The following is a 72,089-nucleotide window of genomic DNA, read 5'->3' on the forward strand; positions in this document are numbered from 1 at the left end:
ATACTCTTCAGGCACAAGAGCATAACTGTAAATGATCAAGGACTATGTCATACATAATTCAAAACAAAACAGGATGATTTAAAATATTTAGAAAATATTTACAAATATTAGAAAGACATATTGCCGTTTTTTTGGCGGAGATGGCTCCGGAGTTCCCCACCTCCGGATAGCCGTCACGACCCTAGGCCCCGCCCACCTCGGCAGCACGGCACGGCAGAGAATCACAGAAGCCACAGCAATGGCGGTAGTGCCATCCCGGCGTTTTTTGATTTACGCGAACCGCTAGAGCTTTGGTTCGTTGTTTTGTAGGATCAGAGCTTCCAGTTTTCCAAGTTTTCCAGGCAAATATCGCTAAAAAACTATTGGGAGGACTGACGCTCCCTTCGCTTCCCTTGCTGCAACAGCGCTTCTTCTCCTCCACCCCTCCTCCCATTGCAACACTGTGGAGTCTTGCTGGGAGACCTTTGCTGAATTTTGGGACTGCAACCTCACAACTATACCCCTGCTACATCACTGGGGAGTCTTGCTGTGGGGGCATTGCTGAATCTGGTATTGGGAGAGGTTCATCTCACTTTGGTGCAGTGAGAGGTCCCCTTGAAGGAGGAAGGCATTCTCGCATCGGAGGGACAATCAGCGAGGCAACCCCTCTTTCATGTTTGTCTACTGCGACTTCCACCTTGACCCCTACACCTTTTGTGCAGACCCTTCAAGGCAAAGGTGAGATGAGGGGTAGTGTTTAAAAAAAATATATACAGGGGGAGAATCTAAGACTGCACTTTAAGCTTATACAAAAAGAACTGTTTGCGTGTTGAAATAATCGCTATTCGCAGTATTCACCTCAATTTAAATCTTTTGGGGCAGCACGGGGAGACAATTAAAAGACAATGAAGATAGCGAGGAAGCAAGTAAAAATGCTAAAATTGAGCTATCTGTGCGTCTTAAAAGTAAAACACGTCTAGCCCTTGCTAGAAAAGCAGCACGGCTTGCCGCCAAAGAAAGGGAGAAGGCTAAGAAAGAGGAGGGAAGCTCCACCTCACCCGTGGTGGGGAAGGATTCTGTGGCTGATAGCTCTGAGGACGAACTCCAGATCACTTTAGCCTCCCCTCCAGATGAAAGGCGAGGGGAATCTGGAGAAACAGGAAGGAAAGATGGAGGAGAAAGTGTCGTGGAGGAAATGATGGAGAACACTCCAGTATCAAATAAAAATGGAGCATCAACAGAAAATGGAACAGGGGCTGAATCTCCCTCTAGTGAGAAATCTATAAACCAAGTGAAGGAGAAGAGAGACTTTCCCTTATTTGAAAAAAGAACTGGTCATACTCTCCAAACCTCAGTCGTCCAACTTGAGAAAAATCCAGAAACAAGAATTGAAACTCTAGCCTCAACCTCAGCAACAATGGCAGGGGATGTGTCTCCCTCACAACTGCCCGAGATCGTCCCACCAACAATATGTGTAGCTCCCTCCTCTCCAAAGTCAAGCGGCCCAACGATCGCAGAAAAACGTCAAACAAACAGTACGGCAAATGGAACGGAAGAAAGTCCGATTTTGATCAGCGAAGATCCAAATCTAGAAACCCTTTCCGAGCAGAATTCACCATTTGTTATAGCTCCTCAATCTCCCTCTTGCTCTTATGTCGGAGTACATCAAATAGAGAACCCAAAAGGTTTAACTTCAGCAATCTTAACCACGGCACCTTAGCTATTTCAAAAGGGGGAAAACAACAGCCCCGAGAAGGAAGTGAGCTTTCAAATGGATATTCGGGAGATGTTAAACCTGATCCTAGACGAAATACGAGAGATAAAATTGAATCAGCAAGTGGAGATAGCTGCTCTACATTCTAGATTGGAAAAATTTGAAGAATCAATGCAAGGTCTCCCCACAAGATTAAACGAGGCGGAGGAAAGAATCTCGGCTCTCGAGGACCACATTAATCAGGCAAGAATAGAGGCTGAAAAGACAGCGACAAAGAAGAGCCACATGGAAAGTAAACTTGAGAACAAGCTCAAGGAGCTTGAAAACCACTCCCGAAGATCCAATCTTAGGTTAGTGGGGGTCCCTGAAGGTTTGGAAGGATCAAATATGCTCCAATGGGTCAACTCTTTTATTCATCAAAAGGTATTGCCCGAATTTGAAGGCGATTTGTCCATTATGAGAGCACATCGGGTCCCGGCTCAGAGGTTTACCAATTCAACCTTTCCTAGAACTATTCTTATGAACTTTGCTGATTTTAGGATAAAGGAAGAGATCTTGTCAAAAGCTTTCCAACAAAGATAATTTTCCATTAACGAGACAATTAAATGTAGAATTTTTTCGGACATGACTGCTGCAGCCGCACGCCGTAGGAAATAATTTGTCAAAATCCTCCACTTGTTTAAAATGCACGGCGCCCAAGCCTCAATCGCTCAGCAGTCCAAATTAAAAGTTCTCGTAAAAGGTAAGTTTTATATGTTTTCCAATCTTGAAGAAGCTCAATCTCTACTAAAAGAGATATCCCCAGAAACAAATGTTTGACCAATCAAATCTAGTCCACTGAGTTAAATGGGTAGAGTCTGAAGGAAAATATCTTTTTCTTTCTTCTTTTTTTTCCTGTTCTATTCTCTGCAACAAAATGGAATAGGACAAAAATGTTTTGACTGTCGAGGGGGGGCATCGGGCTTAAAAGGGTCACCATGGGTGTAACAAGAAGACACCCAGCTCATCTGAAGGGAGGGGGAATGCGGTCTGCGTGGGGGGTACGAAAAGGGCCACTTCCCAGGGGAGGGAGGGAGTCCAGGTGGGGAGGGAGAGGGGGGGCAGGGGTGAAAGCAGCAAAAAAGAGCAGAAATTGTATGCAGTACGTATACCAAAATTTGAATGAGGGAACTATTGATGTGAAAATTCCTTTATGGAAATGAACAAATGTAATATCCTATCAGTCAACGCCAATGGTATTTTAAATAAACAAAAATACGGCGCTCTCATAAAATGGGCAGTCTCCCTGAGTCCCCATGTGATATTTCTTCAGGAAACCCATTTAAAAACCAACACCCCCAGCTTATTTATCCCGAAATATTTTTCCCATGTGTTTTTTGCTTCAGCAGGGGTGGCACAAAGAGGCGTCGCAATTTATTTTTCAAAGAGGTTATCCGGAGAAATTAAAAAAATAAGAAGGGATCCCAAAGGGAGATGGCTATGGGTAGCAATTAAAATCCAAGGGAAAATAATGAACTTTGTAAATTATTATGGGCAAATATTCGATGAGGTGTCTAGTATTTTAGAAATAAACAACTCTCTTAGGGGAGTCCCTGGACAGATCATCATGGGAGGGGACTTCAACTACTTACAAAATTTAAAAAAAGACACCTCTAATAAAAACAAGAAACAACTTAAACCTAACACAAAAAAAGCTGTGGACGCTCTTATATCAGAATACCAGCTTATAGATCCTTGGCGTACATTAAACCCAGAAGGGGCATCTTACACTTGCTTTTCACACCGCTTTCAGACGGCATCAAGAATTGATTTCTTCTTGATATCAAGATCAATTCAGATTTTAACTTCAACCATCGGTGGCAATCCCTTTTCTGACCACGGGAAAATAGAATTGGAAGTCAATTTAGGTGGTGGGGCAGTGAACAGTCCAGGTGGCAGCTGGACCGGACCCTGCTTCAGAACCCCGACTGGGTGGCCCGTTTCGGAGAATGGATCACAGAATACTTTACTATTAATAATAATTCAGCAGAACCATTTTCAGTCTGGGAGGGATTTAAAGCGGCAGTGATAGAGCGCGCGAGGTCACCCGACCAATAATTTTCGCCGTTTCCGGCTTCAGGGCCCATATACTTTCAAATCACCATATACATTGACCAGGTGACTTCACGAGCTCTACCAATTTGTGTGTGTTCCCTACTATTTGTTTCTCCGTGCACCCGACTTACCATCCACCGATGCGGGTACCTAATGACCACAATGAATCAGGGAGCTAGCTGTAAAAGGAAAGGCAGCAAAAATACAAACCCAACCAATAACATTCAATATTGTTGAAATGACCAGGACAAAGGGAAGTTTTAAAATGTTTATCTAAAGTTCATTGTTTTCTTGCATCAAATACACGAGAATGAGACATTCAATGACTAGTAAAATGTAAATGATATAACTATAGAGAAATAATGACAGGGTAATCATTGAAAATTGCTATTGAATATAAATGAAGAATACTACACAATCTCAAAATCTTCAAGCATGGACAAACTATGCATGGGTAACTATAGGAAGGCCTATAAAGAGTAACACGCTAAACTTAAAGTGAACGGGCCTTTGAACAGTCTAGGTAAGGAGGTTCTAGACCATATCAGAAAATGACAAACTGCAATGCAAAATATAATTTCTAGCAAGTGAGAAGACATAAGAACAAATTTATGAGAAAAATGCAAATGACTTTCAATAGTTGCGGAAAGACATGGAAAAATAACATATGCCAAGGTATCGCTTTATTAAAGCAAAGGTAGAAATATAGAAAGGTGCAAGTTTAAAGAACTTAGAACAGTATTTACCTAGACTGGTGTGGAAACCAAACCCTGGCCACGGGTCAGTTTAAGGACAGGAAACCCTCAAGGAAGGATACCCCTCAAAGGACAACAGGTGCAGAATGGACACCCCGGACAGGACAGGATACCCTCGGATTAGGAATCAGGATAGGACCTCAGGACAGGACAGCAAACCCTCAGGACAGGACCGCTCAGGACAGGACCGGAACCCACAGCTCGGAAGCAACGCCTGCGCTCCACCCGCTCTGCAGCTATCGATCAAAACCCCGATTGGGTCAGCGAACTCCCCGCAAAAGTGCTTCGCCAGCACTTTAAGGTTCAGTAAAACCTTAGTCTATGGTCAAATTCGGACAGAGTGCTCCGCAGCTCTCTGTATCTTCAGCCACCTATTGAGTGCGATGGGTCAGTGACAGGTCAGCTAAACCAGACAAGTCGGACGATTTCCTAGGTGAACCCAGGGTAGATATACGTTTTGGGGCAGTGTACCACCCCCCAATGTTGCAAAGTGTCAGAATCCCTCAATTCGGATTGGTCCTAAGGTAGGATTTGGGTAACACACCAATCACAATACAATATTTCAAGCCTGTATTTGCATGCTTGGGTACCGCCTAGTAAGATTGGGGTTCCCATGAGAAGCTACACGGCAAACAGTAGCACAATATTACATTGTAACATATAAGGAGCCACATTCGCTGTTCTCGCAGGGCAGAGGTGACTTTCTCAGGAACATCTTGCACATCACTGCCAACTGGCTGTGTTCCATCAGTCAAGGTCCACTGTGCCTCAGAGTTTGCGCAGGCGCAGAAGGCACCTCCAATATGGCTCTCCTCTCTCTCAGACCCCCATTCCCCGCGGTACATGAAAAGTAAGCGAAAACAAATTAATACATAATAATGTCATCATGAAAACACATCACAGGGTTTGTACTTCTAACTTATCATCAAGAAATATACTTATGCAATCTATATGTTAGCTACATGGAAACAATCACAAGAGCAGTGGCATGAGCAGTACCACATGATGGGCACAGCTATGTATTACGCATGCGCATAAATTTCCCTCCACTTCTGCAGACGCGTCAGGACACGTGAGTGTGGCTGACGCATGCGCAGTAACTAAAATACAAGCGGCGGCCATTTTTAAGTACACGGATTAAATGCATTAGAAATACACGTAAGCAAGCTTCATAAACTTTACTCAAACTTAATATAAATGTTAGTAAGACGTACACTTATTATCTTGTTACACATAAACGAGGTTCTTGAGTACAGCAAGTCCGCAAAATATGCGAAGCTTTGCTTCATCAATCCCCTCTTTGATGATATTTACTATCATCATAAACTAAATGGAACCAGATGCCAACTTTCTTTCACACTTTATACAGCTCTATCTCTTCCAACAATCGTTCCAACTTCTCTCTTTCAGTTCTGGTAGGGTGAGAAGTCTTCACCTTCTTGTATATCTGATCATTCACTTCCTCCAATTCAATCTCATCCACACTTCGTTTCAACCCTCTTGCATTTACCTCGTGCTTTTTGGTGCGCTTGCGGCATTTACAACAGATAAAAATGAGAAATATGATAAGACCTATAATTCCAATTGGCATCAGTATCTTGAACAATAAGCTTTTACCTACGCTAGCAAGCCAATGACCTACATTTGAGAGACCATCTACCAGTCTCTTCCAGGCACTATCAACCTCGAGTGGTTTGAGTTCCTTTGTCAAATTAGTAATGTTTTTCACATATCTTTTGATCTGTACACTTTTGTCCGGAATATAAGTGCAACAATGTTGCGCCTTCAACATCCGGCAGACTCCGCCCTCTTTTGCTAATAAGGTGTCAAGAGCAAGTCGATTCTGCAAAACCATTGATCTGATCGCAACCATTTCGGTATTGACCAGCAGAAATCCATGAGCTGTCTCAGTAGACAAGACATCCACTATAGTAGATAATTTGCAAATTCTGTGAGTGTTCAGAACCACTCCCACTCCAGGTATCAGTGCACTGAAAATACTACCCATAATTTCACCTATACTTTCTCTTTTATTACGCACTAAGCCATTAGTATCTTCATTGCTTCCAGCTTTTCCATTCACATGGTATATTTTCGGAAAGACAATGCCAAAATAGCAGCTTCCATACCAGTGATCCGGCAATTTGAAATAAGCCTTGTCCCCACAAATATAATAAATTCCAGGAAACACAGGCTCTGACCCATTTTTGAAACCCCAACCTCCAATTACCTTGTAATTATGTTCGCATTCACTGGAACCAATGAAAACATTATTATAATAGCTAGTCTTCTCGCGGTGAAGACATAGCTTGCCTTTCTTTTCAAAATCCAGCAACAGAGCAGGTCCCGCCCCACCATTTGAGGTGCCTTCCATGTTCTCAGCCCACTTTGGCTTTTTCTGACTTTCGTCATTAGCCTTCTTTTGTATTTTAATCCTCCTTTTCTCTGCCATGTTCAGGAACATCTTTTCCTGTTCACGCAAAGAACAAGTCAAGTTATCTCTGTGTGCATCAGCTATGTCAATGTTACCTATAGTCAAAAAGTAGTCTCCCATATATCTTATGGTGTCGCTTTTGGTATGTACAGGATTCAAGTTCCCACGTATAGGAAGTTCAGAAAAGATCACGTCATTGTTAGAGTAATAGTACTGTAACGGTCCTCTTTTGTAAAATAAACTAGCTAAAATGCTACAGGAGATTCCATATGTCAATGGCAAGTGATGGTATGTCACGCCTTCAGCTACAGAAGTAGGTAGCTTCATGCAGACATAGCAATCTTCAATTTCCATAGTCTCTACATAGTGTATTAACAAGTTCGCAAAAACATTTAAGTGTGTCCTGTTCTTAATTCCATGATAATGTAGTCCTCCCTCATCTGATGCTTCTAAGTCTTGTTTTGTTTGTCTCAGTGCTCTCTCATGTCTCGCTACACTCTGTGTTGTCAACTCCTCACTGTCAGTATTTACAATTTCAGTAGGGACAATGTTAGTATCTTTACTTACAGTAAACGGTATAAAGATTGTTAGTCCTATCCAGATCACTATCAGTACTACTATACTACATATACACACCTTGCAGCACGTCTTGCAACGACTGCAACTAGGTCTACCATTCACAGTTGAATCAGACATTTCGGCTCAGAAGAAGTTTCTCGACCCCTCTTTGTGTCTTTACACAACTAGCTTACTTTGTGCAAATTCACGGTGGTTCGTCTTCTTCTTCAGCCGAGTACTCAGGGACGGGCTCTCCATCGCTTACGTCAGTTATATCAAGATCTTCAAGTTCTTCCAAAACGAGTGTCCATTCAGGTGACTTGTACTTTTTGTTTTGTCTTTTTATTCGTTCACTCCTTCTTTTGGAAGAGTTTTCTTCTTGCTCTGCTATCCGTGCACTTCTCCTTGCTTCTGCACGTTTTTCTTCCACCGTCTTTATCCTTAGCCTCAATTTCTTTACGAACCTAGGCTCAAGGTTGTTTCTTTTCTTGTGTCTCTTAGTTGGTACTTGGACTTCGCTTTCCTCTCTTAACCTCTTGTTCTCTTTAGCTTGTGGCAATTCTGCTTCACTTTCTTCTTCTTCCCCTATCTGGCTAGTTCCAGGGCTAGCATCTAGTTCTTCTGCCTGGTTACTAATCTGGCCTTGTTCAGGAATATTTTGTTTTTGGCTTTCTATTGTCTCTGTTTCTGTTTCTGTTTCCTGAACCCGTTCTTCTAACTCTATCTGATCCTGTTCAAGCACTTCGATCTCTTGATTTTCTTCTGCTCGAACTATTATTCTATGTCTAAGCTGTCCCTTATCCACATCAGGAGTGAGTGGAGGTGTATCGAACACCTGTTCTGTCCCTGTCTGACCTTCTCCTTCCTCAGTTTTGATGTGAATCTCAAGCGGCTGAGGTTCTTCGCCTGTGCCTTGCTTTTCCTGACTAGTCCACTCTCTACCTTCACAAAGTCGCTCTCTTGTTCGGATGGGATCCTCGGTCAGATCAATCAATGGTATCCATTCTTCTGGCCATATGCTTGGCAGCTCGTCATCAGCTACTCCTGGCTCAATTTCCTGGACCTCTTCAGCAGGCTGGATTCTTGGCAGTTCGTAGTCAACTACTCCTGGGCCAACGTCTGCTGTTCCTGCAGCTTGACTGGTGCTGGGCTGTTCGTTGTCAGCTACTTCTGGTCTGGCTCCTGCAGAGTCCTCTGCTGGACGCCCTTCTTCTTCAGGTTCCTCGTCTGGTAATACCTTCTGGGTGTGGCCAGCGTGGATCCACTGGGGAATGCCTGCACACTTCACTGCAGTGGTTGTTACCAGGATTATTTGGCGTTTCTTTCCCCACCTTGGTGCCAGACAGCTTGACCGAGTGTGCTTCTTTATTTTGACCCAGTCTCCTGGAACCAAGTTGTGGAGAGGAGTCGTTGGATTGAGGATGCCGTCGTCTCCAATCTGGCGAGAGATAGAACGCACTTGGTCACCCAATCTTCTGCAGTATTCAAGCACCAAATCATCAGTAATACTCAACAGTTTGCTTCCTGGCACCCATGCTTGTCTCATCACTCTTCCCATAATGATTTCATGAGGACTTAGGCCTGTCTTGCGGTCAGGAACACTTCTCAGTCCCATCAGGACCAGGGGCAGGGCCTTCACCCAGGTCATGCCAGTTGCATCAGTCAGCTTTGCTAGTCTGTTTTTGATAGTTCCATTTACTTGCTCCACTATTCCAGAAGCCTCTGGGTGGTATGCACAATGAAGTTTCTGCCTTATTCCAAAGGCCTTACAGAGTTCAGCCAGTATTTCATTCTGAAAATGTCCACCCTTATCTGATTCAATAATGAATGGCACCCCGAATCTAGGTATCAGTTCTTTTAGTAAACACTTCGCTACTGTCAGTGCGTCACTTTGGGGAGTAGGGTAAGCTTCTACCCACTTTGAAAATACGCAAACAATGACAAGGACATATCGCTTCCCTTCACAACGGGGCATGGTGATGAAATCAATCTGTATCCTTACAAAGGGACCCCCTGATCTCCCAATTTTGCTCAGTTCAACCATTGTCCTCTTGCCTGGGTTCATTTGTTGACATGACAGGCACCTCTGGCAGAGGGACTCTGCTACTTTCCTGAACTTCTTACTGTACCAAGTCTGTTGAAATACCAGAATCATGGCATCCCTACCAATGTGTGATCCCTCGTGTATTAATCTTGCCATTGTGCCAAGCAAGTGTCGGGGTAATACAGGCATACCAGTTGGGCCTAAGATGACACCATCCACACGTCTCGGTCTACACCCATCCTCCTTCCATTTCTCTCTTTCTTGCCAAGGGGCCGCCTCCTGCCACTCTCTCACTTCATCCCAAGAAGGCACTTCTTCAAACACTTGAAGTTGGCAGCTGGCTCCGATTCCCCCTCGTTTAGGATTAACGATATAGTGATCTCTGGCGCACCATTGGGCCACTCGATCAGCATAATCGTTTCCCAGTGTTACTTTGTCCATGCTCTTCTTATGAGCAACGCATTTTACCACTGCCAGTTCCTTGGGTAACTGGATGGCCTCTAAAAGGTCATGAACAACTTTTCCATTTCGAATGGGAGTACCTGAGGAAGTCAGGAATTCCCTCTGTAGCCACAATTGGCCAAAGTCATGCACAACACCATAACAGTACTGACTGTCAGTATACACTGTTATGCGTAGATTTTTCCCAATTTGGCAAGCTTTTATCATAGCAATCAATTCGGCTACTTGTGCAGACTTTATGTTATATAGGTAACCTGCTTCTTCAATTTTTGTTAAGGAGACTACTGCATAGGCAGCACTCAGGCCTCCTAGTTCATGTCTTAGACAGGAACCATCTACAAACAGTTCTTTATCATGTTCAGGCAATGGCGTTTCTTTTATGTCTGGGCGTGGTTTGGTGCTGAATTCTGTCAGATCAATGCAGTCATGTTCATCATCATCCCCACCTTCCATTTCCAGGGGGTCTGGGAGTAAAGTGGCAGGGTTCAAAATACCGCACCTAACAATGCTTACATTTGCTGCACCCACAAGAATCCTCTCGTATTTAGTCAGCCGACTAGGGGTGAGATACTGCGTTTTGGTTCTGGTCAATAGAATTACCACTCCATGTGAAACATACACAGTCACAGGATGTCCCATGACAATGGACTCACTCTGTTCTAAACTTGCGCAGGTAGCAGCTACTGCTTTCAGACAGCCTGGTAACCCAGCAGCTACTGGGTCCAAGGTGGCAGAAAAATAGGCCACAGGCCTTCTGGTCGTGCCATGTTCTTGAGTTAGGACTGACAATGCGCAATTATCGCGAGTGTCACAGAATAGGGCAAACTCTTTAGAATAATCTGGCATTCCCAACGCAGGGGCTGTACACAGACAGTTTTTCAGTCTTGTGAAGGCCATTAGGCTTTCATCGTCCCATTCTACAATATCTGGCATTCCTCTCTTGGTCATTTTTATCAAAGGCCTGGCTAAGACTGCAAATCCCAGAATCCACTGCCTGCAGTATCCTAGTACACCCAGGAACATTCTGATGTCTTTTTGAGTACGGGGCAACTGCATCTTTTGAATTATTCTCACTCTTTCTGATGTGACTTTTCTGACACCCTTTTCTATCTGGTGTCCTAGATATTTCACTGATTTAGCACAGAACTGTAGTTTGTCAGGGGCCACTTTATGCCCTTTCTCACACAGATGATTTAGTAGGGCAATGGTGTCAACTACACAGTCCCTATGACTTTTAGACGCCAGCAGGAGGTCGTCTATGTACTGCACTAGGACAGAGTTCCCAGGTGAGATCAAAGTCACTAGACATTTTTTCAAGATCTGATTAAAGATAGAGGGGCTCTCTGTATACCCTTGAGGGACCCGGTTCCAGCAATACACGTGACCCTCGAAGGCAAATGAGAAAAGAAATTTGCTGTCGGGGTGCAGGGGTATCGAAAAGAATGCATGACACAAATCAATCACAGTGAACCACTCAGCATCCCAAGGAATCTGGTACAATATCACTGCTGGGTTCGGGACAATAGGGCAACAGGGAACTACAATTTTGTTTACCTTTCTCAGGTCTTGCACTACCCTGTACTTGCCACTAGGCTTCTTGATACCCATAATCGGTGAGTTGCATGGGCTACTCATCACTTCCTGTATGATGTTTCCTTCTAGTAATTTTTGTATTTCCAGAGTGACACCGGCTTTCACTTCAGCATTCATTCGGTAGGGCTTAGTGTTAGGGTATACTGCATTGTCCTTGATGGCTATCTGTATGGGGTCTACATCCTTCATTAATCCTACATCTTTTCCAGTGAAGTCCCACACTTCTGGCTTTACTGCTTCTTGGAGTTCTTTGGGCAAGTCTTGCAGGGTCAATCGTTTAATTTCTGAGTCAGGTCTGAGCAACAATAGTTTATAAATGCCATCTTCATCCGGGGTCTGAATTTCAACACCTTTTGGTGTGCAAAAGATGGTACAGTTCATTTTGCACAGCAAATCACGACCCAGTAGATTCACTGGACTGGTGTCACAGACGACAAACCTATGCATTTGTTTAAAATTTCCAATTGAAATCTCCATGGGTTCGGTAACAGGAGTACTAATCAATTGATTAGATACACCTACTACTTGGATATTTTCTCCCGAGAGGGGTAGGTTTGGAACGTCCACTGTTCTTACAGTAGAACGGGTAGCGCCAGTGTCCAACAGAAAGGTGACATCATTCCCGTCAACCTTTCCTTCAATGTATGGTCCAGACTGGTCTACCGGCAAGTCAGTACTGATCATTACAAAGGAAGGTATCATTCAGCAGATACTGCGAAGTTGCTGTATTTCTGTTCTCACCACTTTCCCAAACTTCTATCTCCTCACCCTCTGCCTGTTTTCCCCTGTATACCTGCTTTGGTGCTCGGGGCACCTGAACTGTTTTTACCTGTGGTTGAGTCTTTCTTGGTCTTTCTTTCTGCGTCTGTGGAGTTAAATCAGGGGTTTTGGCATTATCATCTAGTAAATAGGGACACTCGTTACGCCAGTGTCCATTTTCGCCGCACTGATGGCAGGGAAATTTCTTCATAGCCTCTTCCCTGCTAAATTTGGGCCGGGGCTTTCCTCCACCCCCACCTCCAGGACTTTTGTTCTCAGCATTTTTCACCATGTTACTCAACTGTTTTTCCTGCTGTTCTGCGAGCTTCACTTGAGCCCACATCACCTTCTCCTTCAGGGCCTTTTTCTTTTCTGCCATCTCGTCCTCGCAGTACTTTGCGTACCGCAGGACCTCATCCATTTTTTTTGTGTGCCAACAGATTTTATTATCTTTTATCCACTGACAAATTTCGGGTCTTAAACCATTACAAACCTGTAAATAAAATGCGTCATGTCTTTCATCTCGATGTTATCAATACCACTGTATGTTTTGAACACCTGCAATAACCTCTCATAGAAGGAGTGCACTGTCTCGTCCCTTTCCTGTGTTGTCCTATCTATCTTGGTCCAATCAGTTTCCTTTGCAGGTACCTTTTCTTTCAAATGCTGAATTACCTGCTCATATTTTCGCATGACATCCTTCAATGGCTCCCCTGTTTCTTTATTCCTTGGGTACTCTTCACTAGGCCAGTCTATGGCTATTTACACTGGGTCCATAAATCTACCGGAACCACAATGTCGAAAAACCCATCCAGGTCTTTCCACAGACACTTCTGTACCTTCACGAACCTTTCCACCTGCCTGTACCAGTCTACTGGTTTCTCTCGTAATTTTGGAAAATCATTCGTAAAGGACACAATATCCTGTCTGGACCAAGGGACATGCACATATTTCCCTCCAGGTACTTCGCGCATGGGGCATAACTGCTCAGGTTTTTCTACCTCCCTTAAAGCAAACTCAGGAGTCACTTGTCGGGAGCGAGCCTCTTCTTTCTTTCTCGCCCACCTGCTTCTCCATCTTTCCACATCCCCCCATTTTTGCAGTACCCCCAATAATTCTTTTATCTGCAACTTTTTCCCTGCCACATTCAGGTGTTCTATATCTTTGTCTGAGAAGTCTGCTCTGTACGGTTTCTGCAAGGGCTTGGATTTTGAAATATCTACCCCCATACTGGCTGCGGTGTCTGTCAGTTTTTCGTGGAGCACTCTGGTGTTTTTTGTAAAGCTTTTACACATAAACGACAATTCTTCTTCAGAGTAGGTATTCAATCGATCCAACCCCACATTTCCTGCCATTAATTCTTCTATTTCTACCCTCAGCTTGTAGAGGTCTAAAGGTTTCGTTTGCGGAGTCTGTTTCTCTAGTTCGCGACTCCAACTTTCAATTTCATCCGGAGTTACCAAAGACACACTCCTAGTACCTGTTGCTGATTCTAATTTAATTTCTTTCGCATTAAAAGGGTTATGCCTCTGCTGCATTCCCTTTCCGGTCTGTTTGTTTGGCAAGTCCAAGAAAGCAACTTCAGACTCGCACTCACTGGACTGATCATCTATGATTATCGGTTCCTGTCTCGGGGGTGCCATGACTGGGGTCATAACTGGAGTAATCGGATTTCCCTGACCATTTCCGTATAACGGAACCACTGGTCCAATAGTTACTGGAATGGTCAACGCCTCAGGACTGGCATTTAACTGGGAGATTTTCTGAATTATTTCTGTCCTTTGCCTAGCTAGAGCCTCTTGCTCCTTTTCCACTAGTATCCTTCTTAAAGTCGTGTCATGTAATATCTGTGGGGTCAATGGAGGAGTAAAACTCGGGGCAGTAGGATGCGTTTCACTTGGTCCCCCACCATAATTCGGTTTTGGGAACAAGGTTCCGGTGTTAAAGGACCTGCGCTCTTCCTCATATGGAGGTTGAACAAAAGGCAGTCCTGAACTCGATGGTTTCTCTTCGCTTTCATACAGGGTTTTGGGAAAGAAAACTTTTGTGCGTGAATATTTTTCTTCCTGGCTTGCGGGCACTTTGGGATATATATCCCTTGTTTCCGCCGGTTCGGGTTTCTCAAAATAGGGCAATACCTGACCACCCCCTCCCAGTCCTAGGGATCGGTCTTCTTCTTTTAGGAAATGGCGACGGGGAGCATCTCCTACACTGGAAGGACGGGCCCCCTCATTATAAGGTGGCGGACTTCTGGTACAGATGTCATCTAACAATTCATCATCTGACTCCCCAAGGGCCCCCCAATGCTTACACTTTTCGGTACTTTTCTCACCCGCTGCAGGATTATGACATGCCGGCATCATGGGAAACAGACCCTCAACAATCATACTCTGCCTCCACTGCTTCATCCTTTTATCCCTGGACTCCTGTTTTTGCCTGGGGTACCATTTGGTCAGTCCTTTGTCCATTCGGGGTCTTTCTCTTTCAAAAGCCTCTATTTCCCATTCCTCTAATGCTTCATACTGCGTTAGTCTCGGTCTGGGATGCAGTTCATTCATTCGGGTTCTTAAATTAAATAAGATCCTACCATTGAAAGTGCCTTCTAACGGAAAAGCCAATACTCCGTCATCTTTTGTGTACTTCACCCAATTCTCCAACCACACACAGGTGTTGTACCCTCGGTCAAACATCATGAATGAGGCAGGAGTATTGGGTGGTGGGACAAGAACACCTTCTCTAGATTTAATCGGTTTGTCCGTTTTGAAACAATTTTTCACCTTACTTATAAGGGACATTTTTCTCTTTGTTCCGTACATAATATCGTATCTATTAGTCTTCCACTGATCCCTTTCAAACCCTAGGTGTCTTGGATCAGGTCGAGTGCCTGTAGTCTGCGAGTGCCACATACGACTTCTACGCTAAACTTTGTTTACAAACTACCTCCAATCAGAACGCGCTTCAGAAATCCGTGCAACCAATGGGTGCGCGACTCTAAATAATCTCCGCCAATGGGTGCGCGGCCCCTTCGTGAGACAGTTCCCACGCTCCGGCGCTCACCCCTCCTTTACAATTCCAGCTCCGCTACCCGCCCGCTGCTTCCACCAATCCCAGCGCGGCACAGAGTGACGTCAGAGGCGCTTCGCGACTGACTCGCTCCCTTCACAAGGTAACGGAAACTTTCTTTCTTTTAAAGTTCTCAGTGCTTGGTTATTTTACAACGAATACACATTCGCCACAGTGCTCAAGTGTCTAGACAGAGAAAGAATTATTTTACTGCAAGTAAACTACTTCCATTTACTTTTCACACGCTGCGAGTAGATCTCTTCCGCCTACCCTTCACTTTAGCATCGGTGAACCTGTTATTCCCCTAAACTCATCCACTTCTTTCCGGGATATGTTCCGAGTCTAAGGTTTCCCAGCGGACCCCTCTGCTTTCACGCTAGCTCCGAGGAACCTGCTACTCTTCCGATGTGACCCTTACTAGGTTACGCCACTATGGGAATTTTGCCAATGAACCCCGTTACTGACATTTATTCACACATGTATTCAGAAAACCCTAGTTAGTGCTTCCCGGTTATCTTAACCTGCACCTAACTTTCCTCGAGCCTGTGACCTCAGGACAATGGATTCTATTCACCACTTGCCCTTTCAATTCCCCGGAGAGTTCGGACAACAAGAAACTAAACGGTTGACAAACGCATGGATTAATACATATAACAATATAAGAACAAGAATAATAACAATACAGCAATTCATGAATTGTTTTTACAAGATATTATTCGTGCGTATTCACAAGAGATTGATCAGGTCTCTTAGAACAGCCGCTCTTTTAGCAGCATTAATGTACTAGCAGCTTCCGACTCAACTAGTCTAACTAATCCTGCCTAACCTTTAGCTAGTCCCTAACCATCCTCTGCTTACCAGAAAAACTGATAGAGCGCGCGAGGTCACCCGACCAATAATTTTCGCCGTTTCCGGCTTCAGGGCCCATATACTTTCAAATCACCATATACATTGACCAGGTGACTTCACGAGCTCTACCAATTTGTGTGTGTTCCCTACTATTTGTTTCTCCGTGCACCCGACTTACCATCCACCGATGCGGGTACCTAATGACCACAATGAATCAGGGAGCTAGCTGTAAAAGGAAAGGCAGCAAAAATACAAACCCAACCAATAACATTCAATACTGTTGAAATGACCACGGACAACGGGAAGTTTTAAAATGTTTATTTAAAGTTCATTGTTTTCTTGCATCAAATACACGAGAATGAGACATTCAATGACTAGTAAAATGTAAATGATATAACTATAGAGAAATAATGACAGGGTAATCATTGAAAATTGCTATTGAATATAAATGAAGAATACTACACAATCTCAAAATCTTCAAGCATGGACAGACTATGCATGGGTAACTATAGGAAGGCCTATAAAGAGTAACACGCTAAACTTAAAGTGAACGGGCCTTTGAACAGTCTAGGTAAGGAGGTTCTAGACCATATCAGAAAATGACAAACTGGAATGCAAAATATAATTTCTAGCAAGTGAGAAGACATAAGAACAAATTTATGAGAAAAATGCAAATGACTTTCAATAGTTGCGGAAAGACATGGAAAAATAACATATGCCAAGGTATCGCTTTATTAAAGCAAAGGTAGAAATATAGAAAGGTGCAAGTTTAAAGAACTTAGAACAGTATTTACCTAGACTGGTGTGGAAACCAAACCCTGGCCACGGGTCAGTTTAAGGACAGGAAACCCTCAAGGAAGGATACCCCTCAAAGGACAACAGGTGCAGAATGGACACCCCGGACAGGACAGGATACCCTCGGATTAGGAATCAGGATAGGACCTCAGGACAGGACAGCAAACCCTCAGGACAGGACCGCTCAGGACAGGACCGGAACCCACAGCTCGGAAGCAACGCCTGCGCTCCACCCGCTCTGCAGCTATCGATCAAAACCCCGATTGGGTCAGCGAACTCCCCGCAAAAGTGCTTCGCCAGCACTTTAAGGTTCAGTAAAACCTTAGTCTATGGTCAAATTCGGACAGAGTGCTCCGCAGCTCTCTGTATCTTCAGCCACCTATTGAGTGCGATGGGTCAGTGACAGGTCAGCTAAACCAGACAAGTCGGACGATTTCCTAGGTGAACCCAGGGTAGATATACGTTTTGGGGCAGTGTACCACCCCCCAATGTTGCAAAGTGTCAGAATCCCTCAATTCGGATTGGTCCTAAGGTAGGATTTGGGTAACACACCAATCACAATACAATATTTCAAGCCTGTATTTGCATGCTTGGGTACCGCCTAGTAAGATTGGGGTTCCCATGAGAAGCTACACGGCAAACAGTAGCACAATATTACATTGTAACATATAAGGAGCCACATTCGCTGTTCTCGCAGGGCAGAGGTGACTTTCTCAGGAACATCTTGCACATCACTGCCAACTGGCTGTGTTCCATCAGTCAAGGTCCACTGTGCCTCAGAGTTTGCGCAGGCGCAGAAGGGACCTCCAATATGGCTCTCCTCTCTCTCAGACCCCCACTCCCCGCGGTACATGAAAAGTAAGCGAAAACAAATTAATACATAATAATGTCATCATGAAAACACATCACAGGGTTTGTACTTCTAACTTATCATCAAGAAATATACTTATGCAATCTATATGTTAGCTACATGGAAACAATCACAAGAGCAGTGGCACGAGCAGTACCACATGATGGGCACAGCTATGTATTACGCATGCGCATAAATTTCCCTCCACTTCTGCAGACGCGTCAGGACACGTGAGTGTGGCTGACGCATGCGCAGTAACTAAAATACAAGCGGCGGCCATTTTTAAGTACACGGATTAAATGCATTAGAAATACACGTAAGCAAGCTTCATAAACTTTACTCAAACTTAATATAAATGTTAGTAAGACGTACACTTATTATCTTGTTACACATAAACGAGGTTCTTGAGTACAGCAAGTCCGCAAAATATGCGAAGCTTTGCTTCATCAGCAGCACGTGGACAGATACTGTCTTTTACTTCCGCCCAGGCCAGAGGGAGGAGAGAAAAGATAGTGATGCTCCAAAAAGCCGTAGATATAGAATATGCCCTACAGCTTATCCCTTGCCCGAACCACTTGGCGAAAGCAAAGGCAGAATTAAAGGATTTCTTTGTTTTGGAAGAAATTAACAGTTCTAGAACCTTCCAACAAATAATATACGAGGACAGCCAATTGGCTGGAAAGCTCCTAGCCAATTCTGTAAGGAAAAAACAAGAATCAGCTGCAATAGTTAAAATCAGAAACCCACTAAACAATCAAGACATAACGGACAATAGGTTGATTCAAAGGGCTTTTCTGGAGCACTTTGATCGCATTTATTCCACTGAATATCAAGTAGAGGAGGGTCAGATTCAGGAATATTTTAGGAACTTAGATATCCCAAAGATCACCAACAATCGGGCTTTACAACTAGGGTTAGAAATCAATATAGGAGAAATAGGAGAAGTGTTAGACCTGGCATCATTGGCATGAGTCTCTCCTCCATTTTTTTCTGTTTGCCTCCTCTGTTTACGATGTTTTTGCTGGTATATGCTTTGGGCACTGTGCCACTGCTGATCAGTGCCACAGTGCAAGTGCTCCCTATGTGAAATTGCTGTATTGATTGACTTCCATGTTTGGCTTATTTGGTTTACTATCAGTCCCTAGTAGAGTGCACCAGGAGTGCCAGGGCTTGTAAATACAAATGCTGCTAGTGGGCCTGCAGCACATGTTGTGCCACCCACAAGAGCGGCCTAGTAAAAGTATGTCTGAAGGTCTGCCATTGCCAGACCACGTGCAGTCTGACTGTCACGAGGACTGCGCAAGTACACCTACTTGCCAGTCCCTAAACCTTCCCTTAACTTCATGTTAGTCACCCCTATGGTAGGCCCACGGGCAGGGTGCATTGTAAGCCTAAGGTAGGACAAGCCTGACAAGGTTGGCATGTCCTAATAGTGAATTACATCCATAGTCGTTTTTCACTATTGTAAGGTAGCCTGCTCTCCATCAGTTAGAATGGGCTGCCAGGATTATTAATGTCATAATCCTAGCGGGCTCGGGGAGCATGGTGCAATGTCGAGTTTGGTATCCCTGAACTCAGGGTTTAATAACGCATCCGTTTGTGTGGATGGTTTTTGGACTCTGTGTTTGAAAATAGCACTTTTAGAAAGTAGCTATTTTCTTGTCTAACTGTCTACCGGTCTCTGCTGGTTCTGGTGTGTGTGTGACAGGAGCTGGGTGGCTCCAGAGAGTCTGAATGAGTCAGTGTGGGATGAGCGGGGCATTTGCATTGAGAGTAGGGGAAGAGTAGCTCTTGATAGCCTGCCCTGCCTGATACAATGTTGGCTCCGCCCCCCTGCCAGGCGACTGATGACTCTGTGCTTGCCTGGGACTTTCCTGGCCCGCCTCCTGCCGGGCAGCTGATGGCCCTGCCCCTGCCAGTGACAATGCTGGCTCCGCTCCTGCTGAGCGGCTGAGGACTCTGCCCTGCCCAGTGAATAGGCCAGGTGCTCTGGCCTGGCAACACCCACAACAAACCCAGGATGGGGGGAAATTCCCCTGCATGGACAAAGGGATCAAAGCCAAAAAGGGGTATAAGAGAAGGACCCCTGAACCAAGAAATCAGATCACTTCTGACAAGGAAACCTGAACCAAGGACAAGAAGCCTGCTGATCTAAGGACTGCCTACCCCTTCTGCCAGAGTGCTGTTTGTTGGGGGAATCCTGCATTGCTTCTTTATTTTTGCCAAGGAACCAGGAGAGAGGAACTTTTGTGTGTACTCTCACTCTTTGCTGAGAAAATCTCCAAGGGCTGGAAGAGTGCCAGTCTCCTGTTGAAGTCACAGGGCTAAAGGACTTCATCTGTTAAAGTGCTATTTGCTGGAGTTTGTGAATCCAGCACCTCTGAAAGAATCCAGCAATCTCGACGCCGACGGACGCCGCCGAATCCAGCTCGACATCGTGAGTAACGGCTCCAGTGTCCCGCTTCCTCGACGCCGGCCGCCGGGCCCGATCGACGCCAGCAGCAACGCCAGTGAGTAGTGAGTTCGGCTCCAGCTCCAAGTGACCCCGTGTCTGCACCGCCGCTGATCGCATCGACTTCGAGCCCTCTCGACGCCGTGAGCGCTGCTCACTCTTGCACCATCGACATCGACGACGCCGTATCCTGCTTCATCCCGTGAGCGCTGCTCCCGCCTGACTTCGGTCGACGCCGCTGCAGATCGCCCCGACTCCGAGGCTCGATCGACGCCGAAGACGCGACGCCGGACATCTCGACGCCGCTGATCATCGAGTGCTTCACTTTTTCCAAGGTACTGTGTTGTTGGGGTCTGTGCGACTCCGGGCTCGACGTAGCGCTCCTCGCGGTCGACGCCGAACCTTTGGATTAACTTTGCCTCGACGTCGTGTGACTCCCGTGTGGGTTACATTGTTGCCAAGAACTGTGTTTTAGAGAAGAAGAGTTGCTTTTGATACTAAAGACTTTGTGCTAAGAAGAAACCGTGCTTGAACTATTATTTTTCCTTCCAAGAGTATTTATTGAGACTGTGGTATATTTTTGTCGTTATTTGGTCTTGTGCTAAGCCTTATATAAAAATACTTATTTTTATAATACTACTGTGTCGTGTCCATTTGTAGTGTATTCACTTTATTACTGTATGTGGTCATAAATGCTTAACGCACTGCCTCTGAGATAAGCCTGTCTGCTTTGCCAAGCTACCAAGGGGGTGAGCAGGGGTTATCTAAGTGTGTGATCTCCTTGCCCTGACTAGAAAAGGTGTGTCCCTATTTGTCAGAAGTGTATACCTCTGCCAACTAGAGACAGCCGCTTCTAACAAGAAGCTATAAAGGCAACACCAGGGGCGAAAGCCTGTGGGCAAGACGGGTTTCCAATTGAATTCTATAAAACCTTCATAAAAGAACTAGTCAATCCTCTTATGAACTTATTTAATTACATCAAGTCAGGAGGAATGGTACCCGCGTCTTTTAAAGAAGCAATAATAATATCTTTTGTAAAAAAAGATAAAAACCCAGAAGATATCAACTCTTATAGACCAATAAGTCTTTTAAATTCTGACTATAAAATCCTTATGAAAATCTGGGCCCAGCGTTTTACGTATGCAGCACAAGAAGTCATACATAGTGACCAGTCAGGATTTATAGCAGGACGTATTATGGCTTCTAACACTGAATTCCTAATACAGGCTTTAGACTATTTTAACACGAATTCAACCCCCGCCTGTATCCTCACGGTTGACGCTGAAAAAGCGTTCAACCTAGTTAACTGGGCAACCCTGTTCTACTCTCTTAATAAATTTGGGTTCCCCGAACAGGTGATTAAAATGCTTCAGAACATCTATCAAGGTGCTTCTGCACAGATTATAATAAATGCAGAAAAAGCCGGCTCAATCCAAGTTAATCGTGGGACCAGGCAGGGCTGCCCTTTATCCCCCCTCCTCTTTACTTTTTTTATAGAACCCATGGCTATCAAAATTAGAAACAATCCCGATATCCTCCCCCCCATCACCGGGATGGCGAAGCTTAAATTATTTGCCGACGATATTATCCTCTACGCAAAGCCAAGCAAGGAGAATATTGGAAGCATATTGAAGAATTCAAAGCATATGAACAAATAGGAGGTTACAAAATCAATACAAAAAAACAGAGGTTCTCGCCCTAAACACCAGCCTTAGCCTTCTTCCATCTTGTTTGCATGTCCAGGCCACAAGGCGAGACCCAATTAGATACTTAGGCATCTATGTGACCTGTGATTATCACCAGCTCTACCTCCTTAACTATGTGAGAATGAAGAATAAAATAAAGAATCTTCTCTCTCAATGGCTTTCAAATCCTCTATCCTTGATTGGTAGGGTATCTCTGATCAAGATGTCGATTTTACCTTTACTAATATTTTTATTTAGTAATATACCTATTAAGTTGAATTCTACTTTTTTTAAAGACATCGAATCTATGATCAGAGGCTTTGTTTGGGGGGGCAAAACCCCCAGAGTGAAGCTTTCTGTGATTCAACTTCCAGTTGATATGGGGGGACTTGCTCTTCCACACATAAAAATATATTATGAGGCAGCCTTTCTGGATTCGGTGGCGGGTCTGATGGGATTAAAAAATAAACGAGATAGCTTCTTCTTAGTAAAAATGCTACAAGAATCTGATTTCCAAACACAAGTATTTTTAAAGACCGCAAAACTTCCCAAAAGGACAAGATATAAGACCATAAAAAAACATTCATCTAGATTACAGTCCTTTTTAAAGAAAAATCAGAGTGCTTCAGCCTCCCAGTTTTTAAGCCTATGTGAATGTTCGTGTTTGGGCCTCCAAATTAGTAGTAGCCGAATTTTAAATTGGGAGAAGCTAGGCTTCGGGGAATTAAGACACTTTTTTGTCCAAAACAGATTAATCTTCTGGCAAGAAGTCCAGGCTAGAATAACTACTCCCATGCAACCAACTTTTTTTGAATATCTACAAATTTCCCACTTTTTAAGAAAAACTATTGGTGGACATCTTCCCATAGTGGGTGAGCTGGTTACACTTGTTTACGAAGCCAAAATCATCGGCATAGGAAATTGGTACAAAAGGCTCCATTATGGTGGTTATTTAAATACGATTGATAGCCATTTAGAGAAAATATTTAACCAAACCCAATGCAATATAACACACAAGGATTAGGAAACTATAAGCTTGTTAGGCTATAAATCGTTACGAGCCGCTAACTTTAAAAGGATGGCCTGTTTGTCTCGCTGGTTAGCATACTGGACTCCGGAAGCACTCGAAAAAAGGTTCCCAGAGGCTGAGAAAAAATGTTTTAGATGCCTAGCCGCCGGTCAGGGAGGTTGGCTCCACACTTTTTTCTCTTGTCCTCAATTGAAATCCTTTTGGGAGGCTATATTCATAGACATCAAGGAGGCAATAGGGAAAACACTAACACTTTCAGCTGAACTGGCTCTTTTTGGTATATCCAAAGATAGAGGTTCCCTCAATGAAAATGAGGAAACATTTTTGTTTATTTCATGTACAGTTGCTCGTTCCCTAATACTCAAAAATTGGAAATCAAAGGAACCCCCATCCCATGTAAAATGGTTTAACAAAATGAGGAGGTCCCGGAATTTCGAAAAAGCCTATGCCTGTAGAGTGGGTGCAATTAGAAGTTTTGAAAGAAAATGGAAATACTTTGAGAACCTGGAGACGATAAAAAGGGGGTCAAATTAAAAACCAGATTGAATGTTAAAACTAGTTCAAAACGATTCCAAAAGCAGGCATGAAATGTTGTTAGATCGAATTAAATAGGCAAACTGTTATGTTTAAGCACTTTATTTCAGGTCAGATTGCACTATCTATGCATTTGCACTTTACATTTCAATTTGCGGATTTTGCACATTGTTCCAATTATGCTCGACTGTACTGTATTGCACTTGCACTTTATCAATAAGTTTCTGATCGTTGCATACTGACTGTATTTGAAAATTATTCAATATGCTGCAAAATAATGAAATAATGTGTACATTAACGCCTGCCTTGGGGCTCTGTATATTCTAAAAAAAAAAAATTCCCCCTTTTCTAAAAACTAGCTCCTCAATCAAGTTTCATCCTTATGTATTTCAATTTATAGAAGAAGCATTTTGTTTAAATCTGTTTTTAATTCCATTTCTTAAAATTCCTCATTCATGAATTGTAATTCTTCCTCTTTCTGCTCAATAAAAACTTTATAAAAAAAAAAAAAAGAAAGACATATTGCCATCGTGATGTGGTAGATAGCGGAAACAATTCTGCCCAAGTCTCTCTAATATTGTTAAATATTTTCTTAATATTTTGAATTATCTTGCATTGTTTTGAATTATGTATGGCATAGTCTAGTCAAGAACGGTGATGGATCAAACCCAGATCTTTTGACTGGGTGTGAGTGTTTGATTGGTTCAGATGCTCCGTCCATCCCCACCCCCTTTTGTAATCTTTCCAACTGAGGCATCATTATAATTATTGTGTGCACATATAGCGTTTACTGGAGTATGGTAAAATATTTGCTACTGTAAAATGGCTGACACGTATAATGAACTATGTGTTATTTCTATCAGTCCTTTTTCAATGGCACTGTAATCACATTGTACATAATTTTGTGTTGAAAGTATGCCCAGTATGTTTTCTTTACCCATGATCAAGGCGCACAAGCGCCGAAATGCTTTAGGTTTTCGGCTTTGATTTTTGAATAAACTACCCAGTGTACTTTATGGATTTGGCCTCTGAAGTGTGTGGAAGGAGTGTGTGCATCGTAGCGTTTTCTGCTTGGTGAGTTGGAATACAGACAGGGAGTCCTTGTATCCAGGCATTCACCGTTGTTGAAGAGTCCCAGCTTTTATGAGGACTGTGAGATAAAGGACCCATTCACTCACCCACTCAGACTTATGGTCTCACTCACAGACCCATTGAGACACTCATACACCCACTCACAGATCCACTCAGACACTCATACACCCACTCACAGATCCATTCAGACACTCTAAAACCCATACTGTCTCTAACAGATGCACTCAGAGACTTATGCACCCAGCCACTCATAAACTCAGAGACTCATGCACCTTCTCAAAGTCCGACTCAGAGACCCATGCACCCATTCACAGAACCACCCAGACATTCAAGCTCCCAGTAATTGACCCACTGAGAGACTCATGCACTCACACACAGACCCACTCAGACAGGCATGCACCCACTCACTCACCCTCTCAGACTCCCACTTAGACACTCATGTTCCGACTCACAGATCCAGTCAGTCATATACTTTCTTTTAAATGCACAAAGACACTCGTGCACCTATTCACAGATCAAGTTAAAGAATCATGCAACCAATCACAGATCCATTGAGACTCTCATGCACCCAGACATAGATGCACAGAGACAGTCACGCAGTTCATTACAGAACCATTAATAGACTGATAGCACAGTCTCACAAATTCACTGAAATACTTATACAGTGAGTGAGAGACTTACTGACTCAGTGATGTATGCAGTCACCGGTTCCACTGAAAGAGTTATACACTGTGTAATAGAGATATTGAGGGGGGTCCATATGCTTTTATAGAGTCTTTTAGATAGTAATATGTTGAGTGTGATGGTTATAATCCATTTAGCAGTTATACATTTTGAATATGGTGTTGGCTTAAATTCACTTAAAACACCAAAGAGAACAGGTACATTATAGTTAGGAATTAGCATTTAAAAATCCTTAAAAATTCGCTGAAAAAACAAAGATTACAGGGATGTTATAGTTAGGAAATAGAATTTAAAAAACCTTAAAAATTCACTGAAAAAACAAAGGGTATAGGGACTTTAGAGTTAGATTTGCATTTCACTCTTCCAAAACCAGTGAAATTCAGCAGTTATAGTTGCCTGAGCTAACTATAACTTACGCCCCCGTAATGCACTGCTTAGGACTTCACATATTAGATCACTCATGACATGGTCAGCACAGGGAGCAATTTTCAAGATGGAGTATTGACAGGCGGAAAAGAGAACCTGTACGCTATCCAATCCCTTTGCTCCTGACACCACCTATGTCGTTGCATGTGCTGTGTACAAAGCACTGGCTATTAAGGGGGAATATTACTGTTCATCCAAAGGCAGCCCAGGAGGGCTTACAAATTACAGGAATCCAACAATCAGGATGCCCAGGAGATTCACTAATTGTAAAGTATGGAGTTCAGCAGCCACAGGAACATGCCAATATAAGGATCACAAGGGAAGCCTGAGTTTAATGCTAAAGGATCTCAACCATGGCCCAGCCACTAAAACTTTGCCCATGGAATGTGATTGACCTTAGTAGCAAGATTGGGGAGAATGGATTCACAACGTACTTACTTGACTTTGATCTTTTGCTCCTGCAGGATATCTGGATGCAGTCATCAAGACCGTTAGCTGACTTTAAAGAATATCTTTAAAAAGCATGTAAAGCAAGCAGTTCTATTGCCACCGAACTCCTGTGGGACCAAGAACATTTAGACGTGTCTCCCGTGGATCCATTGTGTCAAACTCTTGCCGCTCCGCCTTCAAAAAAGCTGTCCACCCTACTTGTCTTGAATCTATGAGTCCATCTAGGAAAGAAGACCAAAACAGAAAAGAATGAGACCTTGATTTATCTGCTTAAACCCTTCAATATCCCATCCACAAGCTCACATAGTGCTGTTCAGGGACTTCAATATGCATTTCTGCAAAAGCCCACACCAGAAGCCCCCCCCAAAAAACTCTGCCAAAGAACAACCAAAGACAATTACCAACAATTTCAGAACAGATTATCACGTCTTGGACTGGATTGCCTATTTCCCTCCACTTTGCTCGAAGGATCATTGGTGGGAACCATGACCAAAGAGGGTGTTTGTCTGTTTCTGTGAGTCGCTATGGATTTTATCATTTGCTTTTTTAACATTGCATTTATGTAGATTGTAATGATTTTAATTAATCAAACAATAAAGATTGCTTTCTTTCTGTCAGTGGAGGCACCTCTAACATCACTTGTACTTCAGACTTGCCTATTTCTAGATCTTTTTCAGATATTTGAAAACTTTCAAACACGACTTCTGATACTTCAAAGAAACATTTCTCCAACTTAGTATACAGGTAATATCTTTGTAAGCGAGGAGCACCTTCCTGACATGCTCTTGATGTTCTATGAATAGATCAGTATAGCAAATACACCATCATGAATGCATAGATTAATCCTCTAAAAATGCCAGTCACAACACGTTGAAAAGCTGCTGGTTCATTATATGAACCAAGTGACACAAAAAGCTATTCTTAGTGCCTATACTGCATACAGAAGAGGTGTGGCGCCGCAGCTAGGGCGACTGACTCTGGAATCTTGGGATCACGGTCCCCGGCACCGGCAGCAGATTAGCCCAGCACCATCTGACTCTGGGCAATAGCTTGCTTAATCTTCCCGACGGCCCCCAGCACCTAGAGACCCTTATGGTTGATTGTGCGCTTTACAAATGTGTATTATTATTATTGATTACGGTTTTCCATTCATCTCTGACTTAGATTCTGCCGAGACTGTACACTTCCTGTCAAGTTTCGAAAAGATTTTGGTAGGTTTTACTTGATAAGAAATGAGATTGAGAGGGCAACAATTCCAGATGGTTACAGCATTCAACTCCTGTTACTGTATACACAGTCTGTACTCTCAATTGGCGCACCCCAGCTGGTGACATACGCCCACATGCATCAAGTGATTTTGGAGTCGCAAACGGTGCGATTCGGAAAAATCGGCCGTTTGCGATTCCAAAATCACTTTTTGGGATGCATTAAACAATTTCAATTTCAATTTCCTAAAAATGCGATTGCATTTAAGGAATCGCATTTGTGCGATTCCTTAAATGCAATGCATGAATTTTTAAAAAAAATGCAAATTCGGAAATAGGAGGTGCAAATTAACACGAGGTTAACCCTTGTGTTAATTTGCGAAATCTTTAAAAAATGCTCAAAATGCATTTCTGAAAGTGTCATGTTACACACACACATGTCCTTTGGACATGTGTGTGTGAAACTTGCACTTAAAAAAACATTTCAAGGGTGCAGGGTGGGGTCCTTTGGACCCCCCTCAGCACCCTTGAAATGCATCAACAAATTGCGATTCGCAAAATATAAATTGCAAAAAGGCATTGATTCCTATGGGCCTCTAGGCCCATAGGAATCAATGTAATGCCATTCCTTAATTGCGATTCGCAATTAAGGAATCGCAAATACAGAAAATGAAGAAATCCTAAAAACTTTTAAGATTTCTTGATGCATAGGATTTTGCAATTCCTAAATTGCGATTCCTTAATTTTCGCAATTTAGGAATCGCAAAATCCTACAATGATGCATGTGGCCGATAGAACGCCAAATGAAGCCCTTGTGTGGATTTTCTTTTAAATATTGTTTATTTATTCATCTTTTTAACTGCCAAGGGATAATCCTTCCACTTGACAGTTTATATGGCACCGTCATATTCTCAATTAGGCGAAAGAGAATCTGCTCGATTCTTACTGAAGATATCAGCAAAGTCAATATATATGCTGCTGGAACCTGATTTATCTTGGACTCGGGTTCTTCCATTTCTGATGACATGGGTTTTTAGAGAAAAAAACATTCCAGTTCCTGGTTTTGTCAGTTTCTTATTTTGTGGACCCCTATTAAAATGGTAGGGTGTGGAAAATGAAATAGACAGAGTCTGCCATTCTATCACAAGATTACAGAGCTTGAGCTATGTGGGCCCCAGTATAATGGGAAAGGTTGGTGTGTCAATTATATTGAGAACAAAATCTTTTCCACATGCTCACAAAATATTCTGATAAGCAAAGGTTGTGTTTCTTCTTGTACTGCTCTGGAAGCGAGAAAAGTATTACTAATTCCCATTATGTCTTCAGGTTCAGTTTTTGTTATAAGGGTGTGGCACAATGCAGCTAGAAAGCATGATCCATAAAACAAGCCAATGCGCCCGGATCAACTAAAACATGGCAGGTAAGGGGACCTCTTACAGTGATAATAAGCACTTGTAGAAATAAAATTTGATTTTGAAAGGACGAACTGCTGATCCTAAAGGGATAACGTTTAGCATGTCTGCAAAGAGTATGACATCATTATCCTGGCTGTCTCCTTATACTAGTGGGTTCTGCTCTAGAATAACACTGTGCAGAGTGCTCATATGATTGGGACATTGTGATATTACAGATTAGGGCGAAGACAAGATGACTGCAGCACAAACTGTACCACAATCTGACATTGCTCCTTCATGTGTGCTACAATACATATGTAGTTGCCCATAAAGAATTTCTCACTCAAAAATCAGCCCATTAAAATGTTGTAATATGACATGGTCTAAGACATATCATTTTTAAATGATAAACTTGTCAGGGCCGTCAGACATAGTTGAGTGCTATTGATATTCAATGCCATGAGCAGCTGACACTAAATCGATTCTGTGTCCCACGTTACAGATAATGCATGTGTTTTTTTTTACTTCAGACCATTAGCTGCGTGATCTTGAATTCACCTGCACTTAGACTTTTATTATTTCCGTCAACCTTATACATATTCTTAGTCATGTGCAAGCAGAATTTATTCCATCGCTGAGCAGTAATTGAGAATGTGCATGAAACATGCCGTGTAATTGAAAACAGCTTCCTGGAATAATTCAGCAAAGTTATATAAAATACAGGTGAATCATCTGCTTAGCATAGACAGGGTTTAAAGTATAGATCCCCTTTAATTAACCTGCCTGCTCCGTTTGATGGTGCAACAAAGACTTGGGCGTTGCATTGACTATTTCTATCTCTATATGTGAAGTACTTAATTGCAATAGTGCAAGATTACTTTGCTGCCTCAATAAGAGCGCTTGGCCTAAAATAGCAAAAATCTACTGATGTACTGCATTAATTTCAAATGTGACATGTAGCCATTGGACGTTTAGCTCATGACTCATTGAAGACACGTTGATTCGTGAAACATGCGGTTCTGAATAAAACAGAACGACATGGGCTGTTTTTCAAGCGTAAACCTTTAGCAAGCAGGTGCAACCTGAGAGTTTCTTCCTGAGTGGAGATGCCTCAGCTTTCAATTATCTTTCTTAAACTTCCATTTTTAATTCATTACTTTAAATTACTTTACCCTGACCTAGTCTGTATATATTTTCATTTGTTGTTGCTATGTGTGCCCGCCTGCCATTTTTTAACATGGGCCTATGTTTTGACCAGGTGAAATAAATGAAAAGATTTTAGGTTTTCCAATATTCGTGTTTCATACACATGATTATTTGTTAAAAAAAAAACATTGGCAAGGCAATAGGTTTTGCATTGAAAAGGCAAGGGCTAATCTGTTGGGTCTGACAATGCCTTATGTCGTTTGGCTCGTCCATGCACTTCAGCATTTATTTGGCTGCCAGTCATGTTGAAACGGTTAAGTAACAAAGCCAAAATGGCGATATGTGTCTCACTGTGCATGCAGCGGTATTTTAGAATGATTTTTCCGTCAAGGATAAAGACTCCAAGATGGCCACTGTGTGCATGCATGCAATCCATTTTGGTCTTTCTACACGTCATCATTTAAACATGGATGACAATCATTTTAGAAAGGTAAAGTAAAAATAAGATGCTCAGGAGTGTTAAACAAATGGACAATTGGGGAAGCAGGAAGAGTGGGGGCCGGGATGCTTGGAAAAAGAAGTGGACAGGAGAGAGAGCAAGAGAACATGTATTCCCAGGCTGTGCTGAATGAAAAGTAAAAAAAAAAAAGATTTCGCTCATGTGAGCAGTGGAAGGATGCAAATTGCTTAATAAGAAGCAATGCAAAGCAGCAATGCTCCTGGGGAGGGACAAACACACAAATAGTGAGTAAAGCCATTGACTAAGGAGCAGTGAATTGGGGTAGGCATGAAAGCCATCAAATAATGAGGAATCGTCTGAATTAAGCCCAGTCAATGCACAATGATGTATGTAGTCAATAGGTTTTCAACAACAGATAAGCAGCTAACGCTGTTTGTAGGCAAAACCTAACAACAGGGAATGGAGCTTGAAGCATCCGTTGCTTTATCAGATTACCTTATGTCTCTCTGAACAATATGCTTGAGCAATGTCCCTTTCTTTTGTTAAAGAACGAGTATAGTACTGAACTCTTCACTAAAGAATTCCATTGAACTTCTTTATGGCGGCTCAACTGGGGTCACAGTGGTAACCCCTTTGGATTGCATGTGTGTCTGCGCCCCCCCTACTGCCTCTGGGATCCCTGGTGTCAGTTAGTTTTTCATATAATAATGAATAACAGTGTAATATGTAATATACTGTAATAAAAAATAGAATTCAAGGCACTGATATGGGACCTTCGCTGCGAGCTGAGGTAAGGTAAAAAGGATGGGTGAAAGATTGAGATGGATGGTTGGGAGTTCCTAGTAAGAAGGTTTGGGAAGAGCCAGAGGGAGTAGGGATGGGAAGGGCAGAAGTTTATTTTTTATATAATAGCAAAATATAAATTATTTATACATACATGTATAGGCACCTAATGCTTGGTAAAGTTGTGTTGTTCGATTAAACCCCTGTATATAAATACTCATTTATACATTGAAGTGGCAATATTTACATGGTCAGCTGTCCACATATATCATATGGTACCTTTTTCCATTGTTTTAAATAACTGTAATTAATTTTTATATATACATAAATATACAGATGCCACTTATTGTAGCTATTAGTAGTAGCAGTATATGTACAGAGAAGAAACAATTTTCTGGTGTGATACACACATGTATCCGGTTGATTGATATATAACCCCGGGCAGAAATCTCCGCTCTGCCAGTGGTGTTTTTCCTCTTCCACGCTCCGTTGAGAACACAAAGTTCAGGCAAAACTCAGACTCCGTAGTGGAGTGGAGTAAGCCGGCCCCTCCACCCTCTCTACTTTAATTATAACAACAAAAAAGGCACTTACCTGCTTTGGCTTCTCAGGGTTGCCTCCTCCTCACCATGATCTCTCTCTCCCCCTCGTCCACGCAAACCTGCACGTTGTATGTCTTGCGGGCCTGCACCACGACTTGAGGGCACCGCGCGCCACATCGCTAAGCTTCACATCGCAGCCACAATGGTTGCCAGGAAACAAAGGTTCTGTTTACAAGTCTGCTTTCACTAACGCCGTCCCGCACTGACGCGGTCAGCCGGGACTGTTGGATTCTGTTTTCAGCATTGCGGTATCACTGACTGGAGCTGCCAACTTCAAAGAACTGCATTTTTAAGTCATACTTACAAAGTGCCTATTTTTGATTACATTATGTTAGTCGTTTATCATTTTGTTTGCACAGATAAACATTGGTTATTTTTCTAAACTGGTGTGGTATCCATTTGTAGTGTTTTCACTGTGTTACTGTTGGTTATGTGCAAATCCCTTACACACTGCCTCTGAGATAAGCCTGACTGCTTGTGCCTCTGAGATAAGCCTGACTGCTTGTGCCAAGATACCAAGGGGGTGAGCAGGGGTTATTTCAGTAGTGTATCCCCCTTATCCGGATTAGGAAGAAAGGGTCCCTACTTGGACACAGGTGCAAACCATTGCCAACTAGAGACCCCCCTTTCTAACAATAGCCTTGTCCATAATTAACCCAGCCAGTCAGCCACTTTTCAAAGGCACATGCTCTAGTGTGCATGTGCCTTCCATTACACTTTTTTTCCGGGCTCACCTTTTGTCAGGCTGGACCACAGTCACCTTCCAGTGTGTATGGCCACACTCCCTATTACTTGATTTAATCCCGCTAATTGAATACAGGCCAGGTGCATTAGGATTTAGCTCTTTTCTTCTTGAGGCCCTTTACAAGTCAGCGAGTGAGCACTCCACCCTTTCCCATTTCGTCACAGGGTGAGAACAGTGAGTCACACTAATCCTACCTCACTCTATGATGAGACAGAAAGGAGTGGGGCTCAAAAGAGAATTAAGATACACTGTCGTCACATGGATGACCAGTTTATAATGCATCTGGAAGTGCATTCTGCTCTCAATGAATTTTGCGCTTTTCCCCCCACGCCCCCAAGAACGATCAGATTATGATTATGAGTCCTGGTACAATCTAGAGTACCTTGTCACTCTTGCTCCTTCTGACTTAAGCACAGACTAACAGTATTTAGATGTGGTAAAAAGTATATTCTCTCTGCAGCTGATATTTATCATAGTACATGCACGTGAACTGGCTCACAAAAATCATTTAAAGTGAGGTTATTTGGAGAAGAATATCTTGTGATGGCTCACAGCCTATTAAACTCTTTGCAGCCTGACTCAGCTTTCTTACCGCTAAAGTCTGGCACATTAAGCAATTAGCAAAACTCACTAGCTTTAATGCCTGCAGCATCTCATCCATAGGGGCAAATTAACATTTCCCTGCCACCCAGAATCAGCCACACAATGTCTGAGAAATTCACTGTTTGTTTCTTTGCTCTTTAATTATCTTGTCAACTGAAAATATTTATAAATCTACACCACAGTTTCTAAAGTTACAGTTGTGTAGGGGATAGGACACAATCCTCCTAGTATAATGCCTATAGAGGAACACGGCTGCCGTGATTTAAAGTGCGCTTGTTGGGCTGGACAAGAGTTGTGGAGAACTCAATCTGACATGTGCACTTTAGAGGCTTCTGATACACGCCATAGCAGAGAGCAGGGGAAATAAGACAGCAGGTCCCTTGTCTCCGAAGGAGCATTGAGTTGGACTGCTAAAGCCAATACCAACACTGTTCTCATATATTTTAATAAAAAATGAATACTCTTTACTTAAAAGAGCAATGTTGGGATTGGCTGGGCTGGGCCGACACAAAGCAAATTCCACTGTGCTGAATGACATGCAGGGTATGGCGGTGGATTAGCATATTCCTCAGGGCTCTGAGAAGGGATTATGCCTGTGAAAACTAAGTGGCAGCATGTCCAGCAACCTACGACTTTTTCCCTACTGATGACGGAGGAATCCAGAAACACGTGTCTAGGGATATACCCGAAAACAAATTAAGGCATTAGCCTATTATTACTACGAACTGAGAGAGGGAGATATTTTAGTGTATAAATATCAGCTAGCATGGACCCCTGTGTGTAGGCCTTACTGTTCAAAAATATAGGCCTTGGTTAAATTAGCCAGGGTGCTGCCATTTTCTGTTAAAGTAAGCAAAAGCAGGTCTGATCAAGAATTCACCCAGCCCCACTGACTGCGAGGCTGCTCGCTCCTGTTCTGGCCACCACCCCGCTTGTGTGCTAAAGGTCAACTTCCACCCAATTCTTTCGACATGACAGGAGGCCACATCCTCTCACTGTATTTGAGAAAAGAGGAACTTGGGCCCCTCAGCAGTGCCATGCAGCTAGGATAGGCGTGGTAACAGGATATACAGATGGTACATCCTCACATAATATGTACTGTAAGGCGCTTTTTCTGTTAAACTAAAGCTAAAAGCTAATTTACGGTAAGCCTCAAGTCAACAAGGCATGACCTTTGGCCTAGCATAAAGTACCAGGTTTGCGGGAAAGGGCTGCTTTTCGAACATATGGATGGGAAGGGTACGGAACTGACCATAAATAACGCAGGCAGGATAAATAGCACAAGGCGGCGCAAGATGACTTATTTTAGACCCCTCACCACCTTAAAAAGTATAAAAAGGAGGTCCGCAGAAACATCATTGGGCAACTCCTGGTCTGTTGTAGTCATCAGGTTGGCGAGTTGTCTCCAAGAGCTCTTGATCATGACTTAATGTATATATATATATATATATATATTAGCTATATTGTTTTTCCTGTGTTTTGCCAAGTGTATTGTTATATTTGCCATGTCCACTTTTAACATAGCTTTTTCCTTATAACATTTGAAATGTACAACTTGTAATTGCAGGATTTCTCACTTATAGGCAGATGTGAGTATCCCCAGATAATATGTACTTTGCTTTTTGAATGCATTTCTGCCACAAATGATAAATGTGTCTTAAGGTTTTAATCTTCACTTTCACTATCTTAAAACTGTCATTTTCATGTCCACGAGGCTATCTGAGAATGCAGAGCTCTGGACACAGAACTAATGTGATGTTTATGCCTTTATATTACTGTTTCTAGAAGAAGTTGCATCTTCTTAATAAAACTGTTAACCTTTCAGCTTCAGTTTCCACGGCTCACATATCTGTTTTCTCTATTTTTAGAGAGAGCGTTCCCGCACACACCGGTACAAATTAAGGTGCTCCTTTGTCCCTAGCTAACGCTCACAATCATCCCAGCGCAGGCTTCTGAGCCGTTGCGCCCAGCTCCCTGACCTCCTGCCCCGTAATAAATCTCCCTCTATCATTTGGTGCCGCGACTTCGGATTAGCAGCACTAACAGACAGGAAGCATCTGCCCTTGGGGAAATACAGGCTGCTAAAACAGGCTGCTAAAACCCTTCTGACTGAGCCATAGGAGAAGCACAACGCACTGGGTAAGTTTATAACTGGACTGCCTGGTGCTTGTCTTTTTCTGGGCTACAGTGGAGAGGTGGTTGTGTTTTGTGATACAGCTGTGTCCCTTCCAGGTTATCAGTTTGTTACTGTCTAGTGGTCTCGCAACACATTTTTTTTTCAAAGAGAGGGGAGGTTATGTGCGGAGTGGAATTCTGAAGACTGAAAGTGAAGTTAGGACTTTAATGTGATATACGGAATAGACACATGTTACTGCTGTGCCTTTTGTAAAAACAAGTAGGAAAGACTGCGTCTAGCGTCTTTCCATGCTCATTTATTTGATGTGTCTCTCTGAAACAAGGGTAGGCCTCTGACCAATATAATTGTCAGAGAAGGGAAGGTGGGTTGGCCCCTTTCACATGCTTATCTATATGCTACTGCTGTGCCTCTCTGAATAAAAGGGAGGGCCTCTGACCAATATAATAAATTGTCAGGGTTTTTAAGGGACCCTCTGTCAAACATACATATAGAAAGACAGGGAAGGAAAAGATTGGAGCAGTCATCTTTTCAATATTTATCTAAGTGAGGTCTCTGTATAGTAAAGAGATATACTCTCCATTTCAATAGTCAATGGAGAAGAAGCTAGATCTGAAATCCACGTAGCTAATGGTTTTTCAGATGTCGCTTATGTAAAATAACTAAGTGAACTAAGTGATTCCCCACTAAAGTGATTCCCTGTTGTTGAAAGTATTGTATTTTCGCCATTTAAAAGTATTTTTTGCATTTTTTTGTTCTTTTTCTGTACACCATTTTGCATAGGAAGCACTTTAACGCCCTCTAGTGGCCAAAGTGCGCAATTCAAACACAAAAAAAAATATTTTTGAAAGACATGAATTAAAAGATCGCTATTTAGTAGGCATTTTTTAAGACTACATGTCACTGCTTAGGGTTTAGTGATATAAATATATATATATATATATATATATATTCACTGAAAAAACCATAGGTTATAGACCATATATAGTTAGGAATTAGCATTTACAAAACCTTGAAAATTCACTGAAAAAACCATAGGTTATAGACCATATATAGTTAGGAATTAGCATTTAAAAAACCTTATTTTACTCACACAAAACCATTGAAATTCCATATATAGTTAGTTGCACTAACTATATATCGCGCACCCGCAATCCACTGCTGATCATGTCACATATTACATCATTCATGACATGGTCAGTGACATCACTGATGACATCACTGATGACATCTCAAATGACATCACTGATGACATCACTGATGACAACATCCAGTGACTTTATGTTTCTGTAAAGTTAAAATATGTCTTACATATTGAAGAATGAGTGGATGTAGAAGTGTCTGGATGAAGGATTTAGTAGGTGCGTGACTGACTGTATGAGTGAGTGATTAAATGTGTCTCACTGAATGCATGGGTTAGTGACTAAACTGTCTTAATTTGTGCATCATTATGTCTGTTGTTCTGTAAACTGCTGCATGTGTTGATCATTAGCTATACGAGAGGCTATATGTGTTATTAATTGGTTGCCCAAGTATTTATATGGGAGATTGAGTTTGTGTGGGGGTGGCTGGAAGGTGTGTGACTCTATGCATAGATGTGTGAGCAGTTTATTCACTAGGTGTATGAGTTCAAGAGTGCATGTGGAAACAGCTACATAGGCAGTTGACTGTGTGCATGAGTGAATGGATATCTCAATGCTACATGTCATAGTAAGTACATATGTAAAACACAGTACATGTGAGAGTTGGCATATATAAATAACTGTGCATGAGAGCCACTGAATGAGTGAGTGGTTGTATCGATCATTGTGAACTTGTATCAGGGATTGTATAAGAGAGTAAATATGTGTTAGTATATGTTTCAATAAGTAAGGTGTGTTTAACTGTATAGTTGAAGAAATGGAGGTGAGATTGTTTCTTTGCATGACTGACTGGGTGTGTGAGTAACTCCATGGATGAGTGGCAGTGTGTGAGTGTCTGTATACACTGAGTGTATCTAAGGTTATATTAGAGTCTGAAGAGGTTTATCGTATTAGCACAAGAATGATGTCATTTGAGATGTCATCAGTGATGTCACTGACCATGTCATGAATGATGTAATATGTGACATGATCAGCAGTGGATTGCGGGTGCGCGATATATAGTTAGTGCAACTAACTATATATGGAATTTCAATGGTTTTGTGTGAGTAAAATAAGGTTTTTTAAATGCTAATTCCTAACTATATATGGTCTATAACCTATGGTTTTTTCAGTGAATTTTCAAGGTTTTGTAAATGCTAATTCCTAACTATATATGGTCTATAACCTATGGTTTTTTCAGTGAATTTCAATGGTTTTTTAATAGCAAATATCATAAGCTGTCGAATGTCAAGTACGTGGTAAGTGAAAACATTTTCGCGTTTATGCACACTGATCTGCTTTGAATGGTGCCCCCCCCCCCTCATTTCTATTAGGAGTACTCTCTCTTTGCAGATAGTGAAAGGTAGTTAACGCAGGCCTTTGCCCCCGTTGTAATCCGTCGTGCCTGCTTCTCTCTCCATTTGATTGATTGTTATCCAAGTATTTACTGTTTTAGAATTAGTTCTCTTTGGTTCATTCTCTATTTACAAACAAACACAGAGTCGCAATACTCTGTTTAGTCTTTGCAGATAACGAAAAATCGTGTAAAAAAAAAGAAAAGGAATCGAGCAAAATCAGTAGGCCACTAATGGGATCTCTTTTTGACCTCGCTAAAATAGAAACATTAGGAACAACCCCTCATGACAAATACAAAACTAGTGAGATGAACTGAACTCCACACAATGATGGCTGCAAAACAGCTTGGCTCCGCCACCCACCCCGCCCAAAATAACGATAAAGAGCGGCTGCCATGATTGGTTGCGGAATGGCCACAACGGAGCTACGAAATGGTGCTGCTCTCATGCTAACCCCAGCTTCGGTCTGAAACATCCAGAAACACTGTAGACTACCAATTCGATCAGTTCCGGTAGCGCCCCAATGTAACCCGGTAGAGAAGAACTAGCCCTCCCCTCTTTGACTGATGGTTCTTGTTGCCTGTCCTTTCTGTTGTCATTTAACAGAACTATTTAGCCTGCTGAAAGGGGTTGTGTTTCGACCGCTGGTTGGTGGAGACATTTTGACTATATTCTGGACCTGCGTTGTCGCGTAATGCGTCATATGACGCGCCGCGTTAGCGCATCCGGAAGTCATCCGGGGCGCGCAGCGCGTAACGTAAGCATAACAAGTCATGTGACTTGTTAATAAAACTTTTCATTGGTTCATTTTACTTTTCTTATTCTAATGATGAAAGCCTTGGTCATATCACCTAAAAATTACGCTTTTAATTACTTCCGAACATTATTTTCTCTTAAATATATGTTATAATGTTCCAGGCTAATGTACTTTCCCGGAAATTTTACAACTGTCCTGCAAGTAAAATATATTCTTTTTTCGAGAAAAAGAGCGTTTCTTCGTCCCATGACGGAGCCGTTGAGCAAAAGAGGGTCGACCTGCTGTCTTAGTCGCCGATACGCCTGAATATGAGATTCTTATCGATCACTTTATGTTGCAGGAATAGAAAACACAACAGCCCTTGACCATTTATCTTTACTGCGTTCCTTCGTATTATACCTTTTACCCTTCATGTAATTGGTCTGCTTTATTTCACTTGCCTTTTAATGATTCTAAAACAGTGACTATTATTAAAAACTTTACCAATGTATACACTACTACCATGTTTTCTTTTAAAAACCTTTATTGTGAAAATTTCATTATACAAATACGAGCCTATAACCACGTGGGCCTGCCGCGGAGCAAACTGTAATCGTATATGATGAATAGACATTTACACTGTAGAGGAACGTAACGGGCGGGCCATTAGGTTGCAAAAACTAAGGTGTCTAACAGTTACGGAATCGGTGGACGTACATTTTATAATTAAAATACGACAGGGCCAGTTACAATAAAATTATCTAGATATACATTTGCGGGCAAGTACCATGGGTGACGTTAATTCGAATTTTCAACAGTACAGTAATCAATAACACATCAGAACTTAATATCAATAGGGATGTCGAAATATTCAATCAATTCTCGTCCCCGCCCGCCATGTGCTTCAAAACTGCATACGTATCTCGTGATTTCAAGGTTCTGCAACCAGTACACAACAAGGAGTTACGAGTCCCATTTATTCCGGCGCCATTTTGGGCGAGGACGGGCAGGTCCAGGATATAGTCAAAATGTCTCTACCAACCATCGACTATGATGATGTTCATATGCTGTATTTATTAGAGTAACACTCATCTGCCCACATGAAATTAATTTACCACAATCTAAACATGTCATTTTAATCTTTCCAAAGTTCTTCTAAATATTTGGGACCGTTTCCCTTGCCTCTGAAGCTCTCAGTGCCACTTCTTTGATGAATGTACTAGCAGGTCAGGGGTTCTCCTCCAAATCTCTCTTTTATGCAGCACTATAATTAATTGGTGCCACCTCTCCATATGACGATACATGGTATAGTTACCACAACTATATATTTTTTCGGTTCCTCTGGAGAGTTCATCGTGGCAGATGAAGCGTGTAACATACCGGGCATTTACCTTTTTTTGCATGTACAGGAAAGGAAAAAAAAATCGAGCGTTCGAGTTCTTAGGTGTCCCAGGGCCATTTTAGTGGACCAGGCCCAAATCCAAAGAACAGCTATCTCACAGGCTAATGGGGCGACCCACGCCGAGTTTCAGCATTGTAGGATGACCACACAAGTACAGCAACTTGCTAGACATCACCTCGGTGCCATCCGGATCTCGGCGCCCCACTGCAGATGAAGTGCCTCTCAACTATGAAACCACCACGGTGACATCCGGATCTTGGCGCGTTGTGCTGCCTTCGGCCTATTCGCACATCGGTCCGCCACTGACGCCATCTCACAGGCTAATGGGGTGACCCACGCCGAGTTTCAGCATTGTAGGATGACCACACCAACTTGCTAGACATCACCTCGGTGCCATCCGAATCTTGGCATCTCAACGCCTAGTGGTATCTTCCATACAGAAAATATTGTTACGCTGCCTTTGGCCCCATTTGCACATCAGTCCGCAACTTAGACATCACCTCGATGCCATCCGGATCTTGGCATCTCAGCGCCTTGTGGTGTCAGTCAGAAAATATTGTTGCGCTGCCTTTGGCCCCATTCGCACATCAGTCCGCTACTGACACCATCTCACAGGCCAATAGGGCGCCCCACGCCGACTTTTACCATTGTACGATGGCCACACCAGTGGCACAACTTGCTAGACATCACCTCAGTGCCATCCGAATCTTGGCATCTCAACGCCTAGTGGTATCTTCCATACAGAAAATCTTGTTACGCTACCTTTGGCCCCATTCGCACATCGGTCCGCAACTTAGACATCACCTCGGTGCCATCCGGATCTTGGCATCTCAGCGCCTTGTGGTGTATTCTCTTCAGAAAATATTGTTGAGCTGCCTTTGGCCCCATTCGCACATCCGTCCGCAACTTACACATCACCTCGGTGCCATCCGGATCTTGGCATCTCAGCGCCTTGTGGTGTCTTCTACTCTGAAAATATAGTAGAAAATATTGTTGCGCTGCCTTTGGCCCCATTCACACATCAGTCCGCTACTGACACCATCTCACAGGCCAACAGGGCGCCCCACGCCGACTTTTACCATTGTACGATGGCCACACCAGTGCCACAACTTGCTAGACACCACCTCGGTGCCATCCGGATCTTGGCATCTCAGCGCCTTGTGGTGTCTTCAAATCAGAAAATATTGTTGCGCTGCCTTTGGCCCCATTCGCACATCGGTCCGCTACTGACGCCATCTCACAGGCCAACGGGGCGCCCCACGCCGACTTTCAACATTGTAGGATGGCCACAGAAGTGCGACAACTTACTAGACACCACCTCGGTGCCATCCGGATCTTGGCATCTCAGCGCCTTGTGGTGTCTTCAAATCAGAAAATATTGTTGCGCTGCCTTTGGCCCCATTCGCACATCGGTCCGCTACTGACGCCATCTCACAGGCCAACGGGGCGACCCACGCCGAGTTTCAGCATTGTAGGATGACCACACAAGTACAGCAACTTGCTAGACATCACCTCGGTGCCATCCGGATCTCGGCGCCCCACTGCAGATGAAGTGCCTCTCAACTATGAAACCACCACGGTGACATCCGGATCTTGGCACGTTGTGCTGCCTTCGGCCTATTCGCACATCGGTCCGCTACTGACGCCATCTCACAGGCTAATGGGGTGACCCACGCCGAGTTTCAGCATTGTAGGATGACCACACCAACTTGCTAGACATCACCTCGGTGCCATCCGAATCTTGGCATCTCAACGCCTAGTGGTATCTTCCATACAGAAAATATTGTTACGCTGCCTTTGGCCCCATTTGCACATCAGTCCGCAACTTAGACATCACCTCGATGCCATCCGGATCTTGGCATCTCAGCGCCTTGTGGTGTCAGTCAGAAAATATTGTTGCGCTGCCTTTGGCCCCATTCGCACATCAGTCCGCTACTGACACCATCTCACAGGCCAATAGGGCGCCCCACGCCGACTTTTACCATTGTACGATGGCCACACCAGTGGCACAACTTGCTAGACATCACCTCGGTGCCATCCGAATCTTGGCATCTCAACGCCTAGTGGTATCTTCCATACAGAAAATCTTGTTACGCTACCTTTGGCCCCATTCGCACATCGGTCCGCAACTTAGACATCACCTCGGTGCCATCCGGATCTTGGCATCTCAGCGCCTTGTGGTGTATTCTCTTCAGAAAATATTGTTGAGCTGCCTTTGGCCCCATTCGCACATCCGTCCGCAACTTACACATCACCTCGGTGCCATCCGGATCTTGGCATCTCAGCGCCTTGTGGTGTCTTCTACTCTGAAAATATAGTAGAAAATATTGTTGCGCTGCCTTTGGCCCCATTCACACATCAGTCCGCTACTGACACCATCTCACAGGCCAACAGGGCGCCCCACGCCGACTTTTACCATTGTACGATGGCCACACCAGTGCCACAACTTGCTAGACACCACCTCGGTGCCATCCGGATCTTGGCATCTCAGCGCCTTGTGGTGTCTTCAAATCAGAAAATATTGTTGCGCTGCCTTTGGCCCCATTCGCACATCGGTCCGCTACTGACGCCATCTCACAGGCCAACGGGGCGCCCCACGCCGACTTTCAACATTGTAGGATGGCCACAGAAGTGCGACAACTTACTAGACACCACCTCGGTGCCATCCGGATCTTGGCATCTCAGCGCCTTGTGGTGTCTTCAAATCAGAAAATATTGTTGCGCTGCCTTTGGCCCCATTCGCACATCGGTCCGCTACTGACGCCATCTCACAGGCCAACGGGGCGACCCACGCCGAGTTTCAGCATTGTAGGATGACCACACAAGTACAGCAACTTGCTAGACATCACCTCGGTGCCATCCGGATCTCGGCGCCCCACTGCAGATGAAGTGCCTCTCAACTATGAAACCACCACGGTGACATCCGGATCTTGGCACGTTGTGCTGCCTTCGGCCTATTCGCACATCGGTCCGCTACTGACGCCATCTCACAGGCTAATGGGGTGACCCACGCCGAGTTTCAGCATTGTAGGATGACCACACCAACTTGCTAGACATCACCTCGGTGCCATCCGAATCTTGGCATCTCAACGCCTAGTGGTATCTTCCATACAGAAAATATTGTTACGCTGCCTTTGGCCCCATTCGCACATCAGTCCGCAACTTAGACATCACCTCGATGCCATCCGGATCTTGGCATCTCAGCGCCTTGTGGTGTCAGTCAGAAAATATTGTTGCGCTGCCTTTGGCCCCATTCGCACATCAGTCCGCTACTGACACCATCTCACAGGCCAATAGGGCGCCCCACGCCGACTTTTACCATTGTACGATGGCCACACCAGTGGCACAACTTGCTAGACATCACCTCGGTGCCATCCGAATCTTGGCATCTCAACGCCTAGTGGTATCTTCCATACAGAAAATCTTGTTACGCTACCTTTGGCCCCATTCGCACATCGGTCCGCAACTTAGACATCACCTCGGTGCCATCCGGATCTTGGCATCTCAGCGCCTTGTGGTGTATTCTCTTCAGAAAATATTGTTGAGCTGCCTTTGGCCCCATTCGCACATCCGTCCGCAACTTACACATCACCTCGGTGCCATCCGGATCTTGGCATCTCAGCGCCTTGTGGTGTCTTCAAATCAGAAAATATTGTTGCGCTGCCTTTGGCCCCATTCGCACATCGGTCCGCTACTGACGCCATCTCACAGGCCAACGGGGCGCCCCACGCCGACTTTCAACATTGTAGGATGGCCACAGAAGTGCGACAACTTACTAGACACCACCTCGGTGCCATCCGGATCTTGGCGCGTTGTGCTGCCTTCGACCTATTCGCACATCGGTCCGCTACTGACGCAAACTCACAGGCCAACGGGGCGCCCCACGCCGACTTTCAGCATTGTAGGATGGCCACACCAGTGCGGCAACTTACTAGACACCACCTCGGTGCCATCCGGATCTTGGCGCGTTGTGCTGCCTTCGGCCTATTCGCACATCGGTCCGCTACTGACGCAAACTCACAGGCCAACGGGGCGCCCCACGCTGACTTTCAGCATTGTAGGATGGCCACACCAGTGCTGCAACTTGCTGGACACCACCTCGGTGCCATCCGTATCTTGGCGCGTTGTGCTGCCTTCGGCCTATTCGCACATCGGTCCGCTACTGACGCAAACTCACAGGCCAACGGGGCGCCCCACGCTGACTTTCAGCATTGTAGGATGGCCACACCAGTGCTGCAACTTGCTGGACACCACCTCGGTGCCATCCAGATCTTGGCGCGTTGTGTTGCCTTCGGCCTATTCGCACATCGGTCCGCTACTGACGCCACCTCACGTGCCAACGTATTTTCTCCTAATTTTACACCCTATGCCGCATAACAGGTCATGTGACTTGTTTATAAAACTTTTCATTGGTTCATTTTACTTTTGGTTTCCTAATGATGGAAGGCTTGATCATGTGACCTAAAAACAACACTTTTCATAGGATGAAAACTTTTTTTTTTCCCCAAACGATGAAAGCCCCACCTTGTTTCTGGATGTTTCAGACTGAAGCTGGCGTCAGCATGAAAGCACCACCATCTCGTAGCTCAGTCGTGGTCATTCCGCGAGCAATCATGGCAGCCGCTCCCCACCAGAAGCCTGCAGGAGTCGGAGCCCCCAAAACTTTTGATGAATTCTCAAGGCGGAGGGGACGCTTTCGAGAATGAGGTCCAAGACCTAGCAGACAAGCGTCCGATTTCCAAGGTGTCCCAGGGCCATTTCAGTGGACCAGGCCCAAAAAGGAAACAGCCTGCCGCCATTTTGAGAGTCCTGTGACAGCCGCCTATCGCTGCACCGCAAGAGTGGGCGCAACTCAGCTGAATTGCGGCTTTTGACACAGTGGACCAAAAACGGACGGAATGGCAACTGAAACGGTAAAGGGGCGCCCCACTACAACAGATGACACTCCACCTGGAGAGGCCCGTTCACGCCGCCTCCCCCGGGGCGCTCCACGCCGTTATTCGGAGCAGCATTGTAGGATACCAAAACCAGTGCGGCAACTTACTGGACATCACCTTGGTGCCATCGTTCTGCTGCCTTGGAACTATTCGCGCAACAGTTTGCTACTGATGACCCACCCCCCGCGACGCCCCATGCCGTTATTTGCTGGGTGGCAACTTACTAGACATCACTTTCGTGTCATCTAGATTTCAACGCGTTCTGCTGCCTTGGAACTATTCGCACAACAGTTTGCTACTGATGACCCACCCCCCGCGACGCCCCACGCCGGAAATCTGGACGTTGTGCTGCGTTGGGACTATTCGCACAGCCGACCGCTACTTCGTTGTTTTTCCCTAAAAATGTTTATATGTTATTACTATTTTTGTTTTCTTGTATATATTTATAAATTATTAAAGTTTTATAATCTTACTACTTTGTCGGAGTGCTATATATTTTTAATGTGACACATAATTGTAAAAACTTTGATGTACAAACAGTCATCCCTGGAATCTTCCGCTTCAGGCTCGGTCCCCTCCCCAATCACAATACAGGATGGTTTTCAGATAATAGCAACGCTTCTGCTGTGACGAATCTCATCGAGTGTGGGCCTTGATCTACTATAACTCCTTTGAAGAGGGGTGATTCTTTACAGCTGTGGCCATAAACTACATCTGCAGGGCTAGCTGATACCCTAGGACCAGCCTGGACAATCGGACACAGAGGAAAAGGAGTGTCAGAGGGTGCGGTAGTGAATAGGGCGAAAGGGAGGTGTCGGGCGGGCACAGGGTGTGATTCTCAGGGAACAGCAGCGCAGATGGGGGAGGTTTATTACCCATGCATAAGACAGAGAACGGGGGTGACCACTGCCTGGGGGAGATGTTTGCGAGGGTGGGGAGCCATGCTAAGGATCGACAGCGTGCACAGAGTGGGTCTGGTCAAGGCATCTAAAATGGCTGCCGTGCACGACAAAAGTGTGGCATTTGAAAAAAGACAAGATGGCGCAGACAATGTTTTTCAACACTTCCTGATTTCCTTCGAATCGAACGTTAACAGACGTTGGGGCATATTACCAAAGTTAAGCGATATTTATCCCTAACGATGCTTAGCAACGATTTTTTTACCGTCAGAAATTATCGCAGATAAACCTTGCTATTATCAAGGTTTATCGGAAATACGATAAAAAACGACCGCAATGCATTAATATCGCTGAAAACTCAGCGATATTTATGCATTACCGAGCTAATGCTCTTAGCCATGTTATCCACCTCCCATTGGATAACATGGCTAAGAACTGCTCAGGGCAGGTGGTAGCTTTTAGAGATATTCGCCCTTATCTCGAATATTTCCAAAAGTTGATAATAGGAGATAGCGATGTTAGCGACTGTTTCCAGTCGCTAACATCTTGGCATGCCCACTTTGCATGTCATTAGTGATAAATATCACTCACATGCAAAGTGGGGCCCAAGATGGTCGCTATCTCCTACTAGCCGTCGCTAACTGGTGTTAGCAACAGCTAGGTAATACAGAGATAATTTTATCTCCGCGAAGCGGAGCGCTGTTACAGATATATATCTTGTTTCTGAACGTTAATTTCTCAAAATGCACTGAAGCACATATATTGAGACCTAGCAAAGGCACATCGGGCTACCAGTCCCTACAATTTTGCCAAGTTTCGTGCAAATCCATTCAGCTGTTCGATCCTACCGAGAGACAAGATGGCGGCCGCTACGGACTGTTTGGAATGTTTACAGACACCGGAGAGCCAATCAGCTTCGCTTCGCAAAGCTCCGTAACGCGAAAAGTACGCGAAGCGGTGCGCTGTTACAGATATATACCTTTTTTTGAACGTTAATTTCTCAAAATCCACTGGAGCACATATATTGAGATCTAGCAAAGGCACATCGGGCTACCAGTCTCTACAATTTTGCCAAGTTTCGTGCAAATCCATTCAGCTGTTCGATTATTATTATTTTTATTTTTTTTTGCCCCGCGGGGCCCTTTTAAAACCTCCACATCAAACCTAGGGGGTGAGCGACAATGTACTATGCCCCCTTATGGTCATTTGCCCCTTCGCTTCGGCCTCCTCTTGTCTCTCGATCCTACCGAGAGACAAGATGGCGGCCGCTACGGACTGTTTGGAATGTTGACAGACGCCGGAGAACCAATCAGCTTCGCTTCACAAAGCTCCGTTGCGCGAAAAGTCCGCGAACCAGAGCGCTGCCCGGTCCGCTGTTACAGATATATATCTTTTTTTAAACGTTAATTTCTCAAAATCCACTGGAGCACATATATTGAGACCTACAAAAGGCACATCGGGCTACCAGTCCCTACAATTTTGCCAAGTTTCGTGCAAATCCATTCAGCCGTTCGGGCTAAAAGTGAGGCCAACCGCCCTATGGAAAACTCAATGTTAAAAACACGTTTTGGGACCCCCCTTTTTTCTCGGCCCCCACTGGACGAACCCCCCCCAAATTTTCAAGGGCTGCTCAGAAACAAAATGTGCCATTTTCCTGAAAATTTCAGCCAATTCCGTCCACAAACGCCAAAGTTATTAGACATAGAATTTTCAAAAAACCCATAGAGAAAAAATCCTAACTATATATACCTACTGGCGACCGCCAGTAGGTAATATATATATATATATTCACTGAAAAAACCATAGGTTATAGACCATATATAGTTAGGAATTAGCATTTAGAAAACCTTATTTTACTCACACAAAACCATTGAAATTCCATATATAGTTAGTTGCACTAACTATATATCGCGCACCCGCAATCCACTGCTGATGATGTCACATATTACATCATTCATGACATGGTCAGTGACATCACTGATGACATCACTGATGACATCTCAAATGACATCACTGATGACATCACTGATGACATCTCATTTGACATCATTCTTGTGCTAATACGATAAACCTCTTCAGACTCTAATATAACCTTAGATACACTCAGTGTATACAGACACTCACACACTGACATCTCAAATGACATCACTGATGACATCACTGATGACATCTCAAATGACATCACTGATAACATCTCAAATGACATCACTGATGACATCACTGATGACATCTCAAATGACATCACTGATGACATCACTAATGACATCAGCCAGTGACTGTGTGTTTCTGTAAAGTTTAAATATGTTTTACATATTGAAGAATGAGTAGATGTAGAAGTGTCTGGATGAAGGATTTAGTAGGTGCGTGACTGACTGTATGAGTGAGTGATTAAATGTGTCTCACTGAGTGCATGGGTTAGTGACTAAACTGTCTTAATTTGTGCATCATTATGTCTGTTGTTCTGTAAACTGCTGCATGTGTTGATCAGTAGCTATATGAGTAACTATATGGGTTATTGATTGATTGCCCAAGTATTTGTATGGGAGACTGAGTGTGTGTGTGGCTGGCTGGGAGGTGTGTGACTCTGTGCAGATCAATGTGTACTTGTATCAATGATTGTATAAGAGAGTAATTATGTGTTAGTATATGTTTCAAAATGTAAGGTGCTCTATGTTTAACTATATAGATTAGAAAATGGAAGTGTGATTGATTCTTTACAGGACTGACTAGGTGTGTGAGTAACTCCATGGATGAGTGACAGAGTGTGAGAGTCTGTATAGGTGTATGAGTGCATATGATAGTGTTGTAAAGATGAGTGATTGTATGTATGAATGATTGTATGGGTAAATGAGTGAATGTGTGTGTAAACATAGGAATCACTGAGTGCGTATGTAGTAACTAGTATTGGTGTGTCAATGGTTTCAAAAATTATACTCTGTATTTAACACTGGGTGTAACAGAGGTTATATTAAAGTGTGAGGAGATGCATTGTATTGTCACATGAATGATATCATCAGTGATGTGGTCATTGATGTCAAATGAGATGTCATCAGTGATGTCATCAGTGATGTCATTTGAGATGTCATCAGTGATGTCATCAGTGATGTCACTGACCATGTCATGAATGATGTAATATGTGACATCATCAGCAGTGGATTGCGGGTGCGCGATATATAGTTAGTGCAACTAACTATATATGGAATTTCAATGGTTTTGTGTGAGTAAAATAAGGTTTTCTAAATGCTAATTCCTAACTATATATGGTCTATAACCTATGGTTTTTTTCAGTGAATTTTCAAGGTTTTGTAAATGCTAATTCCTAACTATATATGGTCTATAACCTATGGTTTTTTCAGTGAATTTTCAAGGTTTTGTAAATGCTAATTCCTAACTATATATGGTCTATAACCTATGGTTTTTTCAGTGAATTTCAATGGTTTTTTAATAGCAAATATCATAAGCTGTCGAATGTGGTAAGTAAAAACATTTTCGTGTTTATGCACACTGATCTGCTTTGATTGCTGCCCCCCACCCCTCATTTCTATTAGGAGTACTCTCTCTTTGCAGATAGTGAAGGGTAGTTAACGCAGCCCTTTGCCCCCTTTGTAATCCGTCGTGCCTGCTTCTCTCTCCATTTGATTGATTGTTCTCTTTGGTTCATTCTCTATTTACAAACAAGCACAGAGTCGCAATACTCTGTTTAGTCTTTGCAGATAGCGAAAAATCGTGTAAAAAAACAAAAGGAATCGAGCAAAATCAGTAGGCCACTAATGGGATCTCTTTTGACCTCGCTAAAATAGAAACATTAGGAACAACCTGTTGAAAATAGCAATGCGTATGTATATAAGCGGCGTTCATTTGTGTTCACAGTACCCCTTGTTGATTGTTTCAATCGAGCATTGAATTGTTCGAAGTTAATTCTCTTAAGCATCTTCTCTACCTGCAAACGAGGAAGAATAGGAATATTCTATCTCCCTTTGCAGATAGTGAAGGGTAGGTAACGCAAGCCTTTAACACGTCGTACCTATTTCATTCCTCATTGATTGATTGATTGTCCGAACATTGACTGTTTGGGAATTAGTTCTTTTTGGAGGTATTCCCTGTTTGCAAATAAACGTAGGAAAATCTTTGCAAGTAGTGAAAGGGTACGTAATGCGGACCGTTCTCCCCCGTTGTAATCTGTCATGCCTATCTACTCCCCACTGATTGATGCACCTTTTTCACCCGGACCATTTACTAGAGATACGTCATCTGGCCCGACCAGAGAGCACCCCTAGTGAAAAGGACATATGCAATAATAACGAAGTGATCACTGTATCCTGTTAACAGAAACTTTACCATGAAACAACCTGGAAAGAAAAAAATAGGAAAACGAAAATCAGTAGGCCACTGATGAACATGAACTTTTATTAAACAACGAACAAAGAAACGATAACATAACGTAATGATAAAACCTATTAATGTCCTAGAAACAAGAAAACGTTAAAATATGCCAGTGGTGAGAGACCAGAAAAACAGTAAGAGAAACCAAATCACCCCTCGCTGTCCCACCGCCTGCCACGCCAAAAAAATCGATAGACTAGGGAAAATGCAAGTCAGTAGAACATCCACCCCCACTCTGGAAACTTCCAAGGTGGGGCAGGGTTCCGGCTACGCCCAGCCGGGAGCAGCCCATATAAGGCAGGTCCTGCTGCCACGCCTCGGCCAGGAGATCCTAACGTAGGGTGTAGCCGAAGGAGAGGCCGAGGCCAGCGGGACCCGGCCAGGGGATTGCCTTTACAACGCTGAACAGTTGCAGGGGGGGGGAATGTCTCCTCGACCCTCCCCTCTCTCTCCCAGTCCGGCCGCGGTGGCCCTTGAGAGTTGCAGGTAGTCCCGCCACATGCTCTTCCGGTCCGACCACCAACGGTCGGGGGGCCGAGGCCGACGGGATCCGGCTGCAGCCGATAAACCAAGAAACCCGTTCATGGGGCCAGAGCCAGGGGCGTCCGGCCGACATCCACCGGAAGCCCGGCCCGAAGACGGACGGGACACTCCTTTCTTTTATAATGGCTGCGACAACACTGGGGGGGGATGTCTTGCACATGCCTCCGACCCCCCCCTCGTCCTCATCGCCTGGACCGGCCATAACAAATCTCAAGCGAGACGCCGTGGGGTGCACTGGGAGGGAGAGACGGTGCGAACAGGCCTCTCCCGCCTCCCCAGGTGGAGACTTCCCAGCTGCACCCTCAGCGCTCCAGGCGCCCGGAAAACGGTTCTTCCACTGTGGCCATGCTGCAACGTCTCGCCCGGCAGGGTGGAGCCCGTCCGCTCATGTGACCCCGCGATCGCCGGTAGCTGCCGAACTCTCAAAATGGCGGTCGACCTGGCAAGAGCGGGCCCAGCATAAAGAAATGGCCCGGTCACTGGTTGACTCCACCACCGTAGTCCTCCACGACCTTGAAGATTCTAGAGGAGCCGCGGGAGTCTCCGACCCCCGATGGGGAATGACTGCCATGATCGCCCGTGGAGTGACGAAACTGTATCCGCGGGACGTCGGCGCTCCCATGCTGGCGCCAGCCTCACTTTGAATTACTAGCATCCTGCAGACCTCACTTCCGGTGAAAGCACAGTGTGACCCGGTAGGAAAAATTATTGCACCCCCTCCCCTTTTTGACTGATAGTTCAAACCACCGATCCTTTCCTTTGCCCTTTTAACGGAACTTTGGACTGCCTCCCCCTCTTTTACATTTTCTAGAGAAAACAAAACATTAACCACTACATTAGCATAGCAGTTGACACCAGAACTGTTTTCAAATTGAAAACCAACAACATCTTCAACAGAATCCTTTTTGTTTCTGCTGTGACCCTGCTACAGCACAGGCATTGTCCCCAGCAGTAATTCTGCAATGCCGGTAAGAATAGCTGTGGTGCCTACTGGACTCACTCACCCCCGCGGCGCCCCACGCCGTTTTTTGCTGGGCGGCAACTTACTAGACATCACTTTCGTGCCATCTAGATTTCAGCGCGTTCTGCTGCCTTGGAACTATTCGCACAACAGACCGCTACTGACAAGAATATTTCATTATTGGTGCTGTCAATTTCAATAAATCTATTGGATAATTAAAAAGAAATTGCCACGGTCTCTTCGTTGTTTAAATGTTTTTACTGTTTTTGTTTTGTTGTATATATTTATATGTTATTAAAGTTTTATATTCCTACTACTTTGTTGGAGTGCTATATATTTTTAATGTGACACATAATTGTAAAAACTTTGATGTACAAAGAGTCATTCCTGGAATCTTCCGCTTCAGGCTCGGTCCCCTCCCCAATCACAATACAGGATGGTTTTCAGATAGTAGGAACACGTGTGGTGTGACGGATCTCATCGGGTGTGGGCCTTGATCTACTATAACTCCTTTGAAGAGGGGTGATTCTTTACAGCTGGGGCCATAAACTACATCTGCAGGGCTAGCTGATAGCCTGGACAATCGGACACAGAGAAAGAGGAGTGTCAGAGGGTGCGGTAGTGAATAGGGCGAAAGGGAGGTGTCGGGCGGGCACAGAGTGTGATTCTCAGGGAAGAGCAGCGCAGATGAGGGGAGGTTTATTGCCCATGCATAAGACAGAGAGCGGTGGTGACCAGTGCCTAGGGAAGATGCTTGCGTGGGTGAGGAGCCATGCTACGAATCGACAGCGTGCAGAGAGTGGGTCTGGTCAAGACATCTAAAATGGCTGCCGTGCACGACAAAAGTGTGGCATTTCAAAAAAGGCAAGATGGCGCAGACAATGTTTTTCAACACTTCCTCATTTCCTTCGAATCGAACGTTAACAGACGTTGGTGCATATTACCAAAGTTAAGCGATATTTATCGCTAACGATGCTTACCAACAAATTTTTTACCACTAAGCATCGTCAGAAATTATCGAAGATAAACCTTGCTATTATCAAGGTTTATCGCAAATGCGATAATAAACGGCCGCAATGCATGAATATCGCTAAAAACTCAGCGATATTCATGCATTACCGAGCTAATGCTCTTAGCCATGTTATCCACCTCCCATTGGATAACATGGCTAAGAACTGCTCAGGGCAGGTGTTACTTTTTGGAGATATTCGCGCTTAGCGCGAATATCTCCAAAAGTTGGTAATAGGAGATAGATATCTTGCATGTTGTAATGCAAGTTATTGTGGTATATGGAACTCATACCATAATCTCTCAGGAAAGCAGAAACTGATCCTTTTGGGACCGCCTAAAAAGGCCTAGGGGGTGAGGAGTACTCTACTTTGCCCCCTTTTCACGTTCCGAACTATTTTATTTTACTCTCTTCTGTAATTACACAAAATAGCAGCGATAAGATGCATCGGAGACACACAGTGAGAGAAAGGAGGCCGGAGATGAAGAAGACATGTCAAATACACATTGGAGATAATATAGTGGCAGAAGGGAAGTAAATATGAGTAAACTTACCATGTAACATAAAAATGTTGCACTCTATACTATAAGTCTCATTTTATACTACAATCACTTCGCTACAACCTCATAAATTAAAAATAAAAATGAATAATGTCTCAAACAATTTTTGAATTCTAAATATAAATTTATTCTTCAGAATTTTCTAAATTTGAAAGAACTAGTAACATGTCCTCATCAGCAATGTCCTCATTAAAAGTCTCCAATGATGATTCTTGTAACTCTATGGTCTCCAAACACTCGATAAATTCGCCATCAAGAGATTGATCAAAAAAATCATTCAAGTCATCTCCTCCTTGTGACAATATTTCATTATTGGTGCTGTCAATTTCAATCAATGTAGTGGAATCATTCAAGTCATCTCCTCGTGACAATATTTCATTATTGGTGCTCTCAATTTCAATCAATGTAGTGGAATCATTCAAGTCATCTCCTCCTTGTGACAATATTTCATTATTGGTGCTGTCCATTTCAATCAATCTAATGGAATCATACAAGCCATCTCCTCCTTGTGACAATATTTCATTATTGGTGCTCTCAATTTCAATCAATGTAGTGGAATCATTCAAGTCATCTCCTTGTGACAATATTTCATTCTTGGTGCTGTCCATTTCAATCAATCTAATGGAATCATACAAGTCATGTCCTCCTTGTGACAATATTTCATTATTGGTGCTCTCAATTTCAATCAATGTGTTGGACAATTCAAAAGAAATTGCCACCGTCTCTTCATTGTGAGCCATTTTATTTTGAAATTGCTTGCTGTAAATTGCAGAAAAAAATAATCACTTTCATTTATCGTTTTTAGTAATACATAATATAAAACTAACTTTATCAAGTATTTAGTATAACAGAAGGACTGCAAATAATTAACAGAAAACATTTTTCAAATTATCTTCAAGTGTACAACATAGTTCCCCTTACAAATTAACAACTCACCTTTTTAAAAGTAGCAGAAATGTTAGTACTGTGTAAATCAAACACCAGAAATTCACCACCAAAAATTCCTCACAAATGTACCTCAGACAGTAGTATCACAAAATGGCTGTGGTTTCCTCTCATTTGACATATATACATAACCAATTAACTTTCATCACACACAAATACAAAACCAAAGTAACATTTTAATTGGTTCTAAATTTCAACACTTTCAAATGTGTTTTCCCCATGCAATTTTCCATAGGACATTTACATACGTCTACAGCCTGAATGGCTGAACGGAATTACACCAAACTTGGCAAAATGGTACATCAAACCTAAGAGGTCAGGAAGGATCTACTATGCCCCCTTATGGTCATTTCCCCCTTCGCTTTGGCCTCCTCTTGTCTCTCAATCCTACCGAGGGACAAGATGGCGGCCGCTACGGACTGTTTGGAATGTTGACAGACGCCGGAGAACCAATCAGCTTCGCAAAGCTCCGTAACGCGAAAAGTACGCGAAGCGGAGCGCTGTTACAGATATATATCTTTTTTTGAACGTTAATTTCTCAAAATCCACTGGAGCACATATATTGAGACCTAGCAAAGGCACATCGGGCTACCAGTCCCTAATATTTTGCCAAGTTTCGTGCAAATCCATTCAGCCGTTCGATTATTATTATTTTGTTTTTTTTTTGCCCCGCGGGGCCCTTTTAAAACCTCCACATCAAACCTAGGGGGTCAGCGAGGATCTACTATGCCCCCTTATAGTTATTTCCCCCTTTGTTTTGACCTCCTCTTGTCTCTCGATCCTACCGAGAGACAAGATGGCGGCCGCTACGGACTGTTTGGAATGTTGACAGACGCCGGAGAACCAATCAGCTTCGCTTCACAAAGCTCCGTTGCGCGAAAAGTCCGCGAACCAGTGCGCTGCCCGGTCCGCTGTTACAGATATATATCTTTTTTTAAACGTTAATTTCTCAAAATCCACTGGAGCACATATATTGAGACCTACAAAAGGCACATCGGGCTACCAGTCCCTACAATTTTGCCAAGTTTCGTGCAAATCCATTCAGCCGTTCGGGCTAAAAGTGAGGCCAACCGCCCTATGGAAAACTCAATGTTAAAAACACGTTTTGGGACCCCCCTTTGTTCTCGGCCCCCACTGGACGAACCCCCCCCAAATTTTCAAGGGCTGCTCAGAAACAAAATGTGCCATTTTCCTGAAAATTTCAGCCAATTCCGTCCACAAACGCCAAAGTTATTAGACATAGAATTTTCAAAAAACCCATAGAGAAAAAATCCTAACTATATATACCTACTGGCGACCGCCAGTAGGTAATATATATATATGTATATATATATATATATATATAGAGAGGTTTTTATTAGGTATAGCTGCAGAACTTTTTGAGAGTATTATTATTATTTTTTTATGGTCATTGAATTGGAAGTCACTGGCTGGTACAGAAACTGACCTTAGTTAGACCATAATATCTAGGCACACATTGTTTGTTGGTTGAGTATACGCACATATATACTAATTGTGGAGTAATACTGCTGAAAAATATTTTGTGAACATTATTGAAGGCCACTGCCAAATGCAGAAGACTGGTTCGTTAGTGAGATTCAATAATTAGAGAGATTGTAAATACATTTATGTATCCCCATGTGTATTGATCTGCCACTGACTAACTGAAGAGATTCTGTAAGCTAAGCACCGTGAACATCATAATTGTCACAGATATACTATTTTAATGCCACTATCTTCTTTTTACTAGAAGATACAGATGAGCTATAGTGGACAGCAACCAGTTGAGGTAGTTCTGCACATATTAGATAACAAAATAATAGCAGTACAGAACACTAGCACACAAACTCTGACGAGATTTAACAGACGCCAAATTCCCTTGATATCTAAAGCGAGGGACTTGTTGGGAATCCCACTCACAGAGGGTACTGAGATAAGATTATCTACACTGCATCTAGTGAGACTGTACCACACAGCGCGAACATATAGATCCCCTACCCATAGCCCACACCTTACACTTGACGGACCACAGTACTCACAGGACTCCCCCTCTGTGAGGGACACTCAAGACATACCTTTGCAACTCCCACTGGTGTTCCCATCAACATCAGATACTACTGAACCCCCTCCACAGAATTAATTCAGTCTGTAGGAAGTGTAGTAAATAGCGAAAACCCTGATCTCACCCACCAGCATTCATTCACACCATCTCCTCCAAGCACCAACTGCCCGGAGAGGCAGGGAGATTCACAGGACACCCACACCCCACTAAGCTGTGAACAGCACGCATTATTTTTACAAGCACTACACGATCCCAGCTAACCCCTGGTTTGTGAGCATCATGCACAGGAGCTGCATGGCCAGCTGCAGCAGCAGCCATCACCAAGTCTCATAGAGCTGCTACAAAGACACCCTTCCACAACACATTATCCATTATTGTGGGCATATTTACAAAACCGCCTGTTAGGAGAATAATATTGTCACATTCACTGCCACAGATTGCCCACCTCAAAGGAAACTCTAGGATATGATGAGCAGACAGCCCACACGATACCAAAGACTACAGATCATGGTATACATAGAGGACAGTCGTGTTACTTCCCTCTCTGAGGATCTAACAGCATCCTCTGTTCATGTTTCACCATTGACAGGTACAGTCATCTTGACACTAATCTCAGCCCTAGGAATTGACACAACAGACCCACAGCAGGTGAGATTGACTATAGTACCTAGTGAAGTTACACCTTTATCCCTTTCTATACACAACGCTGAGGAATAATTACAACGCCTCTGCAACACGTGATAAACAACTTTACAGCTCAGGAAAAAAGTATCATGAAGCATTGTATCGAGCTTCACAAGAACACACAAAACATGCTACACCGATGGCCCAGAGAAGGTACATTCGATAGGGTGATACTAGATCATGCTAGAACATTCCTGGAGGGTAAATACTCTGGTAGTAAGCTCAAAAAACGTAAGGACACCCTGGTCAAGTGGAGTGTTTTTAAAGAGAATGACACACCACCTACACCCACCGCACCTCCACCGGCTTATGACTCTGGTGGTATGTATCCAGAAAGGGTTGTCAAAACTGACCTAGAACCCTTATCAAATGACCGGGCAGCCATAGGCCATGACGATATCTCTATCCCAGACATCTCAGATGAGTCACGAAATAGTAGATCAGAGAATACACAGGGCCAGCTATCCCTAAGCTCCCAAGGCCCAGTGATGCAGGGTGCCACTTCAGGAATACCAGGTCAAATTGATGTGCTATTTACAATAAAAATGACTCCTGCATCCAACTCTGCAGCCCCCCAGCTGGATGAGGACCAAGAGAGCGATGGGGCCTCTGGCGGTTCACAGCACAGCTCCCACATGCCACTCCCCAGACTTAACTGCCCAGCCCCCACACCCTATACTAGAGATCAGGATACCTGTGGGACAAGAACTAGACACTATGGCCCATTCTTGTCCCCTAGCCAGCAGCATTACAACACACAGACACACCAGAGTGGGTGGCAGCCCCTGAACACTGGTCCTAGGCGAGAGGAAGAACACCTGCTACAATTCAGTGAAGTAAACAGGGACAACTAACAATATCCATCTGAGGAAGTCACTGAAAGAGATATCAGCAGATGGAGGACAGAGCAGGATTTATACCAAAGAACTGATAGAGAAGCAAGGGACATGTCACGTGAACAGTTTTCAAGAAACACCACTGGTAATACAGCAACACCCTGACGACTGTCAGTACAAATAGGCAGAGTAGATGATAGAATGACTGAACTGATGAGTGACTTGGGCCAATTTAGTAGAAGACAGCAACCAACACTCAATGAATTAGCAAGTACTGCAAACAGAGCAGGGTCACACAGTGGTGGGGTCCCAGCTATTATGCGACAGCAAGAGCCATGGATATACTTACATCAAGAAACACAAGGTGCAGCCCCAGCAGAGGATAACACAGCACCTTCCCGTTCAGCCCACTTCAGTGTACCCCAAGCCCCACCAATGGTCATTAACTACAACCCCCAGATGACACCACCACAGGCACCTGCACGACAGGCATCACCCACAGTGGTTGCACCACGCAGGATAGTAGCATCAGAGCTAGACATAGACAATTTGGACCTGCCAAATGTGCTTGAAAGAGCAGAAAAAAGATGGAGAAGGCAGAGAAGAACAGAAGTAGAAAATCTCGAAGTGTTAGGCAACCATGGGAGACCTGATGATATCCCACAAGAATATGATGTATCAGGTACAGCATGCCTGCGCACCACCAGATCTAGAGCACAACACCACATGGCCCTTAGCAGGCCAGGACAGTCATTGATCGACGATCTGACACCAAATGAGATAGTTACACGTGGAGAAGGGTCTGACTACTATGTCAATCCATTCTCTGATGACATGGCAGGCTGGACAGAAGCTAATGCACCCCAAATTAATGTTTGTCCCCGAGATGGGTCTTTTGAACCAGAGGAAATGGCCACTGCTGAAGAATGTATCTTGCAGGGGGCAGGAGATGACGATTGGAACTACAACTATATGCGCCAAGGCCTAAAGGTCTGGCAGAGATACGCCCAAAGGTATGACACAACAAGGCCCACAGGGGTAACACGCCAGCTGCCCCTGTTGTTTAAAAATGTCTGAGACCGCCCCATGTATGTCCCTTGGTCCCTTATGGACAAAGAAAATTTGAAGAAAGAACTCCCACCCCTCACAGAGCGTGCTGGAAAGTGGATACAAGCCTTTGAAAAACACACTGCAGGTGTGCCATTGGCTGTTGGGGATGTAAAAAGTCTGCTCACCTCCCTGATTGGAGAGGATGCAGATGATATGTTCACACGCATTGACCACAGACTTTCCAACACTAACACAAAATTCGATGGTAATCCTTTCAATAAAATAAGGTCTGCCCTAAGGAGTGAACTACGCCGGAAGTTTCCCGATGTCCCAGATGTCCGGTCCCTAATGTCACAAACGATGCAAAGTAATGAAGACCCCGCACAGTACATTTCAAGAATGAAGGAAAAGTGGCATCAGGAGTTAGGAGAGAAATGGGACGTGACTGGAGGTAACTGTAGGTTCTTCTACCATACAGTTAAGAAGGGACTACCCACCGCAGTACAGGAAAAGTTAGATGGAATAGTAGCAATGGAATACAAACATTGGCCAGAAATAAAACATCACATCATTCACTTTTGCAAGAAAGAGCAGGAGCAGGCGAAAAAGAGGCAATTAGCAATTGAAAATGCAGCTGCTAAATTAGTGCAACAAAAACTAAAGAGAAGGGACGCTCTTGATGCAGTTATGGTAGCTACACCAGTGAGTCAAATGACTGCTGTCACTAACTTTCCACAAAATGCCCAGAATGCACTAGGAGGTAGCGCACAGGTAGCCACACAACAAATGCAGGCACAGCCGTTCCATGATAATGGACAGCAACAGAAGTATAATGATAACAAGCAAATAAGGTCTGCAAATACTGGGATGCGAGGGAGGGGTAGAGGATCAGGCTTTCGAAGAGCTGCACCCCAGCCAGGAGCACGACTGTGTTACTACTGCCAGCGGCAAGGTCACTTTATAAAGGACTGCCATACTAAAATGTAGGATGATGAGAATAGTTCAGCAGGTAGAGGACATCCACAGCAAATTCAGGCGCCAATACAGTACGTTCAGCAGCAGCAACAGCCACTGCAACCCCAAGTAGTGTACACCTACGCTTCTCCAGCACAGCAACAGCCAATGCTGCAGCAGGTGCAATTACAAACAACGGTGATGGCCCAAGTACAGCCCCCAGTTCAACAAGCACAGGCACAACTGCTTCAGCAACAAATGTCTGTGTACCAAATGGTGCCATAGACACAAGTTCTTGTAATTCAGGGAGCCACAGTACTGCCCCCGCCAATTCCGTTTGCAGGGCACCATCCAGCAGTACCTGTCTGGAGGGTATTCAAGTTAGGACAGCCCACATACAAACCTAGTGTGTCCCTTGTTGTCGTGTCTCACAAATATTAGAGAGGATCCAGTTGTGTATGTCACGATTAACAAAAAACTTATAGTTTTCTGATTGACACAGGTGCCAAATTCTCCTGTATAAGGGAAGGAGCACTGCCCATCTCCAATCAAAGTGCAGACATACAGGGTTTCTCTGGGGCAATAACAAGGGTTCTTTTCACAAAAACAGTACCATTGGAAATAGGAGGTAAATGTATTCAGCAACGTCTGCTTTACTCAACGCAGTCCCCAGTAAATCTCTTGGGACGTGATCTCATGGCCAAATTAAATATGACAATACACTTCAGTGAAGATGGCACAATGACTTGCTCCATTCCTGGTACACCATTGACCAGAATGATGGCTGTCACTGTGGATTCTTCCCTGAGGGATCAGATAAGAGCCCGCCCAATGGATGAGCAAGCATTCTCCACAGCAGTACACATTGTCATTGCCAACACACCAGAGATGAATGGGCGCACTGTCCAGCTTCCCAAAGAATTTCTTTTCCACCCTCAATCACAGACTATGCCAGTGCCAGACAAAAATATGATCCTAGGAATACGCTGCCTCGAAATAACATCTACATATGGAGCTTTTTTAGCCATAGATGACTTCACCCACACATGGGCCTGCGTCATTTTCATTGAGCCTGGACATCTGGTGAGAAACATTTCAGATCAAGAACTATTCGGTGATCCTGAGGAACATTTGAAAACAGAAACTATATATCAAAATCCAGTCCCCCTATCAGTGACAGTTGAAATAAGAACACCAGCTCCACCCACAGTAATTGATGCTGCACGTGACTCAGACTTAGCTCAGGTACCCAGCATCCTTTGGACCACAGGTCCCAATGATGTCAGGCTCATTCGATCAGCTACTCCATTCAGAGTAACACTGAAAGAAGGCGCCATTCTCCCCAGAGTGCGCCAGTACCCCTTGTCTAAAGAAGCAGAAGAAGGAATTGCCCCTACCATACAAGCATTACTAGATCAAGGTGTGATATATCCTTGTATCACGTGTCTTTTTCCTGTACGCAAACAACACACAAATCAATGGAGGCTAGTTCATGATCTTCGCTCGATTAACAGCATAGTGGTCCCAGAATTTCCCATTGTCCCTGACCCTTCAGTGATCCTTACTAACATCCCACCCAATACAAAGTACTTTTCCGTCATTGACCTGATAAATGCCTTTTTCAGTGTCCCACTGCATGCTGACAGCCAGTTTTTATTCGCATTTTCGTTCAAAAATAGGCAATTCACATATAAAAGGTTACCTCAAGGCTACTGTGAGTACCCCAGTGTGTTCAACAGAGTTGTCAAAGACGATTTGTCAAACTTCCAATGTGACAGCACTCTGCTACAGTTTGTCGATGACATACTGCTCTGTAGCACCACAAACAAAGAGTGCTGTCTGGATACAATTGCTCTACTTACAACACTAGCACAGAGAGGATACAAAGTAGACAAACAAAAACTGCAATATTGTCAGGAAGAAGTGCAGTACCTAGGTCAAATGATTTCAGCATCAGGAAGAAGAGTTACACCAGGAAGAGTAGAGGTAATAAGGAACACACCAGAACCCCGGACAGTCAAAGACATGCAGAAGTTCCTAGGACTAGTGAACTACGTCAGACAGTGGGTCTTTGATTATTCTACTATCACTGCACCACTCCTGAAGCTATCAAAATGGCTAAAGACAGGCATAACAAGATTGACTGGACACCTGATATGACATCAGCCTTTACAAAATTGAAAGAGGAGATTACAAATGCACCAGTGTTAGGTTCTCCTGACTACACAAAGGAATTCTATCTGTTCACTCACTGCAATGGACAGGTCATGACAGCAGTCCTCACACAAAAATACCCCATGGGCCACAAACCAATTGCATACTTCAGTGGCATGTTAGATTCAGTGATGAGGGGCCATTATCCCTTTGAACAGGCTTTATCAACTGCAGCATTCGCTGTTGAAAAAAGCACCCCCATAGTTATGGGTTCCCCTCTGACACTGTATACTGAACATGCTGTCTTTGCAATAATACAAAAGGCTAAAACGACCCTCACCACACAAAGAGTGTCAGGATACGAGGTCATACTATCATTGCCATCCTTGAAGGTTGTTAAATGTCACACTGTGAATCCAGCCACGTTCTTTCCCCACCCCGTTCCCACCACTGATGATGACACTCATGATTATACCACATACTGTCCAGACGAGTCAGGAACAGCAAAAGAGGACCCATTACCAGACAGTACAATCTACTTTGTTGATGGTTCTTCTACCATTGATCAAGAGACAGGGATAAGGTACACAGGAGCTGCAGTAGTCAGAGCACAGCAGAATAACTCCTCAGACTCTCTAGACATTGTACAACTGATGGCATTGCCATCACATTACTCAGCACAAGCAGCAGAATTAGTGGCACTGATTGCAGCCCTCAAGCAAGGGGCTGATGATAGAGTTACTGTATATTCTGATTCAGCCTATGTCACCACGACAACACATTCAAGCATCCTGAGATGGAAAAGGCGTGGATTTCTCAAAACAGATGGCACACCTGTGATGCACAGTTACTTGAGGAACTAATAGATTCATTGACACTGCCAACAGAGGTAGCTGTAGTAAAATGTGCTGCACATACAAATAGCCAAGATTTCGTGTCCAGAGGAAATGCCATGGCAGATTGGGCTGCAAAAGCAGCAGCACGAGGACCCCGAATTGTACAAACTCCACCCCCAGAGCAAAGTGTTTGTGCCCCCATTCTGCTTGCCCTAGATGCATCCTCAGCAGGGCAAGAAGATACACAAGATAAAGTTGATGATCATAGTAAGTCACCACTCCCAGATACACCTGATCCATCACTTCCATACACTATTGATGACACACAGCAGTATGATCTCATTGCACAACTGCACCTCAGAGAGATACAGGAGAGTACCCCACCTGCAGAAAAAGAGTTGTGGAAGAAGAGGGGAGTGCAGCAAGATGCTTCAGATTTCATTTACAGACAGACAATGACAGGAAAGCCTGTCATGCCAAAGCCCTTTTGCAAATAGCACTCACTCAGTTACACCTTCCTACACATGTCCCTCGTGATATCATGTCCACAACCTTGCAGACAGAGTGGTTCATCCCCAATGCATATGAGCACATACAACTCTGTGTTCATCAGTGCCTCATTTGTCAACAGTATTCCCCTAATCCAGCTCTGAAAACAGTCGCATCAACAATACCAAGGCCCAAGGGTCCTTTTAGAGAGCTCCACATTGACTATGTAGACATGATAGACAGATTCCAGAACTACCGATACCTCATTGTGGTGGTGTGTCCTTTCTCACAGTGGATTGAAGCTGGACCATGTGTCCATTGTGACGCAAAGGCCGCAGCCACCTTCCTGCTTCGTGAGGTCATATGTCACTGGGGATTACGGATGCCATTCGCAGTGACAATGGCAGTCATTTTTCAAACGTCATTTTTGACACAATTGCGACAATGTTAGGAGTAAAACATAAGTTGACATCAGCCTATCACCCCCAAAGCAATGGTATTTGTGAGCGCCTCAACGGTCTGCTCAAAGCCAAGATCAGCAAAATAAGTGCCACAATTGGGAAGAAATGGCTCTATTGCCTTCCCATCCTTTTGTTTACACTTAGAAATACTCCCAGCACTGATCATCACCTCACACCCCACCAGCTTGTCACTGGCAGATCAATGAATGTGGTTGTTCCTTCCACCAGAACTAAAATAGACAATGAAGCATCTTCTGAAATTATGAAATCTGAATTGTTTGATTATTTGTGTGCCCTAACTCGTGCTGCTAGGTTTCTTTCTGTTCAGATATCAAAGACAAAGAACAAAAGCACCATTTCTGCTGAACTTTCGCCTATCCTCCCTGGGACACAAATCTTCATAAAGAAACAAGTCCGGAAGTGGAGAGACGCCCGGTACGAGGGACCATTCCAGGTCGTTGATTCTTCACCTACTGCTGTTCGAGTAGCTGAACGAAAGGCATGGGTTCATCGGAGACACGTCAGGATCAACCCGGCACCATCCGAGATCTGAACATTGACCGAGAAAAGGGCATCATGTTCCCAATGACTTCCCAGGAGAAACAATATGAAGATCGTATGCCTACGGACTGAGACACAGCAACAGACCCGCCTCGCATGTCAAGTTTTCAATGAAAAAGATATGTACAATTGCAATTATTTTCTTTGTTATGTTTGTAGTTTCAGTAGCTGTATTCCACTGGTTTACAGTGCGTTCAGAGAGAGAAAGAGAAGCTACTAGCAATGTTAGATCTTCCGCCACAACAGGGCACCCATGATCAAGTCACTTCCTGATAACAAGCAAAATGGGATAAGCACCAGCAATAGTTATGACACCTATGCACCACCCACCTTGACACCTTCCTCACCCCAAGCAGACCCCACAGAATGGGACATGGTACATGATCTCACCCTGAATCCCCCTATGATAGGCACCCCTAAATGTTCCCGTCAAAATAAACGAAGTGTCAGAGATAAAATGGGTCGCGGGAAAGTGCCAGTCAGATATATATCACGTACCCAACTTAAGGAAGAACAGGCTATGCAAATTGCAGACTGGGTCAGTAATCTCCAAAACACAGTTGTTCACACCTTCGACCAGCACACTATACCTGATAATAAGCCAGCTGAGGATAGTGGGATTCACAGCGCTCTATTAGACAACATGTGGTACAGAGACATGAGGTAGGTTGGAAGAAAGGTCACAAATGAGTCCTGCTTTGTATGTTCTCACATTCCACACGCTGTAGGCGCAGACAAATTGATCTTTCCCAGAGAAGTTCCACCACCCACCGCCCAATGTCTCCTGCACCTGTTTCTTTGCCCCATTCATGGTCAGATACAGCTCCAGTCAGCCGAGATATTGAGGCATTTGTAAACGCCACAGAGTGGGATGACAAGTATGTCACATTTACAGTTGTTTCTGATCCAGGGGAGTTTAGAAGGAGGATGCAAGTTTACCATGGTATGAGAGTGCCTGCCGAGGTAATGAAGGTTTGGGAGTACAACTTTAAGACACTAGGGTACTTCACCTTCCCAACACCCCCATTGAAATGCCATTCACACGAACATCAACAAGCCAACCATGCCCAGGACACATGCCCTTGTCGGTGGAGACCAATTCTGCGCCTACAGGGCAATATTTATTTCAACAGCAAGTGGAATGGCCCACATGAGTTAATATGTAAGGCAGCCTCCTTAGGTAGCCAAATTGTAGGACAAGAGCACAAACATTATTTCAATGAGGATATTGAGAAGGAGTGTGCTGAGATATGGGCACAGGAAAGTAGAAGATACTCTTTCAATGAGGGTACACCATACAAACGGAAAAGAGCATACAAGCTAAAGTCTCCTCTCCTTTGCTTCCTAGGTAACGGAACAGTTCCTGTGGGTCGAAATACTAATTGCAGCAACACACTTTTTAATCTGGACCTTAAGAACGGCGCCTCCAGCCTCATGGACATCTATTGGGCCTGCGGAGACCACATCTATCTGCAGCTGCCTCCCCACTGGCAAGGCCTTTGTTCCATCGTGATGATGCACGAATTGCATCTGGTTGTTCCAGCAGCGAACATTTCCAACATTCATACCCACCCGATGACAGGTGATGTCACCCTGCTCCACCATCAGAAAATGGAAGCCAAGAAGTATTTCTCAGATGGCCTTTTTCATGAGATTCCACAAGAATTTCGCCTTTTCAACAATGCTGAAATTTTCTTCGGGTGCGTTATCCCCCTGTTCCAGACCTAAGACAATGCTCGCTGGCTCCAAGTGACCAGGCACGAGCTGATGCAGCTTGTCAACAACACCCGTGATGGGTTCAACGCCGTGAAAGAAGAACTACGACCTTTGAGACTCATGGTTCTGGAGCATCGCTATGTTTAAATAGTGGTGGATGCGCCAAAGTGGGAAAGTCGTCCTGCTGTGTCTTCATTTTGGCCAATGATGCGGATAACGGAACACTTACAAAGGCCATTGAGTACTTGGACAATTTGGGGAGACAGATGCCTGAGGAAGGAGGTGCAAAAGCAGATGTTTTACGTAATTGGTCCAACTTGGACTGGATGCCTTCATGGCTATCTGCAGTACTAACATTTATAATGCCTATATTATGTGTGTTGGTGCTGTTGTATTTCGGGACACAGATTATACTGTATTGTGTTAAGAGATTCAGCTCAAAAGTGGTTGGGTTGAATTATGCAGACTCAGGTGAATACACAGGAATACGCACGGGACCAGGGGACGGGGAAGAGTTAGCAATGTTAAACATAGTAGAGCTTATCATCCCTGACTCTCACACATTACAGGTTCCTCCTGATAGTCAGTACCAGGCCCAGGTGCATAGTGGCCCACCACTTCCCTCAGGGAGAGATTTAGTACATCCTTATGAGATAATGTGTGACAAATTAGGGGGACCATATGAGGCCTTGGAAACTGTCCTGAACACTGAAGAGCCCCTTCTTCTTGACTCACCATAGCCACTCCCCCCGGCGCCAGCTAAATATGCGGTTTGAATGGTGTTTGATGGTGTTCGATAATATGAACAAGAGAGTGGAATGAGAGAGGGAGATATTTTACTGTATAAATATCAGCTAGCATGGACCCCTGTGTGTAGGCCTTACAGTTCAAAAATATAGGCCTTGGTTAAATTGGCCAGAGTGCTGCCATTTTCTGTTAAAGTAAGCAAAAGCAGGTCTGATCCAGAATTCACCCAGCCCCACTGACTGCGAGACTGCTCGATCCTGTTCTGGCCCCCACCCCGCTTGTTTGCTAAAGGTCAACTTCCACCCAATTCTTTCGACATGACAGGAGGCCACATCCTCTAACTGTATTTGAGAAAAAAGGAACTTGGGCCCCTCAGCAGTGCCATGCAGCTGGGATAGGGGTGGTAACAGGATATACAGATGGTACATCCTCACATAATATGTACTGTAAGGCACTTTTTCTGTTAAACTAAAGCTAAAAGCTAATTTACGGTAAGCCTCAAGTCAACAAGGCATGACCTTTGACCTAGCATGAAATACCATGTTTGCGGGAAAGGGCTGCTTTTCGAACATATGGATGGGAAGGGTACGGAACTGACCATAAATGACGCAGGCAGAATAAATAGCACAAGGTGGCGGAAGATGACTTATCATAGACCCCTCACCACCTTAAAAAGTATAAAAAGGAGGTCCGCAGAAACATCATTGGGCAACTCCTGGTCTGTTGTAGTCATCAGGTTGGCGAGTTGTCTCCAAGAGCTCATGATCATGACTTAATGTATATATATATATTAGCTATATTGTTTTTCTTGTGTTTTGCCATGTGTATTGTTATATTTGGCATGTCCACTTTTAACATTGCTTTTTCCTTATAACATTTGAAATGTACAACTTGTAATTGCAGGATTTCTCACTTATAGGCAAATGTGAGTATCCCCAGATAATTTTTACTTTGCTTTTTGAATGCATTTCTGCCACAAATGATAAATGTGTCTTAAGGTTTAAATCTTCATTCTGACTATCTGAAAACTGTCATTTTGATGTCCACGAGGCTATCTGAGAATGCAAAGCTGTGGACACAGAACTAATGTGATTTGTATGCCTTTATATTACTGTTTCTAAAAGTTACATCTTCTTAATAAAACTGTTAACCTTTCAGCTTCAGTTTCCATGGCTCACAAATCTGTTTTCTCTATATTTAGAGCGAGCGTTCCCGCACACACCGGTACAAATTAAGGTGCTCCTTTGTCCCTAGCTAACGCTCACAATCATCACCCCGCAGGCTTCTGAGCCGTTGCGCCCAGCCCCCTGACCTCCTGCCCCGTAATAAATCCCCCTCTATCAGAACTTTGTACTGAAAATGAGGCACTACATCTACCAAGATGCCCAGAGGTAATGACGCTGAAACGTGAAGACAGTGTGCTTCTACCCCCTTTTACCATTTAAATTGGCTCCCTTGAGCCGCCTGAGCTGAAGAGCTTGGGAGCGCCTGCATGCCCTGAGTGGAATTATGCCTGTGAAAATTAAGTGGCAGCATATCCAGCAACCCACGACTTTTTCCCTACTGATGAGGGAGGAATCCAGAAACACATGTCTAGGGATACGCGATAACAAATTAAGGCATTAGCCTATTATTACTACGAACTTTGTACTGAAAATGAGGCACTACATCTACCAAGATGCCCAGAGGTAATGACGCTAAGACGTGAAGACAGAGTGCTTCTACCCCCTTTTACCGTTTAAATTGGCTCCCTTGAGCCGCCTGAGCTGATGAGCTTGGGAGCGCCTGCATGCCCTGCGTGGATTTATGCCTGTGAAAATTTAGTGGCAGCATGTCCAGCAACCTACGACTTTTTCCCTACTGATGACGGAGGAATCCAGAAACATGTGCCTAGGGATACGCGATAACAAATTAAGCAATTAGCCTATTATTACTACGAACTTTGTACTGAAAATGAGGCACTACATCTACTAGGATGCCCAGAGGTAATGACGCTGAGACGTGAAGACAGTGTGCTCCTACCCCCTTTTGCCGTTTAAATTGGCTCCCTTGAGCCGCCTGAGCAGGGAAGCTTGGGAGCGCCTGCATGCCCTGCGTGGAATTATGCCTGTGAAAATTAATTGGCAGCATGTCCAGCAACCTACGACTTTTTCCCTACTGATGACGGAGGAATCCAGGAACACGTGTCTAGGGATACGCGATAACAAATTAAGGCATTAGCCTATTATTACTACAAACTTTGTACTGAAAATGAGGCACTACATCTACTAAGATGCCCATAGGTAATGACGCTGAGACGTGAAGACTGTGTGCTCCTACCCCCTTTTATCATTTAAATTGGCTCCCTTGAGCCGCCTGAGCTGAGGAGCTTGGGAGCGCCTGCATCCCCTGAGTGGAATTATTCCTGTGAAAATTAATTGGCAGCATGTCCAGCAACCTACGACTTTTTCCCCACTGATGACGGAGGAATCCAAAAACACGTGTCTAGGGATACGCGATAACAAATTAAGGCATTAGCCTATTTTTACTACCAACTTTGTACTGAAAATGAGGCACTACCTCTACCAAGATGCCCAGAGGTAATGACGCTGAGATGTGCAGACAGTGTGCTCCTACCTCCTTTTACCATTTAAATTGGCTCCCTTGAGCCGCCTGAGCTGACGAGCTTGGGAGCGCCTGCATGCCCTGAGTGGAATTATGCCTGTGAAAATTAATTGGCAGCATGTCCAGCAACCTACGACTTTTTCCCTACTGATGACGGAGGAATACAGAAACACGTGTCTAGGGATACGCGATAACAAATTAAGGCATTAGCCTATTATTACTACGAACTTTGTACTGAAAATGAGGCACTACATCTACCAAGATGCCCGGAGGTAATGATGCTGAGACGTGAAGACAGAGTGCTTCTACCCTCTTTTACCGTTTAAATTGGCTCCCTTGAGCCGCCTGAGCTGACGAGCTTGGGAGCGCCTGCATGCCCTGTGTGGAATTATGCCTGTGAAAATTAAGTGGCAGCATGTTCAGCAACCTATGACTTTTTCCCTACTGATGACGGAGGAATCCAGAAACACGTGTCTAGGGATACACGATAACAAATTAAGGCATTAGCCTATTATCACTACGAACTTTGTACTGAAAATGAGGCACTACATCTACTAAGATGCCCAGAGGTAATGACGCTGAGACGTGAAGACAGTGTGCTCCTACCCCCTTTTACCGTTTAAATTGGCTCCCTTGAGCCGACTGAGCTGAGGAGCTTGGGAGCGCCTGCATCCCCTGAGTGGAATTATGCCTGTGAAAATTAATGGGCAGCATGTCCAGCAACCTACGACTTTTTCCCCACTGATGACGGAGGAATCCAGAAACACACTTCTAGGGATACGCGATAACAAATTAAGGCATTAGCCTATTATTACTACGAACTTTGTACTGAAAATGAGGCACTACATCTACCAAGATGCCCCGAGGTAATGACGCTGAGACGTGAAGACATTGTGCTCCTACCCCCTTTTACCGTTTAAATTGGCTCCCTTGAGCCGCCTGAGCTGAGAAGCTTGGGAGCGCCTGCATGCCCTGAGTGGAATTATGCCTGTGAAAATTAAGTGCAGCATGTCTAGCAACCTACAATTTTTTCCCTACTGATGACGGAGGAATCCAGAAACACGTGTCTAGGTATACGCGATAACAAATTAAGGCATTGGCCTACTAATACTACGAACTTTGTTCTGAAAATGAGGCACTACATCTACCAAAATGCCCAAAGGTAATGAAGCTGAGACGTGAAGACAGTGTGCTCCTACCCCATAAATTGGCTCCCTTGAGCCGCCTGAGCTGACGAGCTTGGGAGCGCCTGCATCCCCTGAGTGGAATTATGCCTGTGAAAATTAATGGGCAGCATGTCCAGCAACCTACGACTTTTTCCCCACTGATGACGGAGGAATCCAGAAACACACTTCTAGGGATACGCGATAACAAATTAAGGCATTAGCCTATTATTACTACGAACTTTGTACTGAAAATGAGGCACTACATCTACCAAGATGCCCCGAGGTAATGACGCTGAGACGTGAAGACATTGTGCTCCTACCCCCTTTTACCGTTTAAATTGGCTCCCTTGAGCCGCCTGAGCTGAGAAGCTTGGGAGCGCCTGCATGCCCTGAGTGGAATTATGCCTGTGAAAATTAAGTGCAGCATGTCTAGCAACCTACAATTTTTTCCCTACTGATGACGGAGGAATCCAGAAACACGTGTCTAGGTATACGCGATAACAAATTAAGGCATTGGCCTACTAATACTACGAACTTTGTACTGAAAATGAGGCACTACATCTACCAAAATGCCCAAAGGTAATGAAGCTGAGACGTGAAGACAGTGTGCTCCTACCCCATAAATTGGCTCCCTTGAGCCGCCTGAGCTGACGAGCTTGGGAGCACCTGCATGCCCTGAGTGGAATTATGCCTGTAAAAATTAAGTGGCAGCATGTCCAGCATCCTATGACTTTTTCCCTACTGATGCCCAGAGGTAATGACGCTGAGACCTGAAGACAGTGTGCTCTTACCCTCTTTTACAGCTTTGGAACATGTCAGGATGAGAGCAGAGCTGAGTGGGCATCTCAGGAGGACTTGGTGAGCAGTACTTGCTTACTTCATTCATCTCAGTCTGGATTTAGACACAGAATGCCTGGAAGTCTGTGGTATTATGGGCTTGGCTCTGGAATGGTTAAGGTCTTTTCTTACGGATCGTACATATCAGGTATTTTCCAACAATGTAAGATCGCACATGCTACAGATAACCTCTGAGGTCCCTCAGGGCTCCATATTGAGTCCTTTACATTTTAGTTTATATGTTCGCCCCTTGGCTGACATTGCCGAAAGGTCAGGTCTGACTATCTTCTCTTATGCACATGATACTCAGATCATCTTCTCCCTTTCTGCTGCTCGGCATTAAGATCCTTCCTTATTGCAGTGTGGCTTAAGGAATGTATCTGCCTGGCTGACCAAAAATGCTTTGAAGCTTAATGGCTCTAAAACTGAGGTGCTGATATTGGGTAACAACCCTGAGCTCTGGGGTATCCAACACTGGCCAGATGACTTGGGCCCTGTACCTGCTCCTCGGTCCAAAATCAAGTCAAGTCGGGCTTAATCATTGATCAAAAGCTCTCTCTTAAACCTCAGGTCTCCAGGGTTGCTTTGTCTTGCTTTGCTGCTATCAGATGGATCAAAAAAATTATTTGGTTGATTCCACTGGCAGCGCAGAGAACTGTGATGCAGGCCTTGGTGACATCCAGGTTGGACTGCAGTAATGTCCTTAA

This window comes from Lissotriton helveticus, chromosome 5_1 (genome assembly GCF_964261635.1).
Source record: "Lissotriton helveticus chromosome 5_1, aLisHel1.1, whole genome shotgun sequence".
In the NCBI taxonomy this organism is placed as follows: Eukaryota; Metazoa; Chordata; class Amphibia; order Caudata; family Salamandridae; genus Lissotriton; species Lissotriton helveticus.